This window comes from Microtus oregoni, unplaced genomic scaffold (assembly GCF_018167655.1).
Source record: "Microtus oregoni isolate MIOR12 unplaced genomic scaffold, Mior012 000006F_ref0000085, whole genome shotgun sequence".
Lineage (NCBI taxonomy): Eukaryota > Metazoa > Chordata > Mammalia > Rodentia > Cricetidae > Microtus > Microtus oregoni.
Genome location: NW_024543065.1, coordinates 47,475,032 through 47,547,120, shown reverse-complemented (window position 1 = coordinate 47,547,120; position 72,089 = coordinate 47,475,032). Strand labels below are relative to the sequence as shown.

The window sequence follows — 72,089 nt, the reverse complement described above, 5'->3', positions numbered from 1 at the left end:
GTGCATGTATAGTTGTTAGGTCCTTGGTTCCCAGGGGTGGGGGAAGAACACTAAGGCACTGAGGCTTAGAGGGCCCAGAAATGGCCTCAGATTTGTCTTAAAGTTCTACACTGTGTTTACTTATGGTCTTAGTTAACCCCTGTGAAATTGTCATTTGAACCCCCCACAGGTGGTCCTGGTATAGGACACTGGTACCCAACAGCTGAACATTGCTATACTCAGTGTCTTCACAGCTGGCTAGGACTGTTGTTGCCTCTTTTCCTCCCTTGGCAGCTTGCACAGCACTTTTCAACTTTGAAAAGCAGTTCGTAGGGAGGAGGCTTCCAGGTCAGTCCCGGATCCAATCCTGTGTGAGGTTGGGCAGTTGGCCAGAGGATCAAAAATTTAAGGTTCTTCCTCCCCATATAGAGAGTTTTTCATGGGTTTACATGAGAGTTCTCTAACATCCACCCAAATCATTAGTTTTTAAAATATCTTCTTTAAAAAATATTCTTTTGTCTGGAGAGATGTCTAAGGACATTTTTGGACAAAAAAATAAATAAAAAGAAAAAGAGAAACTAAAAAAAACAAATAACACCATTTTTATGAGATGTATTGTTTTATTAGAGTATTTGAATTACCTTTTAAAAAGTTACTTGTGGGACTGAAGAGATGGCTCAGCAGTTAAGAGCACTGGCTGCCTATCCAGAGGACACGCGTTCAATCATTGCTAGCATTCACAGGCAACTCACACCTGTGGGTAGCTCAGTTTCAGGAAATCTGATACCTTCATACCAATGCACATAAAATTAAAATAAATTATTTTTTTGAAAAAGTTAAATGTTTCTCATTGTCTTTTTTTTAGAAAAGATCTCAGGAAGCCCAGACTTGCCACCCTGAAACTGAGGATGACCTTTATTTCATCTTCCTCCTGTTTCTGCATGCCTCTATCTCCCTGTACCGGTGTAAATGAATGTAGACAGAAATTGTAATAAATATATACAGCTTTAATTGGGAAATAGACTAATAGAACCAGAGGTTCCAGAGGAGAACAGGAAAGCAGAAGGGGCTGCCTGGAGCGCGCCTGCAATCTTTATAAGTAAAAAATATCCTCGGGGGACCCGGCCCTACAAGTAAGGTGATTGACTGGGTCTCTCCTATATTTCCCAAGTCATTGGACGATAGTAGCAGACCACAGGAAATTACATTAGGTTTTACAAAGTTTTGTGTGATTGGTGTCTTATATCCTTCAAGGTCCTACACTTCCCCCATGGCTTATTTTATCTTTAAACTTTGTTTTTAGTAATTTATTGTTTACTGTTAACACAGAGACAGCACTGATTGGACTTAGTTAGTGGGAAAAAAAGGATCTGGGTGTGGCTTCATACTTGCCTTTAATTTTAGCATCTGGGAGGCAGAGGCAGGGGGATCTCTGTGAGTTCAAGGATGACCTGGTCTACACAGCTAGTTCCAGGTAGTCAGAGCAATGTCATAGGAGATTGTTTCAATACAAGAAAACCAAATTTCAAAGTCATATTTTCATTATGGTATTCACTTTTATTTATTCTTTTATTTACTTAAATGTATTTTTTGTGCATTGGTGCAAAGGTATCAGATTTCCTGGAAATGGAATTACAGACAATTATGATCTTCCATACTGGGAATTAAACCCAGGTCCTTTGGAAGCACATCCTCTACAGCCCCGCAGTATGCTAATTTTATAGTCAGTCACTATTGACTCTTACCCTGAGCTCCATCCTCTACATCTGGGTCCTTCCTCACCATAGACCTCCTCCTGACTGCCCTGCGCACATCTTTCTACAGTCACTTCTAATGCTTCACTTTCGTGATGCTCACTTCCAGATGGCATTTTTATTGATTTATCTGTGATTACTGAGGCTTTAACACTGCGTCTTATGTATTTGACCCTAATGTCTTACCTCTGTACTACGGCTCTAATTCTGGATACTTTTCCCCTTATTTTTTGATTACAATATTATTACATTGTCTCCCCAGTTCCTACTTCCCACAAAACCTTCCATATGCCACTCCTTGATCTTTTCCAAATCCATATATGTGTGTGTAATATATATATACATAAATGTGTATAAATTAATATTTTATTGCAGGTATAAACAGTAATTTATACTGTTAATAAAAGACAAACCTGTGGACCTGCAACCCAAGTCCTGGTTTGTCATCTTTTGAGGAATATCCACATTGGTTTTATAGTGGTTGTACCAGTTTGCTCTCCCTCTAGCAAGAAATAGGTGTTGCTTTTAGGCCATATCTTCACCAGCATGAGCTATCATTATTTTATTGATCTTGGCCACTCTAACTAGGTAAAATAAAGTCTCAAAGTAGTTTTAGTTTGTATTGACCTTATTGCTCAATATGGTGTATGCATTTTTTGGGGGGCTATATATATCTATATGTAGTCTTGGTTGTCTGGTAAACTAGGTAGACCCGGGTGCAATGAACTCTGAGATGTGGCTGCCTCTGCTTGTTGAGTGATGGGATTAAAGGAGTAAGCTACCACACAAGGCTGTTTAACAGAGTCCAAAATATTTGCTCAGGCATTTGTGTTCTATTTCTTGACAATTTCTCTTAGTTTTATACTCCATTTTTAACTACTAGTTTTCTATAATGTATTCATTTCTAAATCAAGTTTCTTTTAGTATCCCTGGCTTTCCTGGAACTCTTTATGTAGACCAGACTGGCCCAGACCGCAGAGGTTCACATGCCTTCTTGTCCCTAATGTTAGCATTAAAGGTGTGCATGTCACCACACCATGTAAGGTATGTTTGTACTTACAATTGATTTAAATTTTTTGTTGTATATTCTAAATATTACCCCAATGTTGCATATCTTACTCTCTGACAAAAAGTTTCCTGTAGAGATGCAGTATACAAATATCTACTCACCCTAGAGGACCAGTGACAGAAATAAAGAACAGATATCCCAAAATACAATTTCTTCAGTTTCCTTACAGCTTCTTAAAAACTGTTTTAAAAATAATTTAATTATTTTCACTGGTGTATTTCTTGTGTCTGTGTCTGAGTGATGGTGTTAGGTCCCCCAAACCAATATTTGTGAAGTGTATTGTGAGTTTTGTGAATTGAGTCCAGGTTCTCTGGAAGAGCAGCCCAAATAATGTTTTTCCCCCGAGACAGGGTTTCTCTGCATATCCCTGTATCTCCTGAAACTCACTCTTTAACTTGAGTGGCCTGCAATTCCGAGGTCCACCTACCTCTGTCTTCAGTGTCCTGGGACTAAAGGTGTGCATCGACACCACCTGGCACTTGCAAGTTGTTAAAACTGGGTAAAATAATCACAACGTAGTCTAGGCCCCAAGTTCAGGTCATGAATAAATGTCTTAAATGGATGCCATAATAATTTATTTGTATATGTATGTGACATTTATTAATATTTATCTATTTCTATGAAACAGAAGAACCCGAGTTTGCATGGCTACAACCTGGGGAAAAGATGAGTGAGTGAAAAAATTAGAAAGTATATATATATATATATACATATATATATATATATATATATATATATATATATATATATATATATATCCATGAGTGCTCATATAAGTATTTAGGAACATTTATTTCTGTGTAGCTCACTTTTCTTGGAAAGTATTATGTAGACAAGGGTAACCACAAAGTCCAAGAGATTCCAATATCCTTACCTTTTGAGTATTAGGCTTAATAGTAGATCTCATGCCAAAGTGATTAAAATATTATGTATAAAATATTTTTCTCAAAAGCAAGTAATCACTTTTCAGTGTATCAGAAAATTTGGCTGACCAGGTAAATGTATTCGTAGAACAAGAACAATAATTTGTACACTCTAATTCACTTGTGACTCCACAACCCTTACATGATATAAGATGTAATTTAAACAGTTTAAAGTAATCTTCTTGTACTGGCAGTTTCTCTGAACCTCATGGTGAATTCCTGGGAGCAAGGTTGAGGCCTGAAGATTCATCTGCACACTTTCCAGACATTTGCCCTGATTTACCTCTAGCCATGACTTCCTCTGATAACTGAATCCTGCGCTGTTTCCTCCCCTCTTTTTATTTTGTCTCCTCAAGACTTGAGATTCAATCAGAGACCTGTTCATAGTAAAAATGGGAAGAGGTGCCCTACTCTTAAAAATTTCTTGTCTCCATCCCGTTTCTTTGAATGAAAAGTTCTATTCACATATTGGTTGACCTCAAAGTCACTGGGTAGCCCAGGCTGTAATTCAATTTGCAGTTCTTCTGGGGTAACTTTTTAGGAGCTGGGATTATAGGTCTGTGTCTCTCATGTCTGGCTCTTATGTAACCCTGGATAATACTAAGTGTGACGATTATTCTTCACATTTGAACACCTAGATACTCTCATGCAGATTTTTTGATCCCCCCCCCTTCAGAGGCAGGATCTCCTCTAATCAACACAGTCACTAGAGCAGCTGTGTAGTCAGAGCTGCCTTTTAGTCCTGATTCTTTTTTTCTCCACCCCTGGCAATACAGGCATGCTGTATCAAGCTGGTGTTTAGAGGCATTAAATGGGACCAACAACTAAAATGATGCAAAGAGCTTGTTAGTAATTGTAAAGAACATTTAGTTGGAAGTGCCTACAGCCCACGTTTTATGTTTTATTTCAAATGAGATGCTTGGTGTTAGCCTCTACTCTTTCTGGAGACGGAACCCTTCAAGATCACAGAAACTTGGATTATAGAACATCCAAGGCCTTTGACACAAAGCCTGAGAACATGATTTTTGTTTCTATGGTTCACATGGCAGAAGGGGAAAATTATTTCCCAAATATTTTCTTTTACCTCTGCATGTTGACCCTGGCAGTCTTGTGACCAATTACACATGCAACAAAAGACATGTAGTAACATTTTTTTCAATCAATCTATTTTTTATTTTTTCTTCTTTATCGTTTGGTGTTGGTGGTTGATGCCAGGATCTTTCAAAAAGCTGGGCAAGTAACCCAACAATGAGGTTCACCTGAGCTTGTTTGGCTAAATTTGCATTTGATTTAATAGATAATATAAATTACCTTTAGGTGTCAAGAAATCTTCCTGGGTTTTGGCCCAGTAAACAGATGTCTTCCCTGACACAGACTTTCTGTACAACTAAAAGGTCAGTTGGAATTTCTGTGTTTCTATAGACGGAAGTGGCTGTAGCCCGGGAAATAAACTGAGATATCCTTACCTCTGATTAAATGCAATTTAGTTCCTCACACAAAGACACCAGCCCTGTCTAATGAGTACACATTTAGCCTAGTGCCAATCTGTGAATGGAAACTAAGCCACTGTCAGACCTATGGATTAAGATCTTTGCAGGAAATTTGGGGCAATTCTTGGTAGGTGGAAATCCGTTGTGTTAGGGCACCAGACTGAGGCCCTAAATGACCCAGGTTGATGACTGCATGGTGTCACCATTGCTGAAATAGTGACAGCCAGGAAGGTCTAAGACTGAACAGGCCCTTCCCTATCAAAATTTGGTGATCAGTCTCAGGAGAAAGGAGGCAGAGGCAGTGGGTTCTCTCACTTGTAGTGCAGCCCAGTCTATAGAGTGAGATACAGGGTGGCATGGGCTATGTAGAGGAATCTAGTATCAATTAGACAAAGAAAAAGAAAGGAGGGAAGAAAGTAGGTAAGCCAGGAAGCAAGCGAGCACATAGAAAGAAATGAAGAAAGATTAAGGAAATAAGGAAGCAATCAAGATGTAAAGAATGAATGGATGGATGACAGCAATAGGAAGGAAAGTGGAGGACTCCTAAGTAGAAACACATCTCCTGAACAGGACAGCAGTAAGTGGAGGCCAGTTAATTTCTGGACTGGATCCTCAAGAGAGCTCCATTCCCATGGTTTGGCCAAGGCCCTTTAGTTTGTAGGCTCCCTGGGAATCTATCATATAGTTTATCTGTCCACCTGATGAAAGATGTCCTCAATTGGATCCTTAGGTGTGGCCATAGTGTGGGATGTCTGCTGGCTGTGATGGGATAAAGGGTGGTGGAGGAGCTGTGATGGAGAAGTTCTTGTGATGTCAGGTTCTTGGAGTAGAGGTTCAAACACCTGGAGGGATCTGGTCAATATGGGAGAACCTGTTGATGTCCAGGGTGAACTGGCCAAAATCGATCCTGTGTTAATGGTGAGTGTTAGGGAAGTCTGTGATTGCATGCCCCTGGGTCACTTCCCTCTCGATGGAAACAAAAGGCACCAGGAAAAACACAGAGGACATGAGGTTTTTTCACCTTCCTAGATATGGACGGAGGGGGGAGGACCTAGGACTTACCACAGGGCAGGGAACCTGGACTGCTCTGTGGACTGGAGAGGGAGGGGGAGAGGAGTGGGGGGAGGGGTAGAAGGGTGGGAGGAGGGGGAGAAGGGTGGGAGGAGGGGGAGGGAAATGGGAGGCTGGGAGGAGGTGGAAACTTGTTTTTTGTTTATGTTTTTTTTTTCTTCTTTTCTTAATAAAAAAAAATTATTTAAAAAAAAAAAAAATTCCCACCTCCTCCCGCCTCCCATTTTCCTCCCCCTCTCCCCACTCTTTTCCACCTCCTTCTCCAGTCCGAAGAGCAGTCAGGGTTCCCTGCCCTGTGGGTAGTCAAGGTCATCCGCCCTCCATCCAGGTCTAGGAAGATGAGCATCCACAGGTGAGGCTCCCATAAAGCCAGTTCATGCAGTAGGATCAAAACCCAGTGCCATTGTCCTTGGCTTCTCAGCAGCCCTTATTGTCAGCCATGTTCAGAGTCCGGTCTGATCACGTGCTCCATCAGTCCCAGTCCAGCTGGCCTTGGTGAGCTCCCAGTAGATCAGCCCCACTGTCTCAGTGGGTGCATGCCCCCTCGCGGTCTTGACTTCCTTGCTCATGTTCTCCCTCCTTCTGTTCCTCATTTGGACCTTGGGAGCTCAGTCCGGTGCTCCAATGTGGGTCTCTGTCTCTATCTCCAACCATCGCCAGATGAAGTTTCTATGGTGATATACAAGATATTCATCAGTATGGCTATAGGATAGCGCCATTACAGGTTCCCTCTCTTCAGCTGCCCAAGGAACTAACTGGGGACATCTCCCTGGACACCTGGGGACCTGAGTTTTTATGCTCTGGGTAAGCATCCTCTCCATTGCCGGCCTACTTGGACTGACAGTTTTGCATTAACACAGTAATTGTTTGTATATTTATTTCACTGTTTAGAAAACTAGAGACTCGAGAAACAGAATGACAGGTAGAGAGAAAGTATAAGGCACTCTCCCTGCTGCCCAGTAAGTTCGAACAAATTTGCAAATGCTGGCAAGATTTGATGACTAAACCCTAGGAACTGTGGAGCTATTTTATCCATTTTCTTTTTCCTAGGCTCTCTAGTAGAGGTCAGTACTTCAATAGGTTAACATAGGTATGATTCCACATTCATCAGTGCCTGGAGTTCTTCAAAAAATGCAGACAAACCAAGAAACGTAAGTCTCTGTATTCCTCAGTTCCACGAATTTTATTCAGATTTCCAATTGCATTCGTATATGCCTTTGGAAACAGTTTTCCAGATGCCTCATGATCTTGTAAGGAAATTAAGTCTACATATGTCTTCTAGTCTTCTAGTGCACTCATGAATTCCAATGCAATCAAGCCACTAAAATCAACCATCCTATGTAAGCAAAATTAGTTTTCAAATGTCTCAATGTCCCCGACTTCCTCCAGGAAAGCTAATGCAGTCAAGTCTCTAACTGCACTCAGACACTGAAAGGAGCCTATGTCCCCAGGTGACCCCAGGACCATCACCGGAACCAAATCTCCCGGTGCATCCATGTCCCCCAACACTGAGAACTGTTTCAGTGTTCCCTATTCAACAAATACCCTCAATCTTCTCAGTGAGTTCTGGCTGTGAAGGTTCCCTAGGCTCTACATTTACTTCAAATGAATATAGTTATCAGCAATTTTGTCTTGAAAGTCCTAGGAGGCAATGGAAGGAACACACGGTTTATACCAAGGAAAAGAAGTTCCTCCTCCAAGAACATTTTGATCAGTGCATATACCCCAGACTGAAGGAATGTGTGGAGCTGGCACTGGAGATTGGTGTGACCAAGTGTAAGATCAAGGTCTGTCTCCTCTCTCTTCTCTATCTCCTGACCCAGAATAGCCATGGCAGCCCAGCCCTTACCAGAATCCCACACTCTCCACAATTCCTCATGATTGGGGCAGTTTGGGAGAGTTATGTAAAGTGGATCTATGTGCATTCATGGCTGAGCCTGTTTATTCTGCTTCAATCAGGGGTACTACTATGGAGCCATGTTATCTGTCACCTTGGCATGGTCTCAGGGACATAGACAAAAGGAACCTTTGTACAACCCCAGATATTCTGTGATGGGGTTCAATTAAAGGTGCCACAAAGAGCTAAAGTGCGTCTAGAAATCTAAGGGTAAATAATTCTACTTACAATGGGAATCGTCTGTCCGTGTCTATTTCTTCTCTCTTCAATCCAGCACTACTCATTGTTCCACTCATAGCTTGTTCTCCTTGTTTTAGAATATTCTTAGTTCTACATCCTTCTACATTGTTCTTAGTTCTACTTGTTCTTCTTTGTCCTACACATTATAAATATTCCCAGTCATAAACCAGCTATTCCCCAGCCCTAACAGGTCCCAAGGAAGGAATTCTTTTGCCCCACTGGAAAACAGATAAGGGATTTCACACACACACACACACACACACACACACACACACACACACACACACTAGATCCATGGGAGTGGCAAGTACATACCCTGTGAACTCCTTAAAGGGGAAAGTTATAGTTAAGAAAAGAAATAAATCACTGGGATTCTTAGTGGGGAAGGTTAGTGTGATACTTTATAAGGTGGTAGATAAAAGAGCTAAAAGTTTTATTTTCATTAAAATCATAAATAGGACACGGATTGTTCTTTAAATCAGTGCACCAGGTCTCTTCTACGAGGTATAGAACCTACCAGGTAACCAGGTAACTGAAGGGGAGCTGATGGCTCTTGATCAGATAGCACCAGACGATAGTTTCTAGGGACCTAGGTCTGGAGGTAGACTTACTGCTTGAAGTGAAGAAGAGACCCAGGCCTCTAAATTATCAGTTCTGGGCTATGCTGTTATCAGCCATTCTGACCGTGGGTGTTGGGAGTCTTTTTCTGCTTTACAGTTAATGATCTCTTCTGCTGTTCTTGAGAGTCCTGAACTAAAATCACCAGTAAACTGAGGTGAAAGTGAGCAAAAGGAGTGGGGTAAAATCAGAGCAGCAGCTTGGGCAGGTAGTAATTCTATGTCCTTGGAGATCTCTGACTATCTTAGATGGGGTGCTCTATGCCTGGATCCTAAGCATTGATAAAGATAATTGTGGAAAGGCAGATCTTTGTGTTTACCTAGGAGAGAGGAAAAAGATCTAGCAGTGGGAAACTGTTCTCATGAAACAGTTCTGAACTGTGGGAATTAATTCCCAATTATGTAACAGAAATGGGAGTTAGCCACAGTGAAAAATCTACAGCAAAGGACAGCCACTTTATTCCCAAAGCAATAATGCTCAAAAGTCTTGCCTTTTGGTTTAGCCAGTACCAGATCCCTTGGTGCTCATGAAAAGATGGCTGAACAATTACTGTATAATGTTGTGGCTTGTAGCAATTCTAGCTAAAGCTTCCCTAGTCCTTTTGTGTCAAGTGGTCAACCTTCCTACATTCCTATCTTCTTTTAGAGCCCCAGACCTTTGTGTTGATGTGCATAGTTGCTAGAGACCAGATTTCCACTTAGACATACAGGTCTTCTGACATCTTTTGTGTCATTCCAGATCTGGTTCAAGAACCACCATGCCAAATACAAACAGAAAAATATGCAGAAAATTCAAGAAAGACTGCCAGAATCTAGCGGAAGTTCTAAGGCTGCTCCTGGGTCAAACTATTCCTGTGGTCACTTACCTGTTCTTGCCTCTGCCAATATAGAGTGCATGACTCCAGGCACAGACACTGTGGGCTCCATTCCCCAAGTCAACCCCAGCTGGATTCTTCATATCTGGTCATAGACTAGTGTGTGATGCAGTTTTCCTTGACCTCTCCAATTCTTTTACTCTCCAGGTGTGGTTCAGGGACCAGAGGACAAGATACTCTCAGGAACATCCCCAAGATCATCTAGGATGCCAGGGAATTGAGGATAAGTCAGATGTCAGTGCATCAGAACAAATATTCATGTCCCCATCAATGCCCTTGTTATTGTTTATTGAATATTTTATTTTGTTGGAGTTTAGTAATCACATATATGTGTAATTAAACTTAATTTATTATATATGTGTTATATGTACATTGAGCTGGACGCCCCATGGTCAGCTGCTTTTTGTCCAACGAGGCCTTTCATTAATGGTCACAATATGCAATATTCCCAGAAGCTTCTTAGTTTCAGGAGGTCCTATTTATTTATTGTTGCTCTCAGTGTCTGTGCTACTAGGGTTATATTTAGAAAGTGCCCATGTATTGCCTATGCATTAAAGGCTACTTTCCACTTTCTCTTCTATTAGCTTCAATGTAGTTGGATTTATATTGTGGTCTTTAATCCATTTGGACTTGAATCTTGTGCATGGGGATAGATATGGATCTATGCTCATTCTTCTACGTGGAGACATCCAGTCATGCCAGAACCATTTGTTGAAGTTGCTATCTTTTTTCCATTTGCAGAATTATCTTGGTTTGTGTTTTTATGTTGTTGTCTGTATTTCAGTTATTGAATCTTGACCTATTTCCTTCAGCTTTTTGATAGTTCTTTCTTGACTTTCCTTTAAAGATCTATTGTTTTCTTTGAAGTTTTTTTTTTTGTCTTTTCCTCTTATTTCTACTTTTTAAAGGGAACTTTTCATTTCTCTTTAAGGGTATCTATCATCTTCATGAAGTTTTATTTTAGCTCATTTTGTTTGGCTTTGTCAGCATTGGGATGCTCAGTTCTTGCTGGTGTAGAGCCACTAGTTTCTGAGTGTGCCATATAGCTCTTTATATTGTTGAATGTATTTTTACAGTGTTGTCTACCCATTTCTTCTTCCAATGGCTACAGGTGAGGCCTGTAGGTTAGGGGACTGTTGTTCCTCCAGGTTAATCCACGGCCTTGCTGGTGGTCACCAATGCAGCTTTTGGTCTCCCCAATGTGTACCCTGGGCCAAGGCTCTGGTGGTCACTCACCCATGTGTATGCAGGGCCAAGGCCCCAGGGTTGCTCCTCCAAGTGTAGGAGCCAGCCTAGAGTCAAGTGATCACAGATGTGGTGAGGGATTGTTGGAAGTGTGTTTTGATTGTTCTCAGGTCTCTGGGACTTTGGTGAGTGAGAGTAGGGCTTGGAATGTGCCTCCAATGGCTAGAGCCTAGAGAGGATGGCCCTCCAACTGGGAACCCAGACACTCACCTCTCCAGGTGCATTCAGGGTCAATTCTCTTGTGGTCACAATTGTAGTGGGGGATGCTTTGGGGCAATGGGAGGCAGAACCCATGTTTCTGGGGTGTCTGTGGTTAGGGTTGGGGGTTGGCATGTGGCTTTGGGGTCTAGGGCGTAGAAATAGGGTCATCAAAGCTCTGTAAATCACAGATGTGGTGGAGATGGTTCAGGTCATGGGGAGGCTGAAGGTCTCTGGGGTTTTGGTGGGTGGGAGTGGGGTACAGAATGTGCTAGGGCATAGAGAGGAGGGCTCTTTATCCAGGAACACCGACACTCAATTTTCCAGGTATAGTCAAGGTCAAAGCTCTGGTGGTTGCAGATAACAATGGGGGAGGTGTTTGGGGGAGGCTGCTAGCAGGTCTCTGGGGCTTCAGTGTTTGGAAGTGGATTTGGGATCTGCTTTGGGGGCTAGGGATTAATGAGCAGGACCCTCCAGCCAGGAGCCCAGTCACTCATCTCTCCAGGTGAACTCAGGACCCACGTTTTCAGTACAAACTATAAACAGTATTATTGATAATATATCTAAAACCTTTACCTCTTTTTGGAAACTTAAAAAGATCCATAGAAGCTTCAAGGAGTCATAACTTGGATTCACATGTCACAGGTCAAACAAATTCCAAACTCTCCTGGTACAGACAAAATTCTAATTTCTGCAAGTTACAGAATAGATTACATTGGCCCTTATCATCAACAATAAACTGGTACATGAGGCCAAAATACATACAGGACAAATAAGGAATTGTAGTGCCTGTTAGCATACCGGAGTGCATGCTGACCTCCAAGCTCTCTGGCCAAGTGCCTGTTGGAGAGTCCACAGAGATATTCAGTGTCTTGGCTCCTTTCAGGTCTTCTTACTCTATCCTCTACCCCAAATTTCTCCAGGTTATACATTTCTTTCTCCAGATTCTGATTCCTATATAACTCTGTTATTCTCTTGACTCTCTTGGTCTTCTTGGTGAGTCTTTCTCTCTTTGCTTTCTCTTGGTTGATCCTCGTTTCTTGCTCCCCAAATCATGGTCTGGCCAATTCTGCTGGTCATGTTTAGTCTACTCCTTTCTCTCTCTGTTCTAGACATTCCTAGATGCCTCCTTCTGTATTCTCCATTTTACCTATCAGGAAAATCTTCCCCTTAACCATTAAAATATTAAAAAAAATTGTATTGTTTCTCCCATTTCACATTCTGATTTAAATATAAGTGTCTTTATGACATGCAAGTAGAAGGGCACGGTGTGAGAAGAGAATGTAATAATAGAAACAAAAGTATGGGACTTGACAGTGGAGGAGCAATACTGGATAAATTACAAAGTTGTGCATGTATATATCAGAGTTTCATAATAAAGTCAATAATTTTATATACTCACTAAACATATTTATCAAAAAGAAGAAAAAGTGAAATTCAAATATGATATTCCAAGTAAGTGTAAGTTTATAAAAGTCTTACACCATACACTATTTGAATGAGGTTTGAAAATCTCTATAAATACAATTTATTTATTCCTTTTGCCGAAATGTCCCAAAGTAAAAAGTACAGTTTATTGTAGGTTTTCTATGTTTAAAATATTACACGGATTGTTTTGAAGCTAATTACTTGAAGCACATTAGAGTTAGCTGACAATGTATAACAGACCAGTAATAAATGAAGAAAAACAGCTATTTGATGACTCAAGACACAAAGATTCTTGGCTGCATAGATGATTCAGAGGTCAAGAGCATTGTACTACCCTTGTATAGGATCTGATTTCAGTTGCTAGGTCACAAAGCAGGTGGCTAACAGCATCATGTAATTGCAATTCCATGAGAATCAATGCACTCTTTTTGTCTCTGAAGGCACTACACACAAATATGTGTAAATGGTGTGGCAGAAGTGTTTGTATTTTGTCAATCATGTTTTAAATAAACACTGATTGGCCAGGCAGAAAGTATAGGTGGGAAAACAAGACAGGAAGTAGAGGTGATGCAATGAGAGCAGGAGAATTCTGGGAAGGAGGAAATTGATCCGTCCCACTCCTGCCCAGACCACGGAAGCAACAGGATGTGATCTGCCCCACTGAAAAACGTTGGCCCACATGGATAACATAGATCAGAATAATGGGGTTACATAAGCTACAAGAGCTATTAAGTAGCCTGACCTAATCGGCCAATCAGCTTTATAACGTATAGAGATCTCTGTGAGATGTTCTTTGGGGCTTCCTGTCTGTTGGGTACCAGGAGGGACAAAAACCCCAACAAGTAGGCCTCGATCATGTTACATGTAAGCACACACACACACGATAAAGCTAGGACTACTTTACTCTTACTACTACTATCACTATTGCTACAAATAATTATTAAAGAACTACACAATTCAATTATAGGATTTATTTTTTGACCACACATAGTCATTCACAGTACAAATACATGATTTAAAAGTTTTAAGAATTTATTGCCATGGGAACAGTTCTGGTGGGAAACCAATCATTTTCTCCTGGAACACTTTATCAAAGGCTTCAGCTTGGGCTACAGTAAAGTGATTCTTCCAGTCTCCAGTTGTGCCTGGAAAATGTGAAGCAGACACAAAGAAGGATTAATGATGATCTTAACACTATCACTCCTTAACTTAAAATGCTTAACATATCTCTCAGTCCTCTCTTCACATACTTGACAAGGAACAAACAGTATATAAAGTGAAACTACCAGTGACTCCCTATATAATTCTTCTTATGCCTTGTAATAATATGCAAGCAGACTTCTATCTCTGCGGAAATATTGACCCACTTTATTCTTTCCCAATCTGTCAACTACAAAATCTAACAGCATCAACACTAGCACAAACTCTAGATGGCCAGATTATTTCTGCTCCCCACTATACCTGATTGCCCTACACTGTTCATCCCAACAGAGTTTTTTATCTTAATTATCCAAGCTGACTTCAATTGTTCTTTCTACATTTTAGTGTTTACTTAGAGAAGTTCTGAAAAGCATGCAAGCAACTTCTAAAACATCTTTTAAAGTTAATTTTAATTATGTGTATAGGTACACATGAAAGTAGGTACCTTCAGAAGTTAGAGGCAGTGTATCTCTTGGAGCTGGAGATACACACAGTTGTGAACTACATGACAGTAAAGATGCAGGAGACACAGAAACAGTCAGCAGTGAATGTCCCAGGACTCCTGTTTTCAATCAGTATGGTGTTTGGTAATGTATGCACATCTCCATTATTTCATTCTCTGTCCTTTTTACAATCTTTGGTTTTGATAACTGCGGTATAAGATGTCTCTAGTTGTAATGTTAAATTGTCCAACTGTTCACACTGTATAGTCTGTACCTTCACACGGGAGTGCTCATATATTCCATACAATAATGTCATGTTCTTTTGTTTTTTTTAGTAATGACACTGTAATCATTTCTTCCTTTCTTCCAAGCAGAACTCTGAATCCCCTATCCTTGTTGCATTTTATTTTATAGTTGTGATACTTTGACCTGCTCTACTCATTTCTATTTTGTATGTATGCACAAAATCTAATATATCTAAAATGTAAAATGATTCATAAATTGTAAAATCTTTCCTTTAATCAAGCACATCAGGCAAAGGGAGCATACTCAACATGGTTTTGTTGAAAGCATTCCTGAATGAGTGAAGAAGCTATTGGCTTTGTTCCATTTTGCTGACGCAGAAAAATTAGTCCTTGAGATTTTACCCAACATAATATAGATGAATTCTTGTGAAGTGAAAAAGATTGGCAATAAAGGTTAGCCTTTTCCTTATCACATTACATTCTTTATTAAAGGTTTGTTTGTTAATTATGTATATATCATTCTGCCTGCATGTATTTGTGCAAGCCAGAAGAGTCACCAGATCTTACTACTCATGGTTGCAAGCCACCATGTGGTTGCTAGGAATTGAACTCAGGACCTCTAGAAGAACAGTCATTGTTCTTAACTTCTGAGTCATATCTCCAGAACATCACATTATTTTCTGGAAGAATCATGTAAGTTTTTAAGCCTCTAGTAGTATTTATTAAAGAATATATGAAGAATTAATAATTAAATGGTAATTATTGATATACCATATTAAAATGATATACCACTACATGATATGGATATAATACTGCCAACTGTTATGGTGGAAACTTATAAGTATCCTTTTCTACTCTTAGGTTGTTTGTTATCATCACTTTTAGAACAAGCTTTTGTTCTAAAAGTTCTTTTTCTTTGTTCTTGTAGGTCTTTTTCTGTCTCTGTCTAAGATTAATGTCTTAGACATTCGTACGCAAACTCACATATACATACATACAATCACACATATATGTGTATGTAAATGAATATAAATATATCCTACTGAGACATATGATACAGGAGCCATACTATATCTTGGGAGAGCAAAATCTAAAATCATATTTTGGTCTCATGCTCCACCACTCTATGATGGAGGAAGCCTGAAGGTTAAGGCTGAAGAATCTAAATTATTGATAGAAGAAAATGAAATCCATTGTTCTCTGCTTCCTGCATCTATACCCTAGTTCTTTACTCATCTCCAGAGACCTGACATCTGACCCATTCCTTCTTCAACACTGACTCCCATCTCACCAATTATTTGCTAGAAAGGTGTAGGTGAGTTTCCAGGTGTTATTCACTCTGGCAAAGTTACTCCTTAATTTTAAAGCAATGAAACCATGCCCACAATCTCTTTCCAGCATAGAGAGGTAACACAGACATAGAGAAGATGGATATTACTATTCCAAGAGAGATAATTCAGAACCAACTGAGTAGCCCTGAGTCTGACACAATTCAAATTTAAGTTGGAAAAAACCATTATATTGTAGCAGTGGTGAATAATTTGCATTGTCTTTATGGGGTCTGGAGTCAGCCTGCTATGAGTCAGCAATCTTGACATATTCAACAGCTTTTCAAATCATTTTGAAGGAAGTGATTTCAGTGTTTACCACCCCAGATATATCTTTGTCCCATGCATTGAAATTTTCTTTAGAGTTGAGTTCTAAGATATAGGGAGCCTTACAGAGCCTCATTGCAACATGTCTGCACTTCATTTTATATTGAGGGTACTGGACATATGCAATGCCAAGATACTCTCCCACAACAAGTCAATTCTTTTTCAGAGTTCCTGAAAGCCACATCATCAACATGGAAAGATTCAAATTGTAAGGTCTGTATGAAACTATGTTGTAATGAGCAATGACTTTTGAAACATTCCAACTTTCTTATAGTCTCATTGAAACCACAAGCTCTCCACATATTCTGATATATTTTGAAGTTAGATGTATTTTTCTTCACCTTTCCTCATGAGTTTCAAACCATTAGTAATTATTTCTTCTGGGAGGATACTAAAATTGGACATTTTATTTTCTTTCATGACTTGGAAGGAACTGTACTTGAGGACCAGATCCAGCTCATCTTTCTCTAATTTCTTTCCTAGGAAGTCACAGATCTTCTCTATAGTTCCTCTTGTGTCCTAAAATAGAAGAAACAAAAAAGATGCCAATGAACAGAGAGATCTGAGAGAACAGATGCAGAGAAGTTAACTGTGGATGGACACTGAAAAGGGGGCATGGAGAAATAAATGACACCATGAAATGAAAAAAGCATTGAAAGATTTGAGGAAAGACACAGGGCATTTACAGATGGCAGAAGTCACACACACAGCATTTTATGATGAGTTGGGCTGGCAATGTGTCTGATGTCTGGACCTAAATGACAGAGACTGATTTCTTTTAGGGAGGAGAGGATACTAGAGACAGGATCTCACATACCAAAGCTGTTCTTAAACTTACTTTGTAGTAGATGAAGACCTGGAACATGTGATCCTCCAGTTTCTAATTCTGTAAAGTTGTGTTCACAGATGCATGCCAACACGCCCTCTAAATGTACTGGTATATTTTTTTCCTTTAGATAAGGTCTCACTATTGAGCTTTGTTTGGTGGGATGGAACTTGATATGGAGACTGGACTGACCTCAAGCTCAAATAGGTAATCCACCACCTGAATTTGCTTTCTAAGTGCTGGCATTTAAGGTGTTCACCACCATACCCCACTTGCCTGAGCATTTAAAGAGACTTAAAGAGATACTTTCAGATAGTGATACATGGGAAGGAAGGCAGTGTGCACAAAGATTTTGAGAGAAGTTAATGTTTACACCATGTAGTACTGTTTCCTATGGGCAACTAAAATAATACAGTTTTGTAGCACTTTCATAAGAATGATGTCAATATTCATTACTTGGGGGTAGTATTTCAGGGAGCTTTTATTCTGTTTTGAGTTAGGTTATCATGCTATAACTCACATATCCATCACACACATAATTTTCTTGCTTCAGATACCTATAAGCTGGAATCACAAATTCATCTTTCATGATAGTCACAAATCGCATAATGTATCATGGGGGTAACTCTAACAAAGGATGTGAAAGATCTATTTGAGAAGAACTTTAAGGCTTTGAAGAAAGAAATTGAGAGGACACCATAAAATGGAAAGATCTCCCATGCTCTTGGATGGGTAGGATCAACATAGTAAAAATGGCAATTCTACCAAAGGCAATCTATAAATTCAACACAATCCCCATCAAAATCCAAACAAAATTCTTCACAGACCTTGAGAGAATAATAATCTACTTTATATGGAAACACCAAGAACCCAGGATAGCCAAAACAATCCTATACAATACAGGAGCTTCTGGAGGCATTACCATCACTGATTTCAAACTCTATTACATAGCTACAGTATTGAAAACAGCTTGGTATTGGCATAAAAATAGAGATGTTGACTAATGAAATCAAATCGAAGACCTGGCCATCAACCCAAAAACCTATGAACACCTGATTTTCCACATAGGAGCTAAAATTATACAGTGGAAGAAAAAAAGCATCTTCAACTGTCAGGAGCCATTTCCCCAAAAAGTATAGGAGGGAGTATTGTCCTAAGAATATTTGCGGGGTGCCCTACACCCAACTATCTTGAGAGCTATCTGTCAGCGGAACCCGCCCCACATCCCAACTATCGAGAGAATTGTTTGTGATTGGAATCACAAAAGGAATGATTCTGCTTGCATAGAGAACACTAGGTGTGTCAACTCGTGACCGCGTGTAGACTCGTGACCAATGCTGCCCTGGCAAGATCCCTTCCTGCCCTTGCCATGTCCCTGCCCCCAACACAAGCTAAATTCCTCATTCAAGGGCTATGTAAACCACAACCATTTTGCCAATAAAGTGAGGCCTTGACAAATCGAGAACAGAACTTTTTCTGGCTCTTGCTTGGTCTCCATTTCTCCCTCCTGCCCATGTCTTTTTCAGATAGTGCCTCTTTGGGACCCTGCAAAAAGTGACCCGCTGGGCGGGTTTACATTAAACAAATGGTGCTGGCATAATTGGATGTCTACTGGTAGAAGAATGTAAATAGATCCATGTCTATCACCATGCACAAAACTCAAGTCCAAATGGATCAAAGACCTCAATATAAATCTGACCACACTGAACCTGATAGAAGAGGAAGTGGGAAGTAGATTGCAACACTTGAGCACAGGATACCACTTCCTACATATAACCCCAGTAGCACAGACAATAAAAGCAACATTGAATAAATAGTAGCTCCTAAAACTGAGAAGCTTCTGGAAAGCAAAGGACACTGTTATTAAGACAAAAAGGAAACCTACTGAATGGGAGAAGATCTTCACCAACCCTGCATCAGACAAAGGTCTGATCTCCAAAATGTATAAAGAACTAAAGATACTAGACTTTAAAATTCTGTTTAACCAAATTAAAAATCGGGTACTAAACTGAACAGAGAATTCTCAGCAGAAGAAGTTCAAATGACCAAAATATACTTAAAGTCATGTTCAACTTCCTTAGAAATTAGGGAAATCCAAATCAAAACAACCTTGAGATACCATCTTACACCTGTCAGAATGGCTAAAATCAAAAAATACCAATGATAACCTATGCTGGTGAGGATGTGGAGTATGGGGAACACTCATACATTGCTGGTGGGATTGTAAACTTGTGCAACCACTTTGGAAATCAGTGTGGTGGTCTCTCAGAAAACTGGGAGTCAACCTACCTCAGGATCCAGCAATTCCACTCTTGGGAATATACCCAAGAGATGTCCAATCATACTACAAAAGCATTTGTTCAATTATGTTCATAGCTGCACTATTTGTAATAGCCAGAACCTGGAAACAACCTAGGTGCCCCTCAATGGAAGAATGGATAAAGAAGGTGTGGCACACATACACATAATATTTCTACTCAGTGGCAAAAAAACAATGGCATCTTAAATTTTGCATGCAAATGGATGGAAATAGAAAGCACTTTACTGAGTGAGATAACCCAGACCCACAAAGATCAATATGGTATGTACTCACTCATTATTGTACTCTAGCCATAAACAAAGGATATTGAGCCAATAGTTCATGATCCTAGACAACCTAAATAATAAGGTGAACCTAAAGAATAATATATATTTATCCTCCTGGATATTGGAAGTAGAAAAGATCATTGGGCAAATGTTGGGAGCACAGGGGTGGGGGTAGGGCCAGGGAAGGGGAGATGAAGAGAGAGAAGGGAGAAGGGGAGGTTTGAGGTGAGTTTGAGGGAATGAGATGGTTGAGATAGAGGAAGTGTGGATATGGGAGCAGGGAAGAAGATATTTTAATTGAGGGAGCCATTTTAGGGTTGGCAATATACTTGACTCTAGAGGGGTTCCCAGGTGTCCAAGGAGATGTCCCCATCTAGGTCCTTGGGCAGCAGAGGAGAGGGTGCCCATAAGCACACTGTTGAATATCTTGCATATCACCATAGAACCTTCATCTGGCGATGGATGTCGATAGAGACAGAGACCCACATTGGAGCACTGGACTGAGCTCCCAAGGTCTAGAAGAATAAGAGACGGAGCAAGAACACGAACAAGGAAGTCAGGACCGCGAGGAGTGTGTCCACCCATGGAGATAGTGGGACTAATCTAAGGGGAGCTCACTTAGGCCAGCTGGACTGGGACTGAATGAACATGTGATCATCCTGGACTCTCTAAATGTGGCTGACAATGAGGGATGACTGAGAAGTCAAAGATAATGGCACTGGGTTTTGATTCTCCTGGATTTTTGGGAGTTTAGACTGTTTGGCACATCTTCGTAGACCTGGATGGAGGGGAGAGGGCCTTGGACTTCCAAAAGGGTAGGGCTCCCTGACTTATCTTAGGACTTCTCTTCTGTAGAGGGAGGGGGAGAAGAAAAGTGGGAGGGAAATGGGAGGAGGTGGAAAATTTTAATAAATAAATAAAAAATCAGGAAATACAGGTTGCAAATCAGAAAAAATTAAGTAAGATAGAAGAAGGCCTTTATAATTCTGCCCAAAAGGCAGAGTTATATGCTATTCTCATGGTACTAAAGGATTTTAAAGAACCTCTTAATATAGTTACTGATTTGCAGTATGCAGAAAGAGTTGTCTTGCGTATTGAAATCACTGAACGTATACCTTATAACAGGCGTTAATATTCATTCAGGTATGAGACATAATCAGGAATAGGCTTTGTCCCATATACATCACACACATCTGATCTCATACGAGTCTGCCAGGTCCTCTAGCACAAGGCAACGCAGAAATTGACTGATTATTGGCTAGAAGTGTGCTGTGTGCCTCAGTTGATTATTGAGCATTTAAATGGGGTTTGTGGATAGTGTACTGCAAGTTACTTGGTGGCAGCATGGGCCAACTGGTTATCAGAGTTGAGATGGTGATGATGGCAGTCTCAGGCACTAAGGGACTTTCACCATTTTGGACTGTGCAGAGCAAGCCAGAAGTACTGTATATATCCAAGGAATGCTGAAGCTTGAGACTTAAGAAGCACTTAGCATTTAAAGAACTCCTGAACACCACAGAATTAACGATTCACAATAGGACACATTCAGACATGAAAGACCTCTAAGTGAGCTACAATGTTAGATAAATGTACATAGGTTTGGGAAACAAAAGATAGTATAGAGAGTTATAAAAAGAAGTAAATGGTTTTTTAAAAAAATAAAACAATATATTAAAAGAGACAGTACAGACAGTCATAGATTAAAGGAGTAAAGATAATAAAATAAATATGAAAAAGTAATAGAGTAAAAATAAGCCACATAAAGATGGAATATACTCAGAGAATCTGGATTATGTATATAATTGTTTTCTTTGAATTTTTTGACTGTGAAGAGCTTAATACACAGACATTTCATTGTACAGGCAGATAAGCTAAATTAGCATATATTATTAAGGTATCTTGACTTCAGAATTTGGGTCTAAGGATATGTTGGTTTGGAAAAGAGATTCTTCTTTTGTTTCCACAGAGGATGAGAACTTGTGAATTCATTCCAGGCTAATGTTGTTTAATGAAACAAGACCCCGTCAAAGGTTGCCCTAAACACCCCTCAAAAATTACTTCACCCAAAAAACAGCAGGAAGAAGTTTAGACAGAACTATGCCCATATTCCCAACATTGTCTATAGATGTGTCTTTACATTACAAAGGGGATATGCTATAGAGATTTGCATTGGTATGGATCTTGGTTTGTTGATACAAAAATTCTGAATTAAATCAGTTGGTATATTTTAAGGATATGCTGACCTCAAATGGAAACCAGGAGAGGAGCTATGTTGGGGAAGTGCTTTTGCACTTGTTTCCACAGGAGAGGAAAAGCTATGGATACCATCGAAATTGATAAAGATTTGATTTGAAAAAGAGAAACCTCTTGAGAAAGAGAAATGACAGCTCATTCACAGAGGTGACAATCATAAGAAAACCTCATAAGGGTTGGGCTAGAGTTCTGTTCTTGTCTTTAAGGAAAATACTCATCTTCAAAAATCAAGAGAACTTGGACATTTAGATGCCTAAAGAAGAAAAGATATCTATGCTGAAAGAATCACCAAGCTAAGAGAAATCTGACATCATTTGCATGGTAAAATTTGATTATCCAGACATGTGTACCCCTCTAATTAAAAATAAGAGCTGGCTTTGGAGTTGGACAATGACTATCCTTCTCTAAATCCAAGCATGTTGCTAAAACGAAAAAATTCAGAATTTTTGTCTCATGTCAGGAGCCATCTGGTATGGGCCAGAAAGAAGATAGATTTGAAGGAAATATTTTACTTTTCTTCATGCCCATTTTGTGTATATCATATCTTTCATTGAATACATGTCTATATGAATAATGTTTAAGTTTTCAAACTGAACACTAGATTTTCTTGCAGTAGTCTTTGAAACTTCCAGGTAGAAGATGGTGCCGACAACAATGACTCCACCTGGTTAATTAAGACATCATGATGCTGATAGTGATAAGACCAGTTTTTGGGGACCAGCTCCAGAAATGGTGAGCCTTCTTACAATGCTTTGGTCAGAACTTCAAATAAGAACTTTAAAAAAAATCCTATTGACTACTCAAAGACCTTACAAAATTATATAAAATAGTAATTTTAAAGTTAACTGTCATTTTACATTTACAGGATCCCATAGAAAGAACATTGCCCCCATGACAGCTGAAAGCAACTCTAGAAGATGACAACTCCTTTCCCCAACAGACTTTGTCCTTAGGGTTAGGGACACCATTTTGGGGAAGATTATAATTCATATAGGGTTGGGAGTTGGGGTGGAAATGATGTAGCCTCAGAGATTTAAAAAAAAATCCAGAAAAAAATAAAGAAGGAAAACTGAATGGGATGATAGGTAGATTAGTGTGAACTTACTCACACTAATAATAATAATAGTGAGTAATAGAGTGAATACTTGAGAGCTATTATTTACTGACAATTTACATTGGTATAAATTTTTGTATATTGATATAAGTTCAAATTCTATTTATTATATTGAATACGCTCTGATTTCTCCTTAACTGTATAATTATCTGTATGTTTGTATACCTATGCAAAGTTATTTTGTCAGATTGTATACATGCATGCCTCTCCCTGTGTTTAAAACATTTTGTATATTGATACAATTTTAGGATATATTTATCATATTGCATTATATATTTCTACCTGTGATCAAGATACTTATACATTGTTTACATTTTGAGGTTAATGTACTCATTTGTTGTGCAGTTGTTTAAAGATTGCTTAATATTCTAATATGAAGTCTTAGTCTTTAAGTTATACAAGTGTTAAGTATTATACGTCAATAGTCATCCATGTTTGTCTACATACAGCTAAACTAATCAGGTTCTTTAGATACATAGAGATAGATTGTATCTATCCACATAGCTAGGTAAAGTTTAACCACTTAAAAGATCTGTAGAACATGGCATTTAAACAACTTGGGATTTTGTTAATGTGAGACACGATTGCTCTTGCCAATCATTGATCTATTCCTGAGAGAGTGTTGAGCACCAAAGACACTCCACTTGGAGTTTGTTTTTTTCTTGGCAAAACTGGCTTTTTGCCTATGCCTTGACCAATGACAAAGTGCACAATCACCAGATTTGACCCAGCATGATACAAGAAAAAATGCTGCCGAACCTTCACAAGACAGGGTAAGATGGTTCTGCAAAATTTCCTGCCTCTGAAAATGGTCTTTCAGTTACTCTAGGTGTTAGCCAAAGTTGGCTGATTCAACATTGCAAATGAGACTTTGAGTGATTGCCTAGGCAGCCAGTTGTCTCTGTCATCTACTGTACCTTTTGGAAGCTGCTTGATTGTGCTTCCTGCCTACTCAAGTTAATATTATCTCCCTTCTCCGGTCCTCAATGGGGTTGAAGACTAGATGGTCATCATTACTATCCTCTGATGATCTAGTCAAGCCATTTCTACTACAATCTTAGACTCCTTAGGATAGAATGTTTATTAAAACATTAGGATATGTTCCTTGCTTAATATTGTCTATGCTGGTTGTAATTCTAATATTATACTTGATATCTGTTCCTATTGTACTTAGTTTGGTATTAGGTTTGGAACTCTTTTATTTAAACAAAAGGGGGAGGTACTTTGGGAGCTCCTTCATCCAATAACCTTTAATATATCAGCTCACAAGGGCATGGTGTCATAGTATCAATGCAACTGTAAGGAGTGCGCTGCCTCTCTCTCTTTGAACTCTCATTTTTGTCTCCTATCTTCAGTTCCTGTTTCCCATTAGTGCAGAGGACTGTGATCTGTGATCCTACCCCTAAATAAATAAACATTTATAATACATAATCCTGAACTAGTGTGGGATTATTTTGTAACTTCCATGATCAAGAGGGAGTATTTTTAACTAAATGAACATAAAATACACAAAATTATTTTTTCTTAATGGTCTTTGCAAACAATGTCTCTTGTAGCCAACACTTACCTCAAACCAACCATACAAGTAAAGATGATCTGGAACCCCTGAATCTGACTCTATGTCTCAGAGCTAAATTTTCAGTCAAGTGACACACTGCTGAGGTATTTTTTTTAATTTTTAAAATAAGAGATATTTGAGACACACCCAAAGTACTTAAACATACTTATGCCATCAATTGGACATTTTAATGAAATGAAACCTTCAATGATCAGGTAAATGTATACCATTCTATTTAAATATACCAGTCTATTTAATTGTGTGGCGTTAATTAATGGTGACACATTTTAAATATTCTTTACTAAGACTTTGGAAATCTGTAGTGTTATCTAGTCCAACGTGAAGAACCCCTGTACTGCAGAGCACAGGACAACATCTTTCCTGACTGTCTACACCCTGTAGATGCCCAGTCAGATTTGTGTAGCACTCGATACTGTTCCTGTGACTCCAGTGTGGACGGCGTAATAACCAGGCTACCTTAATATGAAACAGCAAATTTTAATGAAGGAATAGCTTACAACAGCAGGGATCCAGCAATGAGCAGGCGATACAAAAAAGAAGGGGTCAGTGGGGCTCAAGCCACCAGATTTATTTGTAAACATTAGCCCGATGTGAACACGCCTCCCATTGGGTGGAGTTTCCCCTACACTCCAGCACTTGCATTCTCCCAGAACTCACTGATGGTTTTCTTCTTTGCAGTCAAGGGTAGATGACATACATTTTGGCACAACAATAGAATAACATTACTATCCCCACTAACCACTGACCACTGTATTATCAGATGTATCAAATGTGCTGCCTAGATAGAACTAAAAACCTGTAGTGCAAGTGTGAGCTACCCCTCCCTTTCTCGAGGTAAAGTAGGATAAAGAAGACATGGAAAATGGACTAAGAGGCTGGAGAGGAAATGTCAGATGCAGGTCAATAAAGAACATAAGCAATAATCGAACTTTTATTGAGTGTTCATGAGCCTAACACTGACATGGCAACACTGAGGAATGTGAGGTGCTCCATGGGGTGGGTTTATGAGAGGGTTTGTGGTTGAAATAAGAATGTTGGTTACCTGTTTCAGGTCTTCATAGCTCAAAAGAAGGAAGTTGTCCCTTTCTCTCATGGACAGCCAGGCACGGGTGTGCTCAAACCATGATCCATATGCAACTGTGTGAAGGAAGGAAGAAAGTGTTGGTTACAACGAATAAAAGTGATCACTGCCTGATATTCTGTACTTTTGTGCAAATGGTAGATACCTTTATTAAGAAAAATCAAACTGACATTTACAATATTCAATGTAACATATGATACATACACTATAATTAGCTGATAAAATAAAAAACTCTAGAGGGCGCTGGGACCGAATCCGAACCGGGAGGACAAAGGGGTGGCCGGTAGCTCCTTTGTTCCCATAGCCTGCCCGCAGCAAGCAGGGTGGGCCCTTTGTTCGCGAGCTAACCAAGCAGCGCGGAGTTTTGATCTGGGCACCGAGTGAAACAACATTGTGGAGAAACATCTCTGGGGAGTGACATCACTGGGAAGGTACATCAGTGGGCAAGAAGACCTGATCCTGTAAAAGAAGATCCAAAGGGGAGTATTGGGAGGAAGAGATGGGCAGACGCCAATGCAGGAATTCTCCCAACAATCTGAAAAACAACACGAAACCACCAGAAGCCAGTGACCCCACAACAGGAGGACATGAACACCTTAATCAAGAAGAAGTAGAAAAAACTGACTTCATGAAAGTGATTGACACCCTTAAACAGCATATAAAAAAACGCCCTTATAGAAATGGAAGAGAAGTATAATAGAAAGTTCGAGGAATTGAGTAAATCAGTGAATGATACCCTAGGAAACCAAGGAAAAACAATCAAGCAGGTAAAGGAAACAGTTCATGACTTGAAAATTGAAATGGAGGCAAAGAAGAAAACACAAACAGAGGGCCGGCTGGACATGGAAAATCTAGGTAAACGAATAGAGACTACAGAATCAAGTATAACCATCAGAATACAAGAGATAGAAGAAAGAATCTCAGATTCTGAGGATAACATAGAGAAAATAAACACTCTGATCAAAGAAAACAGCAAGTCCAACAAACTCTCATCACAAAACATTCAGGAAATATGGGACACAATAAAAAGACCAAACCTAAGAATAATTGGAGTAGAAGAAGGAGAAGTAGTGCAGCTCAACGGTACAGAAAATATACTTAATAAAATTATAGAAGAAAACTTTCCCAACCTGAAGACAGATGTACCTATGAAGGTTCAAGAAGCATACAGAACACCAAATAGGCTGGATCAAAAGAAAACATCCCCTCGCCATATAATAATCAAAACACAAAATATACAGAATAAAGAAAGAATATTAAGAGCCGCAAAGGAAAAAGGCCAAGTTACTTATAAAGGTAAACCTATCAGACTTACACCTGACTTCTCCATGGAAACCATGAAAGCCAGAAGGTCCTGGATAGATGTTCTCCAAAAACTAAGAGACCACGGATGCAAGCCCAGACTACTATATCCAGCCAAAATTTCATTCACTATAAATGGAGAAAACAAAATTTTCCAGGATAAAAACAAATTTAAACAATACCTAGCCACAAATCCAGCTTTAAAGAAAATAAGAGAAGGAAAATCACTAACCAAGGAGTCCAACAATGACCACAATAACTCAGACATCTAGAGACCCTTCACCAGCGCAAATCAAAGAAGGAAAACACACAAACCCTACTACTAAAAAAGTGACCGGAGTTAACAACCACTGGTCATTAATATCACTTAATATCAATGGGCTCAATGCACCTATAAAAAGGCACAGGCTAAGAGATTGGATAAGAAAACAGGATCCAACATTCTGCTGTCTACAAGAAACACGCCTCAACCACAAAGACAGGCACCTACTCAGAGTAAAGGGCTGGGAAAAGGTTTATCAAGCAAATGGACCTAAGAAACAAGCAGGTGTGGCCATACTAATTTCTAACAAAGTTGACTTCAAACTTAAATCAATCAGAAGAGATCGAGAGGGACATTTTATACTCATAACAGGAACAATTCATCAGGAAGAAGTCTCAATCCTGAATATCTATGCCCCTAATATAAAAGCACCCACGTACGTAAAAGAAACATTACTAAAACTCAAGGCAGACATCAAACCACACACACTAATAGTAGGAGACTTCAACACTCCTTTCTCACCAATGGACAGGTCAATCAGACAGAAACCTAACAGAGAAATTAGAGAATTAATGGAGGTAATGAAGCAAATGGACTTAACAGACATCTATAGATTATTCCACCCAAAGAGGAAAGAATATACCTTCTTCTCTGCAGCTCATGGAACCTTCTCGAAAATTGACCACATACTTGGTAACAAAGATAACTTACACAGTTTCAAAAAAATATTAGTAACCACCTGTGTCTTATCAGATCACCATGGATTAAAGTTAGAATTCAACAACAATGCTACCCCCAGAAAGCCTACAAACTCATGGAAACTGAACAGTCAACTACTGAACCATACCTGGATTAAGGAAGAAATAAAGAAAGAAATTAAAGTCTTCCTTGAATTCAATGAAAATAAAGAAACAACATACTCGAACTTATGGGACACTATGAAAGCAGTCCTGAGAGGAAAGTTCATAGCACTAAGTGCCCACCTAAAGAAAACAGAGAAAGCACATATTGGAGACTTAACAACCCACTTGAAAGCTCTAGAAAAAAAAGAGCAGACTCACCTAGGAGGAGTAGAAGACTGGAAATAATCAAATTGAGGGCTGAAATCAACAAAATAGAAACACAGAAAACAATCCAAAGAATCAATGAAACAAAAAGCTGGTTCCTGGAGAAAAACAACAAGATTGATAAACCCCTATCCAAACTAATCAAACGACAGAGAGAGAACACGCAAATTAATAAGATCAGAAATGAAAAGGGGGACATAACCACAGACACAGAGGAAATTCAGAGAGTCATTAGATCTTACTACAAAAGCCTGTATGCCACAAAACTGGAAAATATAAAAGAAATTGACGCTTTTTTAGATAAATACCATTTACCAAAACTAAACCAGGACCAGGTGAACAATCTAAACAGACCTGTAAGTCGCGAAGAATTAGAAGCTGTTATCAAAAACCTCCCTACCAAAAAAAGCCCAGGACCAGATGGTTTCAATGCAGAATTCTACCAGAACTTCCAAGAAGACCTAATACCTATACTCCTTAATGTATTCCACAATATAGAAACAGAAGGGTCATTACCAAATTCCTTTTATGAAGCCACAATTACTCTGATACCAAAACCACTCAAAGACTCAACCAGGAAAGAGAACTACAGGCCAATCTCACTCATGAATATCGACGCAAAAATCCTCAACAAAATACTGGCAAATCGAATCCAAGAACACATCCGAAAAATTATCCATTATGATCAAGTAGGCTTCATTCCTCAGATGCATCGCTGGTTCAACATACGAAAATCTATCAATGTAATCCAGCATATAAATAAACTGAAAGAAAAAAACCATATGATCATTTCATTAGATGCTGAAAAAGCATTTGACAAAATTCAACATCCCTTTATGTTAAAAGTCTTGGAGTGATTAGGGATACAAGGGTCATACCTAAATATAATAAAAGCTATATACAGCAAGCCGACAGCTAACATCAAATTAAACGGAGAGAAACTCAAAGCCATCCCACTTAACTCAGGAACATGGCAAGGCTGTCCACTCTCGCCATACCTCTTCAATATAGTGCTTGAAGTTCTAGCAATAGCAATAAGACAACATAATGGGATCAAGGGGATTCGAATTGGAAAGGAAGAAGTTAAACTTTCGTTATTTGCAGATGATATGATAGTGTACATAAGCGACCCCCAAAACTCCACCAAAGAACTTATACAGCTGATAAACAGCTTTAGTAATGTGGCAGGATACAAGATCAACTCCAAAAAATCAGTTGCCCTCTTATACACAAAGGATATGGAAGCAGAGAGGGAAATCAGAGAAGCTTCACCATTCACGATAGCCACAAACAGCATTAAATATCTTGGGGTAAATCTAACCAAGGAAGTGAAAGATCTATTTGACAAGAACTTTAAGGCATTGAAGAAAGAAATTGAAGAGGATACCAAAAAATGGATGGATCTACCTTGCTCTTGGATAGGGAGGATCAACATAGTAAAAATGGCAATTCTACCTAAGGCATTTTATAGATTCAATGCAATCCCCATCAAGATCCCATCAAAATTCTTCACAGATCTGGAGAAGACAATAATCAACTTTATATGGAAAAACAAAAAACCCAGGATAGCCAAAACAATCCTATATAATAAAGGATCTTCTGGAGGTATTACCATCCCTGACTTCAAACTCTATTACAGAGCTACAGTAATGAAAACAGTGTGGTACTGGCATAAAAACAGAGAAGTCGACCAATGGAATCGTATAGAAGACCCGGATTTTATCCCACAAACCTATGAACACCTCATTTTCGATAAAGGAGCTAAAAGTATACAATGGAAGAAAGAAAGCATCTTCAACAAATGGTGCTGGCACAACTGGATGTCAACCTGTAGAAGAATGAAAATAGACCCATATCTCTCACCGTGCATAAAACTCAAGTCCAAATGGATTAAAGACCTCAATATCAGCCCGAACACACTGAACCTGATAGAAGAGAAAGTGGGAAATACCCTACAACAGATGGGCACAGGAGATCACTTCCTATGTATAACCCCAGAAGCACAGACATTAAGGGCAACATTGAATAAATGGGACCTACTTAAACTGAGAAGCTTCTGTAAAGCAAAGGACATGGTCACTAAGACACAAAGGCAACCTACTGACTGGGAGAAGATCTTCACCAACCCTGCAACAGACAAAGGTCTGATCTCCAAAATATATAGAGAACTCAAGAAACTAGACTTTAAAATGCTAATTAACCCAATTAAAAAATGGGGCACTGATCTGAACAGAGAATTCTCAACTGAAGAATTTCAAATGGCCAAAAGACACTTAAGGTTGTGCTCAACTTCCTTAGCAATCAGGGAAATGCAAATCAAAACAACTTTGAGATATCATCTTACACCTGTCAGAATGGCTAAAGTCAAAAACAACAAGGATAACCTGTGCTGGAGAGGCTGTGGAGGAACGGGTACCCTCATCCATTGCTGGTGGGAATGCAATCTTGTGCAACCACTGTGGAAGTCAGTGTTTCGGTTTCTCAGGAAATTCGGGATCAACTTACCCCTGGACCCAGCAATACCACTCTTGGGAAGATACCTAAGAGATGCTCTATCAAATGACAAAAGCATTTGTTCAACTATGTTCATAGCAGTATTATTTGTAATAGCCAGAGCCTGGAAACAACCTAGATGCCCTTCAATGGAAGAATGGATGAAGAAAGTATGAAATATATACACGCTAGAGTACTACGCTGCGGTAAAAAACAATGACTTCTCGAATTTTGCATGCAAATGGATGGAAATAGAAAACACTATCCTGAGTGAGGTGTCCCAGACCCAAAAAGATGAATATGGGATGTACTCACTCATAATTGGTTTCTAGCCATAAATAAGGACCACGGAGTCTACAATAGGTGAACCTAAAGAAGCTAAGTAAGAAGGTGAACCCAAGGAAAAACATATAGTTGTCCTCTTGGCTAAGGGAAGTAGACGAAATTTCCGGGGAGAAAATGGGATCTTGGGGGTGGGGTGGGATGGGGGTAAGGGGAGATGGGGAGAGAAAAGGTAGAAGGGAAGGAGGGGGGACCTGGGAAACAGGAGAATTGGGATTAAGGAAAGGTGGATAGGGGAGCACGGAACCACAATTCTTAGTTAAGGGAGCCACTTTAGGGTGGGCAAGAGACTTGACCCTAGAGGGGCTCCCTAGTGCCCAAGATGAGGTTCCAAGTTAGTTCCTTGGGCAGCTGAGGATTGGGAACCTGAAATGACCCTATCCTAGAGCAATACTGACGAATATCTTGCATATCATCATAGAATCTTCATCTGGTGATGGATAGAGATAGAGACAGAGACCCACACAGGAGCCCTGGACTGAGCTCCCAAGGTCCCAAGGAGGAGCAGAAGGAGGGAGAACATGAGCAAAGAATTCGGGACCACGAGGCGTGCATCCACCCACTGAGACAGTGGAGCTGATCTACGGGGAGCTCACCAAGGCCAGCTGGACTGTGACCGAAAAAGCATGGGATAAAACCGGACTCTCTGAACATGGCGAACAATGAGGGCTGATGAGACACCAAGGACAATGGCAGGGGGTTTTGATCCTACTTAATGTGCTGGCTTTGTGGGAGCCTAGCCAGTTTGGGTGTTCACCTTCCTAGATATGGACAGAGGGGGGAGGTCCTAGGACTTACCACAGGGCAGGGAACCCGGACTGCTCTGTGGACTGGAGAGGGAGGGGGAGAGGAGTGGGTGAGGGGGAGAAGGGTGGGAGGAGGGGGAGAAGGGTGGGAGGAGGGAGAGAAGGGTGGGAGGAGGGGAAGGGAAATGGGAGGCTGGGAGGAGGTGGAAACTTGTTTTTTGTTTATGTTTTTTTTCTTCTTTTCGCAATAAAAAAAAGAAAAAATATATAAAAAAAATAAAATAAAAAAATAAAAAACTCTAGTAAGCTCATCACCCCACTGCTTTACCACTGATGCCATGAGGAGACATCCTCCTGTTGGGTATCAATGACTGAGGCATGTGTTGGGGAAAGCAATCACACCAATACGGTAAGCCAGAGGTTTCTGGACATGGTTAGGCTTGGACTATTTTAATTCCATCATGTCTGAAGAACTATCTTAATAATTATGAGGGAGATCACGTTCTATTGGCTTCCCCCTCTAAGTTGCCCCCACTACTCAATATCACTCTTGAACACCCAAGCCTCCAAAACACAGACAAGTAGAGACCTTCCAAGCATAGACATCCACCTTCACATCCAAACTTCATTTATGTTCCTAAGGCTATTGTGATGTGTTCACAATAGATCCTGGTCTAGTGCACTCTCTTCTTGTCTCAGCCTCCATTTCACACTTGCACTGTTACCCATTATCTGAAGAAATAACTGAATCAAATCAGGAAAGAAGGTAAGAGTTAAGTCAGGGTAAGAGCAGTAGAATATATGAATTCAATGATTCTAAGATTTTATTTAAAACTGAGGGTAAACCAGGAAGTTGTAGAGAGAAATTGAATTCCACAAGAAATGGCAGAATTAAGTCACTTAAAGAGATTGAAAGCTGGTCTCAGGTGATGGCTCAGTGGAATGCATTTGCTTGTAAGTGTGAGCACCTGAGTTTGAATCCTCAGGAACTATTGAACGAAATAGAAATTAAGGTTCAACACCTAATGTTGTTGTTGGTATTCCACATTCAAGCTTTGGCACAAGAACAGACATAGTTACACATTTGTTTCAATACAATCATGGATACACACACTATGCCCATCAAAAAAGGCTAAAAGCCAAGCCAGAAGTGGTGGCACACATTTATAATACTGAAACTCAGAGTTAGAGTCAAGAGAAGACTAGAGCTTCAATGTCATTTTCCACTACATTGTGAATTAGTGGCCAATTTGAGATACACCTGATCATGTCTGAAAATAAGCAAAAAACCAAAAGCATGTTAGTGAGAGCATCAAAAATAAGCCAATAACATATATGTTGCTGATAATTAACATTTTGTTTGCTTTAGAGGTCATTTTTGAAGATAATGTGTTTATTTGGAAGCTGGGATTACAAAGTAAATGTCAAGAAGGCTGTCTCTGTCTGTTTTGTAGAAAAGGATTACTTGAACTATTGATCCACTGTATCCATCCCATAAATGTCATGGGTGAAGGCTTTTACCATGTTACTCAGCCTGGATATATTATTTTCTTACACTTTGGTTTATATATATCAAGTTATGAGACCCACTGGCTGTGTTCAACTAGGTTCTCTCTGCCTACCAGCCCTGCCTATCCTTTTTTCCTGCCTCAATATTGCCTGCTTAGCTCTCTATTAGATCATCATGTGTTTTAGACAGGCAAAGTTTCACAGCTTCACAGAGTTAAACCAATTAAACATAAATGAATGCAACACAATTTGAAAGATTAAAATAAATGTTTTACAACATAAATGACTGTAACACATCTTAAAATAATGTTCCACAACATCTCTATAAGTTGCTTTCTGTTGGAACAGAAGCCAACTCAGATACAGTTGGAAAGTGGGGCACCACAAAGAACAAAAAAGAATCTTCCCTCAGAATTGTATAAGTAAACAAAGAAAGCACATTGAAATTGTCAAGAGAGAAACACCAAGTCTAACATAATAGAAGGTCTGTTAGAACTGAGATTTCAACAGAGTTTAAAATCTGTGTGATGCAATGTAAACAAACCTTAGAGAGATGTTTAAAGGTCAATGTACCTACATTAAGAAATCAGTTAGATATGTAATAAAGAAATCAGTTAGATATCTAATAAATTGGTTAATGGTTCACCTTAGGGCTCTCTGGAAAAAGAAAAAGTCAAATGCCAAAATCAGTAGCTGTAAAGTAAGCACAGACATTAATGAAATAAAAAATTTGAAAGATTCCCAACAGCAAAACAAACCAGAGAGTCAATGAAACAGATGTGATTCCTTCAAAATGTAAACAATATTGACAAACCTTAGGTAAACTAACCAAAGAGAAGAACAATTTCCAAAACTAATACAATAAGACATGAAATTGGAGCACAATGACAATCACCAGTGAAATTCAGAAAATTATTAGAATTTACCTTAAGAAATTCCACCAAACTGGAAAATCTAAAGCATATGGAAATATTTTATTTCTTTTTTTATTGAAAAAATTTCTGCCTCCTCCCACTTCCCATTTCCCACTCCCTTCCCCGACTTCTCCCCCCTTGCCCGACTCCTCCTCCCCCCCCCACATTTCTGCCATCCCCCATTCCTTTCTCCCTCCCTCTCCAGTCCAAAGAGCAGTCAGGGTTTCCTGCCCTGTGGGAAGTCCAGTGTCCTCCCCACTCCATACAGGTCTAGGAAAGTGAGCATCCAAACAGGCTAGGTTCCCACAAAGCCAGTTCATGCAGTAGGATCAAAACCCAGTGCCATTGTCTTCTGTTTCTCATCAGCTTTCTTTGTCTGCCATGTTCAGAGAGTCCAGTTTTATCCCATGCTTTTTCAGTCCCATTCCAGCCGGCCTTGGTGAGCTCCCAATAGATCAGCCCCACTGTCACAGTGGGTGGGGGCACCCCTAGTGGTCCTGACTTCCTTGCTCATGTTCTCCCTCCTTCTGCTTCTCATTTGGAACTTGGGAGCTCAGTCCTGTGCTCCAATGTTTAAAATGTTTAAAAAATAAACAGGTGTAAGATGGGAGAAGGCTCAGCAGTTAAAAGCATTCACTGTTCCTCTACAGGACCAGGATTCAGTTTTCAGTATCTACATGATAGTTGTCAGTGTACTCTTTCCTTCTTTGTGGGTATCAGACACATATGCAGCAAGACAAATGCATGCAAGCAAAACACATCTACACATAAAATAAAATGAACCTTAAAATTAATCAGGCCTGACCCTGTCCCTTGCCTGCCATTTTTGGATTAGGAAAAGGAACAGCAAAGACCAGGACTGAACAACTCAGCTACCATTGAGGTCAAGATCCAGGGCACTGAGTGGTTTACTTGAACATAGACACTATCAGTAAGCTTCTGGATAAGGTGGAAAGGACAAGCCCTGTGGAACCACAGCCACTGGATAATCATGTGTCTGAGCAATAATAGAATATCCAAGATATCCAATAATATCCTCATCCAAGTCTAGATGAATGTCCAGTATTGATGGTGTAGCAGAAGCCAGAGACCCTGAATGCGAACACAGCTCATTGCAATGAATATTTATAGGTAAAGCTGTTTGGGTAAAAGGGTATACTTCATGACATATCTTAGCTCCCAATGCTATTTATTATGATGAACAAATATGGAAAGGTGGGAATGATGGAGTAGCAAAGTACTACAAGTATACTGAAACTGGACACAGCAGATGTGATGGGTATGAGGGAAGACTGGCTTTGAGAGAGGAGCAGGTGATTTGCCCAGAGGGATGGGTGAAATAGTTTGATTTTTTGTTTGCTTTACCTTTGTTTTTAAAATAAGTTTATCTTTCTTTTACATTCCAGCCTTAGTTTTTCCTAACTCATTTCCTCCCAGTCCCTCACCCACATATCTCCTCTATTAACATCCCCAAGCATTCCTCATCCATTTCTGTTTAGGAAAGGGAGGGTCTACCATGAATATCAACAAAACGTTGCACATCCACCAGGCGCATGCCTTTAATCCCAGCACTCAGGAGGCAGAGGCAGGCAGATCCCTGTGAGTTCGAGATTAGCCTGGTCTACAGAGCTAGTTTCAGGACAGGCTCCAAAGCTACAGAGAAACCCTGTCTCGAAATACAAAAAAAAAAAAACGAAACATTGCATATCAAGTTGTAGTAGACTATGCATCTCCCCATGTATTAAAAATGAACAAGGTGACCCAGTACAAGGAGGAGGGCCCCAAGAACCAGCAAAAGAATCAGAGACATTCTATAAGAAGTTAGCAGTTCCATAAGAGAGCCACTCTACGCAACTGTAACATATATGAAGAGGGCCTTTGTCAATCCCCTCTAGGCACCCTGGTTTTCAGTTCAATGTCTGTGAGCTCCATGAGACTAGGTTGATTCTATGAGTTTTCTTCTGGTGTCCTTGACCCTTCTGACACCTACAATCCCTTCTCATCATTTTCTGCAGGATTCTCTGAACTCCACCTAATGTTTGGCTATGGATCTGCATCTGTTCCCATTTGTTACTTGATGATGTCACTCTGATTACTGTCGGGCTAGGAACCAGTCTGGTCATAGGAGATGGCCAGTTCAGACTGCATATCTGATATGCTAGGAGTGTAAGCTGGAGCTTCCTTATAGATTCCTGTGGGATTCTCTTGTGCAAGGATTTATCTGACCAAGAAATGCCCCACCTTTTCAGTACTCTACCCAGTGTTCATAACAGCATGTTTCATAACGGCCAGAACCTGGAAACAACCTAGGGGCCCCTCAACCAAAGAATGGAAAAAGAACATTTGGTCCATTTACTCAATGGAAAGTTACTCACCTGGTAAAAACAACATCATCAGGAAAATTGAAAAAAAAATTGATGGAACTTAAAAAATCATCCTGAGTGAGGAAACCCAGACTCAGAAAGGCAAATATGGTATGTATGTACTCATAAGTGAATATTATCTGTAAAGTAAAGGATAACCATGCAACAATCAACATCCCCAGAGAGGCAAGGTAACAAGGATTGCAAAAAGAGCTATGTCCCTAAAATGGGGAAAATAGAAGAAAATTCCTGAGTTACCTGGGTGCTGGCAGGGGTGGGAACATGACGGATTTTAATGGGAGAAAGTATGGAATAGGAGAGTATTTGAGATACATCTTGATTGGGGTAGTTTAGGGTTAGATAGAAACCTACTGCTAGGGAAACTCCCATGCTTCTACAAGGATGTTCAAATCAAGGACTAGCTACAGTGGATAGACAGCCTGAACAGGCAACCTCTTGTAATCAGGACAATAACAGCGCACCTTGTCATCAGAGTCATCATCCAGTGATGGATGGAAACAGGTGCAGATACCTACAGCAAAACACTTGGCTTAACTGCGGGAATCCAGCTGAAGAGAGAGATGGATTGGATGAGCCAGGTGAGTCAAGGTTATCACAAGGAAATCCACAGAAATGACTTACATGGAATTATAGGAGGCCACAGGCTCTGGACTGACAGAGAGACTGCATGGATCTGACCTAGGGCCACTATATGTTTGGCACTGTGTAGCTTGATTTACTTGGATTCCTAGTTGTAGAAGTTGGGCCTGTCTTTATTGCTTTGGCTGACATTTAGGAACCTATTCCTCATAGTGGGTTGCCTTGCTCAGCCTTAATATAAGGTGAGAAGTTTAGTCCTACCTCAACATGCCATGTCATTCTATGTTGACACCCATGCTGAGGCCTGTCACTTTCTGAACAGAGGAGAAGTGGATTGGGAGGTAGAGTTGGGAGATAGGTAGAAAGAGGGAATGGGATGAGAAGAGAGAGGGGAAACTGAGTCATGATATAAAGTAAATGAGCAAATTAAAAAAGAATGGATTTCCTCTCAAATCCCACACTCAATGATGTGTTGGAAGGTTGTGTCTCATAAATTTGAAACTGCCATCAACTGGAAAACAAGTGTTCAAATGCCATTATAAATGTGGGTCATTTCTAATTCATTCACCACATAAGATAATACCTGCTGGAAAGACCAGACTATCCAAATGATGCCAGAATGGGTGTCATGGGACAAGCTCTTCCTGAACCCTGTTATGCAGTGGTGTGTGAGAACATAAAGTCTACATCACCAGGATAAAGATGGTTATGAGTCTGGAAGCCACAGATTGTTTGTGTTTTGAGGAATAAGATGGAGCCATCTGAAGATTAAATAACATACTAAAGGCTGGGGATGTAGCCAAGTTCGATAACATGCATGACACTGTGGTTCTGAGTCACAGTATTCAATAAACAGAACATGGTTGTAGTTGCTTGTAGTCCTAGAACTCAAGAGGTAGATGCAGGAGGAACAGAGCTTCAAGGTCACCCCTGACTATATAGAGAGTTCAAGACCAGCCAAAACTATATCTCATCTTGTCTTTAAAATGTCTTTGAGCCCTGGGCTTTAAGAAGAGCTAATACCTATACTGCTCAATGTGTTCCACATAATAGAAAGAGAAGGGTCAATCCCAAAATCGTCACAAAGTCTCAACCAAGAGAGAATTATAGACCAATTTCACTCATGAACATGCAAAAGTTCTTAGTAAAAATACTGGCAAACCGAATCCAAGTACACATAAAAAATAATCCATTATGATCAAGTAAGCTTCACTCCAGAGATATAGTGCTGGTACAACATATGAAAATCTAGAAATTAATCTGTCATAGAAATAAACTGAAAGAAAAAAAATACGATCATTTTATTAGATGGCAAAAAAGCATTTGACTAAATTTAACACCTCTTCATGATAAAGGTATTGGAGAGATTAGAGATACAAGGATCATATCTAAATATAATAAAAGTAATATACAGCAAGCTGACTACTAACATCTAATTAAATGGAGAGAACCTCAAAGCAATTCCATTCAAATCAGGACCAAGTAAGGGCTGTCCACGCTCTCCATATCTCTTGAAGTTCTTGCAAGAACAATTAGACAACATAAGGGGACCAAGGGGACTCAAATTGGAAAGGAGGAAGTCAAACATTTGTTATTTGCAGATGATATGATAGTGACCCCAAAAATTCAGCCAGAGAACTCCTACAGGTGATAAATACCTTCAGTGATGTGGCAGGATACAAGATCAACTCAAAAATGTCAGTAACCCTCCCAAACACAAAGGCTGAAGATGCTGAGAGGGAAATCAGAGAAACTTCACCTTTCACAATAGCCACATATACTGTAAAGTATCCTGTGTTAACACTAACCAAGGAAGTGAAAAACCTATTTCACAAGAACTTTAAGTCTTTGAAGAAAGACAGTGAAGAAGATACCAGAAAATGGAAAAATCTCCCATGCTCTTGGATAGGAAGGATAAACATAGTAAAAATGTCAATCCTACCAAAGGCAATTTATAGATTCAATGCAATCCCCATCAAAATCTCACCATAGTTTTTCACAGACCTTGAGAGAAAAATAATCAACTTCATATGGAAAAACAAAAAGCCCAGGATAACCAAAACAATCCTGTACAATAAAGGAACTTCCAGAGGCATTACCATCCCTGACTTCAAGCACTATTACAGAGCTACAGTAATCAAAACAGCTTGGTATGGGCATAAAAACAGAGACGTTGACCAATGGGATAGAATTGAAGACCTGGATATTAATCCACACACCTATGAACACCCGATTTTTGAGAAAGGAGTTAAAAGTATACAATGGAAGAAAGAAAGCATCTTCAACAGATGGTTCTGGCAGAACTGGGTGTCAACCTGTAGAAGACTGAAAATAGATCCATATCTATCACCATGCACAAAACTCAAGTTCAAATAGGTTAAAGACCTCAATAAAAATTTGACCACCCTGTATCTGATAGACGAGAAATTGGGAAGTATCTTTCAATGCATGGGCACAGGAGAGCACTAACTAAGTATAACCCCAGTAGCACAGTAAGAGCAACAATGAATAAATGGGCCCTCCTGAAACTGAGAAGCTTCTGTACAGCAAAGGACACAGTCAATAAGACAAAAAGGCAACCTAATAAATGGGAGAAGATCTTCAACAACCCCTAATCAGACAAAGGACTGAGCTCCCAAATATATAAAGAACTCAAGAAATTAGATATTAAAAATTTAAATAACCCAGTTAACAATGGGGTACTGAACTAAACAGAATTCTCAATAGAAGAATTTCAAATGGTCCAAAAATACTTAAGGGCATGTTCAACTTCCTTAGCTATCAGGGAAATGCAAATCAAAACAACTCTGAGATACTAGCTTACATCTATCAGAATGGCAAAATAAAAACCCAATAATGATAGCTTATGCTGGAGAGTATTTGGAGTAATGTGGACACTCATTCTTTGCTGGTGGGAATGCTAACTTGTACAACCACTTTGGAAATCAGTGTGCTGTTTTCTCAGAAAATTGGGAGTCAACCTACCTCATGATCCAGCAATACCACTCTTGGGAATGTACCCAAAAGTTACTCAATTCTACGACAAAATCATTTGTTGAACTATGTTCATAGCAACACAAAATGTAATAGCCAGAACCTGGAAACAACCTAGATGTTCCTCAATGGAAGAACAGATAAAGAAAGTGTGGCAATCTGTACATTAGAGTACTAATCAGTGGTAAAAAAAAACCAATGACATCTTTAATTTTGTGTGCAAATGGATGAAAATAGAAAGCACTATCCTGAGTGAGCTAACCCAGAGACAAAAATATGAATATGGTATGTATTCACTCATGAGCGGATACTAGCCATAAACAAAAGGACTTTGAGCCTATAGTTCATGATCCTAGAGAAGCTAAGTAATAAGGTGAATCCAAAGACCAACATATATCGATCCACCTGGAAATTGGAAGCAGACAATATTGCCTGATAACATTTGGGAGCATGAGGGAAAGAAGTAGAAGGAAGGAAAAAAGGGGAAGAGGAGCGGAGAAGGGGGGTTTGGGGGAGAGCTAGAAGGAATGGCATAGTTGAGATGGAGGAAGGACAGATAAGAGATATCTTGATTGAGGGAGCCATGTTGGGGTCAGCAAGAAACCTGGCTCTAGAAAATTTCCCAGGAATCAACAAGGATGACCCCAACTAAGACCCTAGCAATAGAGAGGGTGCCTCTACTGTCCTTGCCCTGTAGACAGTGTGATGATTATCTTTAATATCACCATAGAACTTTTGTCCAACAACAGATGAAAACAGAGACAGAGACCCGCATCACAGCACTGGACTGAGCACCCAAGGTCCAGTTGAAGAGTGGAATGAGGGAGAGTATGAGCAAGGAAGTCAAGACCACTAGAGGTTCACCCACCAAGACAATGTGCCTGAGCTAATGAGATCTCACCAACTCCAACTGACCGGGCAATGACTGAGCATGGGATCAACCTAGTCTCTTTGAATGTGGTTGACAGTTGTGGCAGACTGAGGGGACAATGACAATGGCACTGGGATTTGTCTCTACTGCATGTACTGGCTTTTTGGGATCCTTTTCTCTTTGGATGTATACCGCGATCAAGCTGGATGTAGTGGGGAGAGACTTGGACCTTCCACAGGTCAGGGTGCCTTGTCCTCTCTTAATATTGGAGAAGGTGAGAGAAGAATGTGTGGAAGACTGGAAGGGAAGTGGGAGGAGGAGAGGAAGTAGAAATTTGGGATGGTAATTTTTAAAGTAATAAAATGAAAGAAATGCCTTTGAGCCAATAGCAACTGCTACATTTAATAGACCACTCACCATTTCCTTTGAGGAACCATTCAAAATACTTTATCAGGGAACCTGGATTCTTCACAAGGTTTGTCTTATGAAAGAAAAAATAACCAGACACAAGAACATCTCTGGGATTTCTGATGACATAGATCATCTAAAATGGAAAAACATGTATATGAGGGTCAATACAGTCATTCTTCATTTTTACCTGTTACGATTTATATGAAATGTCAATCAAATATCATGACATTTCCAAAATCATTTATTAATTTTATTTGGAAAAACCATACTTAAGTACGATACAGTTGAAATCCTCTTTCAGACTTTAATTTGATTTACACATACATAACAGCCAAATGACTGAGGTCACTATTACTGTAAAAAACAAAAACAATAATAAAAATCCAACACTGATTCTATAATTGTAAAAAACAATATCTCACAGTTTGAAATATCATCCATCTGCTGTGAAAGAGTAACTTATCTACACAGAATATTGAGTATTGTGCTCAATCAACCTGCGATATGACAAACTTTTTGGTTTCTATAACTATAACTACCTAATATAACCCTCAAAACAGTCATGGTGCAGAGCTTAAAGCCAATGTGCCATTACACAATGGTGAAAACAAAGACTTACAGGAAACTAAGTAATGAAGAGAGTCAGAGAAAACAATTTCCTTTGGGAAAAGCATAACTATTGGTCACATAATGCTGAATGCTCATCCCAGAAAACATACAGACAAGAAACATTGTACAGAGAGAGCTGATTGATTATACTTAAGTATTTATACATATGTAGATATGTATAAATATACATATATAATAAAAATCAATGAAAAAGATACCATAAATCTGGAAAATGAGAGCTATATAAATGAGTGTGAAGGAAGGGGTTGGGAGAGTGTTGTATATAATTAAATTGTAATCTCAAAAATAAAAGAAATAAGTTAAAAGTAAATAAATTTAATAAAAGGATACTTATATTTTGAACCAATGTATTTGTGGAATTATTCTAGAATATATCTCTTTATGCCTCAATTTCTCCAGACAAGAGTTTGCCAAATTCAGATAAGACACAAACACATATTTTTGAATGGTCATAACTGAATTGTGGTATTTTTAGGAGAGATAGTTCCTCTAAGAGTGTCTTTGCAGTTTAAGCATAAAATAATAATAAGTTCTGTGGTGGAGCGACTTCCAGTAAACGTTCTTACTAACAAGAAGCTATGAATATTTCTGATCCTTTCTGTAGTTCTTCTATCAGGAACATGGGTGATTCCTGTGGTTACGGATCTCAATGGACAGCTAGACCCAGCAAGACACAGTGGATACAGATGAGCCATAACTGTTGAACATCTACATGTTTCGATGCCTATTCATGTTCTTTCACCTATGAGGTAGTCTGTGTTGGGTGTTTCACCCACTGTGCATGGGGTATTTATAGAATCAAGATTAGCTAATTAATTAAATAATTACTTTGGTGACAGCAAAACAGTAATATCTACTGTACACTAGAATTTTAAATAGGTCCTTGATGCTCTAATGTGTTGTTCCACTTTCTGTCATATCTCTGCCAGTATCACGGTGTGGTGATTGACATCATGGTACTTTGATTTAGTCTGAGAAGGGAATACATCAATATCATCTAGTGCATGAGAACCCCAACTTTACTACCTCAACCTAAAAAAAATCAGAGTCCATTTAAACAAGATCTCCATGGTCTGTCATGGTAGAATAAGTTAAATTAGCATTTGGCCAAGCATTTCTCAATCACTGGATACTGACCTTAGCCTTGGAACTGAAGAAAGACTTGGGGAAAAGATGGAATGGAAGATGAGAGGTGATGAGGTGTGGTCCTTCCTGCTTGATTAAAATTGAATATCCTATTTGAGTCTCTATCCAGGGTGAGCGTTCCCAGACGGGCACAGATTGAATCCACTTGGGATTCCCCTTGGTCTGAATTAAGCAGACAATCTCAATCAGCCAGTTAGTTCCTGAACAAGAAGAAAAATTGATGGTCACTAATTTCAACATATTTGTTAAAAAAAGCCTCAAGTAGAATTTACAGTCACACTATTTACAGTGCAGCTGTTTCCAAGTACACAGACAAGTGGTGTTCACAATGTCTACATGGTGTTAGCACAAAGTATATTGATCTAGCACATCCCCAATGCTTCAGTTGATAAAATTGAGATTATACTCAGTATACTTCACCTGCCTCCTGAACATCCCCAGCAGTCCTGGACTGTCATCAGTCTACATTCTGGTGCAGTGAATTTGAATATCCCAGATATTTCACAGGGATGAAGTTATAAAATCTGTTCTAGCTTGCACGAAAAAAATCTAGATGAGCTCCTTTCTTTTAATACAATGCCCTTGAGATGCATCCATCCTGCAGTGTGTCTGTGAGTACTGCTTGTCCTTAAGGTAAATAAATGCCCTCTTTTCTATTTAACACACACACTCTATCCATGTTTGCATGCTCATTTTTCAGTGGATATTGATCTACCTTTCTTCCCTGGGAGATTGTCTGAATCTTTATCCTGAATTCCACTGTCCTTCACTTTCCAAGTTATTGCACATTCCTTGTCAGCAACCTATTACTTTCCTAATGGTCAATGCTTCCTCTACTCAGTAAACATCCCTTCCCCAAAAGTCTTGATGCTTCTTTTTGGTTCCTTGAGTTTGAGACTCTTTCTACAACCTGAACAAGAACCATGGTAATTCTCTACATGACATTTTACTCTCCATCATATATTTATATATCCATGCCTTTTTTTCTCTTGATGTTATTTCCTTTTTTTATTCTCATGGTTCTCCCTTTTCAGTCACACTTCTACACAGAGACACAATGCCAGAGTCTGCCTTAGGATCCATTGACATTGCTCTCTTTCTTTCATTTTTAAAAAATAATTTTTAGATTTCTTTAAAAAAATACCAACCAAAATTCCCACTCCCTCCCCTCCTACCATTTCCTTCACACACACACTCCCACTCCACCCCCAAATAATCCTGCCTTAACTGATCTTCGACCTCAAAGAGCAGGCTAAAGTCTTTCTCTGAGTGTAAATGTGCTGACAGAAAGCTCTCCTAACCCACAAAGCATTTTAAACATCTGATATACAGGACACTCTACTCATTGCCTAAATTAATGATGATCAATGTCCCAACCTTCCTCATACAGTTCAAGATCATTCTCACTAACAGTCCTTACCTGATTTGGGGTAAGTCAATATGATTGTGTCTTCATCTCTAACCACAAACTTATCACCGATTTCTTCAAGTATTTCTTTTTCAAACCCTACTGCAGGGAAAGGTATTCCTTCAAACCAAAGGTAGTCTGACATGGCCAAGAGCTCTTTGTGGGTGCTGTTAGGATTCCACCTTTAGCCACCTGTACAGCTTCTAGCTAATGTTGAGAGCTAATATTTATAGTACTGCGAAGAGAAATCATTAATAGCCCGTAGTTCATTCCAAAACTAACTACTGAGATGAAGAAAGAGATATTGTAACAGTAAGTCAAATGTTGTTGTATTAAGCAATTGTGAACTCATACAGAGATCATTCTCTAGCATTTCTGAGCCTGAGTTCATGACTCCAAACCAGAAACTCAATAATAAGTGCTAGGTCATAGAAATGGGACTCACTTATCATGCTTTCTAATTGAATTTAGCTTTCCAGGTCGTTTCAAATGTGCAAAAAATTACAGAGATCATACAAAATGTTGCAACAAGCAATTTCTTTTTCAAATAGTGCTTGTCTTTTCAGAAACTGATATTTAATTAGCTGCATGTATGACTCCAACCCTCGCCCTCTCCCCATACAACCATCCCTTTATTTCCCATATTTATGTGTTCATTAATATTTATTGAAACAAGCATATAATCACATGTTATTATAACATACTGAGTCCATTTAGTTCTGTTTGTATATGAATGTATTCTGAGTTGAGCACTTGGAAAATTTTTTCAAAAGTCCCAGGAAACAGTAAAAGTAGCATAGTGTGTACAACTAAGAACAAAAGCTCCTTGTGCAAAAATATTTTAATTCTTACATACACTCTAGCCTGGAGAAACATGTGGAAATTGTATGAAAGTTTGAGTGATGGAGTACCAGACCCTGGTCTGTCTCTAGTCCCTCTCTCCTGTTGTTGAAATAGATATCCTCCATAAGTCACCTGAACATTTATAATGTCCCACCCTGAACATATCTACTGTGCTTGAGGCAGCTTGGGACAGTTGGGGATAGTGAACAATGTGCATCTGAGGCTGTAGTAGTTTTCTTCTTCAATGGGGTAACAAATGGATCCACATTAATGTCTCAATAGAGTATTGAGGAACCAGACATCAGAGATACAAGTGAAACACTCAAATTTTCTAGTTGAAGCTTCCCTAGTCTTTAGGTGTCAAGTTCTACTCAACTTTCCTTCCTACCTCCTTCTTGGCATCAAGAGATCCAGACCTGTGTGTGTGTGTTAGTGTGTGTGTGTGTTAGTGTGTGTGTGTGTGTGTGTGTGTGTGTGTGTGTGTGTGTGTGTAGGTATTGATGTAACCATGTTTTTTTTTTCATTCAGTATCTCCACCTTACGGCCAAGTCTGGGACACTCAGGTCTTCCACTGTCTTTTTTTGTTTTGCAGACATAGTTCAGGAAGGAAGGCATAATTACAAACAAAATAATTTCTAGAATGTTCTGTAATGATTGCCAGAGATATGTGGAAGCTCACAAACAGCTGCTGGGTCAATCTGTCCCTGTGGTTGCTCAAGTGTCCCTTTCTCTCTCAGTGTAGAGTCCATGTCTCCAGGCACATTCTCTCTGGGCTCTATTCCCAAAGTGAACCACAGCCTGGAAACTTTTCTCTATGGTGATCAGACCTGGGAGAGTTCCAGGTATTGTCTCCAGAGTTACCTGCCTGATTTTTAAGACCCATCTGCAGCTCCAGAGCCTGATTAACCTGAAATAACTCTAGTTCCTACTGTCCCATGCAGTAACTGAAGATCCAGCATTAGCTGAAGCTCCAGTTGCAACAGGCGCTCTAGCACCAGTTAAGAAGGATACTCGACTTTCTGAACCATCTTCTGAGCAGCTCAAGAAACACACCTTTGAAACCTTAACCCTTCAGGGGATTTGTAGACTTAGAGTTACTTTCTGGCATCACACAGCTCCTCTTACCAATGGAACAAGAACCCTTGATTCTAGCTAAAAAATCTTGATTTTAAGGAAGAGGCAGCCATGTATTCAAAGCTCAGGAGATTTCTGAATGTGTGGGGGTTGATAGTTGGGTGCTCCTTTATCTTAAATACTACTGATCATATTTTTGTTTTGGTTTGTAAATAGATTCAATGCTCACTTGTACTTTTGACAATTTTTACCTTATGACTTAATTGTTCACTCGCTGAGGTTTTATTTATTTTATATGGGTGGGGCTTTCCTAGAGCTACTGTCCCTCCTTCCTTCCCCTTCCAGACAGTAGGGTAAAAAGCAAAAGTTGCTACTGCATGCATATCAGTTATTTTCTGACATTAATTCCAACTCTATTTCAGCATGGATGGATGACCATTTTACTGAACTCTCTTTTTTCCTACCTTAATGCTGTACTACTAGCTGCTGAGTGTTGGGTTGGAATTAGAAGAGCTTCTGGGTTTTTTCCCCTAGTTCAATAGATTCTATTTTTAGAATCTTTACCAGCATAGGATGTCTTTTGTAAATTGATCTTGGCCATTCTGACTAGGTAAGGTAAAATCTCAAAATGGTATTAATTTGCATTGGCCTTTTTGCTAAATATGGTGTATATCTATTTTTTTGAGATAGACTTTCTGTGTTTAGATTTGACTGTCTTAAAAACCAGTAGACCCAGCTGGACTTGAACTTGAGACCTGCCTCCTTCTGTCTGCTGAGTGCTAAGATTAAAAGTGTGAGCCACCACTGCCCAGCCTATTGTTTGTCTGTTTGTCTTGAGATAAGATCTCTCTACAAATAGACCTGGCTGTTACAGAGGTCTTTGTGTAGATCAGACTGGATTGACCTTCAGAATGATCATCTAGGCTCTGCCTCCTGAGTGTTGGGATTCAAGTGTTAACCACCACATCCAGCCTGTTAATCCAAGTCCAGTACATATAGTCTGTATTATACTAGGTTTAAAACTTGACTTTTCATTTTCTTTCTTTTATTCATTAAACTGGCTTTCTTTTTGTATCCCTCGCTTTCGTGGAACTCTTAAGTAGACCAAACTGGCATAGAACCCATAGAAATCCACTCACCTCTTCCTCCCTAGTACTAGGATTAAAGCTTTGTGTGTTACCACACTTTTTTATGGATGCTCGTTCTTTATTTTTTTTTTCAAGATAGGGTTTCTCTGTGTATCTCTAGCTGTCCAGGAATGGAATTCATTCTATAGACCAGGCCGGCCTAAATTCACAAAGTTCTTCGTGCCCCGAAAAATCTTATAGAATCTATATTAATTATAATATTGTTTTGGCCAATGACTCAGACATATTTCTAGCTAGCTCTTATATTGTGAATTAATTCATTTCTATTAATCTGCATATTAATATGAGGCTGTGGGTTACTGGGTAAAGTTCCCACATGTCTTTCTTTATTGGCAGCTATATGGCATCTCCCTGAGTTTGCCTACTTATGTTCTATATCTCTGTTTGAATTTCCCACCTGGCTTTACTTTGCTAAGCCATTGGTTGAAGCATCTTTATTCATTAACCAATGGTAATAAAACATATTTATGCATACAGAGGGAAATCCCACACCATTCACCTTCCTCAATCTCCCTGAGTTCTGGCATTAAAGGTGTCTACCACTTTGTTTTCTATTTTAAATGTTACCTTACTGTCAGATCTTTCTCTGTGACAACACTTTTCCAGTGGAGATGCAGCACACCAATGTCTTCTCACTCCAGGCCTGGAACTAGTGACAGAAAAAGAGCACAGTACCACCAAAATCCAAATTGTGAATAGGGAGTTTTATTGGAGTTCCTTACAGCCAATTTTCACCACCTTTGAAAGATAAGTTAATTTTAATATTTTGGTGTTTTGTTTGTGGTTTTTTTTTCTAGGAAGTCAGCCTGATTTCCAGGCATTAGTTGCCAACCGCTGTGTGATGCCGTCGGTGTGGAGAATTGAACTCAGGTCCCCTGGAAGATCAGTTCTACTCTTAACATCCCATATAAAGTTTTTCTGCCCTGAGACAGAATTTCTCTGTGTAACTCTGACTGTCTGTGGAGGCCCAACAATGTGAGCATGTTTCCACACTGACCAATGATCAGAGAGTTTGAACTTACCTCTAGTTCTTCAAGGTGCTTCTACTTCATACAAAGATCCAACCTAGATTTAGATCAGAGAGCTCTCCTCTCTCAAGGTTATTGTCAACAGATGTGGCTAATAGCCAGAGCTTGTATTTTGAGCATATAGAAATATATATGTTACTACCTCAAACAAAAGTATAAGGATCCAAACAAGTTTCAGTTCCCTTAAGGAGATAACTTTGGATTCCACCTAGGGAATGGTTTGCCTGTAGAATGCTTTGGTCTAGGGTATGAGTAGGACTTAATTTGTTCTAGGAACAGAATGTTTAACTATGAATGTAGCCCACAAACTCCACTGGTTTGTTCATTTTCTTGTATAATGTTAATGTAGTTTTTATCTTATACCTACCTTTTGAGGTCAGGGTTATTTTTAGCAATTGGAAATTAAACACGGGTGAATTCCAGTACTCACTGGAACTCCCTCCTGATGCTATTCTATATTTTTCTTCATTTTATTATTTACATTAGGATCTTCATATTATTTACTAATATTTTCTAAATCCCTGTACCTTTACCCTGTAAAGAAATATTTTTGTTGATGTTTGTCCCCAACAGCTATCTTGGAACTCACTCTGTAGAATAGTCTGGCCTTGAACTCAGAGATCAGCCTACCTCTCCAGTGCTGGGGTTAAAGGTGTGTGCTACTACTACCTGACCCTTACAGGTTGCTAAATCTGAAGAAAACAATCATAGCTTAATGTAGGCACAATGTTCAAGTTAAAAGTAGTTGGCTTAACTGTACTCCATATGATTTTGCATGTGTATGTGTGTGGAATTTATTAATGCAATACCCAATTACTTATTTTTATATAGGAGAAAAACCCCAAAGTTGCATGACCACAGTGTAGGGAAGAACTGGGACCACAATGTGGGGAGGAACTGGGAGACTGGAAGAATGAAATTACATATATACACATCTCTAAATGCACACGTGAGTATTTAGGGGCATTTTTTTCTCTGTGTAGCTCCAGTTGTTCAGGGATGTGTAATGTAGACAATGGCAGCTAGAATGTCAAAGAGTTCCTAATGCTTCTGTCTTTTGAATCTTATGATTAAAAGTAAACCATATGCCAAGGTTATTAAAATATATTGTATAAAATATTTTTCTCTAAAGCCAGTAATTACTTTTCTGTGTAACCCAAACAGACTGACCAGGTGGCAGCATTAGCAGAACAAATAATTCTGCAAATTTTCACTGTCATCTACTTGCGAATTCACAACGCTTACATGAGATAAAATATAATTTAAAAGTTTTAAATTACTCCCCTCATACTGGGCGTGTCTCTGAGGTGTACGGTTCACTCATGAGAACAAGGTTGAGGCCTGAAGATTCATTTCCACACTCACCAGATATGTGCCCTCAATTGCCATAAGGTATTACTTCCTCACATAATAACTTAATCTTATGCCATTTTTTCTCCTTTCTCTTTTTCTCCTCAAGACTAGAGATTGAACCAGATACCTGTCTGTAGTAAAAATGGTAAGTGGTATCCAACTTAGAAATTTTACATCTGCACCCTTTCTTTTATCAAATGACAATTTTGGTCACGATTCTCTGGTTGACCTCAAAGTCACTCTGTAGCCTAGGCTGTTTTGAAGGTGCATCTCTGCTGGTGCAACTTTTTAAGTAGCTATCATTACAGGTCTTTAGACCCAGGTCTGACTGTTATGTAGCCTTTGATAATGTTAAGAATGTGGGATTATTCTTCTCATTTGAACACCGAGATACTCACATAAATATTTTTGTCTCTTGTTTCTTGATGTTGTTATTGTTGTTTTCTTTGAAGGTAAGGTCTCCCGTAACCCAGACAGTCTTTGGAGCGGCTTTGTTGTAGGCAGGCCTGGCCTTCAAGTCCTGATACTCCTTTCTCTGCTTCTGTCAATACAGACATGCTGTAACAACCTGGTGTGTAGAATCATTAAATGGGCTTAACTACTGATCTTTTTAGAAGGTGAACAAATGCTTTGTCAATGAGTCTTACCTGGGACTGCTTGGTTAAGTTTGCATATGACTTTGTAGTTAATTTACATCATTTGTAGATGTCAAGATAGTTTTCTGGGACTTGGTCTGTACTGACACAGACTTCCTGAATAAGTAAAAAGTCAGTTGGTGAATCTGTATTTCTAAAAACGGGAGTAGCTTTACCCTGGGAAGTGAACTGAGGGTTCATTGTTACTGATTAAACGCAGGTCAGTGCCTCACACAGCCACCAGTCTTGTCTACTAAATACCCATTTAGCTTGGGGCCAATCTGTGAACAGACTCTAAGCTACCACCAGGCCTATGCATGTAGCTTTCTCCAGGAGGCATCTCTGGATACCTGGAATTCCATTGACTTGCAGGACCAGAGTGAGATTCTCGATGAATGATTCTGGAAGATGGATTGGTTGGGGTCATCATTGCTGAAAGACTGAGAGACAGGTAGTTCTAATGATGAGCAGGCCCTTCCCCATCAAATTGGGTGACCAACCTCAGCCCCAAGGAGGCAGAAGATACGGATTCACTGTGATTTTGTGTCCAACCCAATTTATAGAGTGAAAAATAACAAAAAAATCTCATTTGCAAGGAAGACATGTCTATGCAGTCAATGGCCAGGCTGATGATGGAAGTTATAAAATAATCCACAATAGCTCAGAATTGAGTATAATAAAGGGCTATTTATTTGGGGGTAGACTCACAGATCACAGTCCTCTACACACAAAAACCAAATATGTCCGCCAGAAGAGATAGTGAGCACTTACTTTATATCAGCATTTATAGTATAAGAAGCCATGCCCAAGTGGGCTGGTATCTTAAAAGTTACTGGCTAATACAGGACCTCCTCCTTTTGTTTAAATAAGAGAGTTCTAAGCCTAATACAAAACTAAATAAAATAAGAACAAAAATCACTTATAAAAATTAGAATTACAACCAGCATAAACATTATATGGCAAGAAACAAAAGAAACATATGCTAAATGTTTCAATAATTATCCTATTCTAAGTAGTCTAAGACTTGTATTAGAAATAGTTTGGCCAGGTCATGAGAAGAAAGTAACTATGACTATCTAGTATTCAACCACAACGAAGATCTGAGAAGGGAAAAAATGTTACTTGAGTAAACAGAAGTGCACTCAAACAACTTCCAAAATGTGCAATAAATGACAAAGACAACTGGCTGCCTGGGCAATCATTCAAAGTCTCATTTCCAATGTTGGAGGAACCAACTTTGGCTAAGGCCTAGAGTAAGTGACAGACTGTTTTCAGAGGCAGGAAATTTTTCAAAACCATCTTATTCTGTCTTGGCAAGATTTGACAGTCTTTTTTCTTGTATCCTGCTGGTCCAGTCCAGACACTATGCATTTTGTCAGTGGTTGAGGCATGGGCATTTTCTTGCCCAAAGGCCAGTTTTGGCAAGAAAAAGACAAGCTCCAAGTTGAGTGTCTTCAGTGTTCAACATTCTCTTGGGAATAGATTGGTTCTGCCAGGAACAATTGTGTCTCACACCAAGAGAACCCTAAGCTATTTAAATGTCATACTCTACAGCTCTTGGAAGTGGTTTAAGATTGCCTCATCTATGCAGAATATAATCTCTATGTATCTAAAGAAACTGATTAGTCTGATTATAAGTATGATAAACATGTATGACATTTGACCTATAATTCTTAATACCTACATATCTTAAAGACTAAGATTTTATATTAGAATATTAAACAATCTTTAAACAACTGTGCAACAAATGAAGACAGTGTCCTCAAAATGTAAACAATGTATAAGTATCTTGGTCAGAGGTAGAAATGTATATGCAATATAATAAATATTTCCTAAATTATATCAATATACAAAATGTCTTAAGCAGAGGTAGAAGTGCCATGAATACAATATGACAAAATAACTTTGTGTAGGTGTACAAATATTGTAATCATAAATATGGGCATATTCAATATAACAAATATAATTTGAATTTGTATCAATGTGCAAAAATCTATACCAACGTGAATTGCCTAAAAATAATATCTCACAAGTATTTACCCTATTCCTCACTATTATTATTTGTGTGAATAAGCTCGTACTAATCTACCTATTATTCCACCTATTTTCCCCTTTTTTCAAAGAGATCCTTGATGCTGCCTAGTAGAATTCTCTCTCTCTCTCTCTCTCTCACTCTCTCATCTATCTAGTAATTTTTAGTGTCAGATAATCTGTCCTTGTGAGTCATAATTCTTTTTGTTTGGTGATCCTATCTGGAGAGTTATCTTTCCTTCTTTAGGCATTTAAATTTTTAGGGTCTCTTGACTTATTGAAGATGAGTATTTTCCTGCAAAGACAAGACGAGAGCCCTGTCCAACCCGTATAAGATTTCCTTACCAATAGTATGGTTGTCACCTCTGTGGATAAGCCATCATTTCTCTTTCTCAAGAGGTTTCTCTTTTTCAAATCGAATCTTTACCAATTTTGATGGTATATATAGCTTTTCTTCTTCTGTAGAAAAATTATCAAAATCCCTTCCCCAACATAGCACATCTCCTGGTTTCGATTGTGAGGTCAACACTTCCTTGAAATACACCAGCTGATTTAATTCAGAAGATATTTCTATTTTCCAATGTCTCTCTGCTGCTGTTGTTCCTTTCTCATTAGTGTTAAAAATTCAAGGTTAATTAAGCATTTTGCAATCTATTTCTGGGATATTTCTGTCCCTTTCTGTTTGTTAAGCATATCCTTTATAGATTGATTTGATCTTTCTATTACTGCCTGACTTGTAGGATTGTTTGGTAAACCTGTAATATGCTTCATAATATAACAGGGAAAAGCTGTTTCATTTTCTTAGATACATATGCTGAACCATTATTTGTCTTTATTTGTGCAGGTCTACCCATGATGGTTATATGCCATGGACCAGCTCAGTGGAGCCGTTCAGACCTTGTGAAAAGCAGGGTCTTGGTGTTCTGGAAGGCATGAGGTTGGTTTATGACAAACAGACACAACACACAAGAGAGGAAGATATTATTTTAGAGTGGATATTTATACCTAATAAACAAAGTAAAAAGTTAAAAACTTATGTGAAAAAAGTCTCTGAATTAATTATAAAAGGTAAGCTGAGACTTCGTCAACTAGGAGGTATAGACCCAGCTGAAATTATAGTGCCTTTTACTAATGAGGAAATAAAAAAGTTATGGGAAGACAATGAACCATGGCAAAGAGCTTGTGCGATTTTTTTGGGAGAAATTAATAGCAACTATCCCAAAAGTGGTAGACTTAACCTCATAAAGAGAACTTCTTGGATTCTTCCTAGAACTGTATGTGATGCTCCAATAACTGGAGCCCATACATTTTATACTGATGCAAATAAATCAGAGAAAGCAGGTTACAAGTGAGATGACTGAGTAAGGTGGAACAAAGCCCTTATAATTCTGTCCAGAAGGCAGAATTATATGCCATTCTTATGGTGCTAAGGGATTTTAAAGAACCTCTTAATATAGTTACAAATTCACAATATGCAGAAAGAGTTATCATGCATATTGAAACTGCTGAATTTATATATATTTTTATTGAGAACAGGAAGAAAAAAAAAACAAATTTCCACCTCCTCCCAGCCTCCCATTTCCCTCCCCCTCCTCCCACCCTTCTCCCCCTCCTCCCATCCTTCTTCCCCTCCTCCCACTCCTCTCCCCCTCCCTCTCCAGTCCAAAGAGCAGTCAGGGTTCCCTGCCCTGTAGTAAGTCCTAGGTCCTCCCCACTCTGTCCATATCTAGGAAGGTGAACATCCAAACTGGCTAGGCTTCCACAAAGCCAGCACATTGCATAGGATTAAAACCCTGTGCCATTGTCCTTGGCTTCTCATCAGCCCTCATTGTTTGCCATGTTCAGACAGTCCAGTTTTAACCCATGCTTTTTCAGTCACAGTCCAGCTGGCCTTGGTGAGCTCCCAGTAGATCAGCTCCACTGTCTCAGTGGGTGGGTGCACCACTCATGGTCCCAACTTCTTTGCTCATGTTCTCCCTCCTTCTGCTCCTCCTTGGGACCTTGGGAGCTCAGTCCAGTGCTCCAGTGTGGATCTCTGTCTCTATCTCCATCCATCACCAGATGAAGGTTCTATGATGATATGCAAGATATTCGTCAGTATTTCTATAGGCTAGGGTCATTTCCGGTTCCCTATCCTCAGCTGCCCAAGGAACTAACTGGGGACCTCGGCTTGGGCTCCTGGGAGCCCCTCTAGGTTCAAGTCTCTTGACAACCCTAAGGTGGCTCCCTTAATTAAGATATTTGCTTCCCTGATTCCCTATCCTACCTTCCTTTATCCCAATCTTCCTTTTTCCCCAAGTTCCCCCCATCCTCCCCTTCTCCCTTTTCTCTCTCCATCTCCCTTTACCCCCATCCCACCCCACCCCCAAGATCCCAATTTTCTACCCGGCAATTGTGTCTACTTCCCATAATCAAGAGGATAACTATATGTTTTTCGTTGGGTTCACCTTCTTATTTAGCTTCTTTAGGATCACCAATTGTAGACTCCGTGACCCTTATTTATGGCTAGAAACCAATTATGAGTGAGTACATCCCATATTCATGTTTTTGGGTCTGGATTACCTCACTCAGAATAGTGTTTTCTATTTCCATCAATTTGCATGCAAAATTCAAGAAGTCATTGTTTTTTACCGCAGCGTAGTACTCTAATGTGTAGATATTCCACACTTTCTTCATATCTTTCAAAGACTATAGAATATGACATTTAATGTTTTAATAACTTAGGGTTTTTCATGACAATGAGACACGTCTGCTCCTGGCAGCACCAATCTACTTCAAGAAGAAGATGGGCATCGAAGAGGCACCTTATAAAGTTTTATAGCCATATGGCCAAGAAACTGCCCTTGCCTGGACTATTGCATTAACTGGACACAGAGAACCCACAGAAAGAGGACTGCTGAACTTGAATAAAGGTAAGATGGTCTTTTGGGGTTCCTAATTCATGCAAGAGTCTGCGAGACATTCTGCAGGACACAGCAGATAGTGACTGAACTGCCTTTGAAATTTCCTGCTTCATTGAAATGTCTGCTGGATACTATGGGCCTGTAGGTCAAAGATGGATGCCCCAAAGGTACAGAGGAACTTTGGGTGACTGTCCAGGCAGCGAGATGTCTCTGTCATTTCTAGAGTTTGGAAGTTGCTTATTTCTTGTTTGCTTAAGTAATAGTATATCCATCGAGAGTCTTTGATGGAGTTGAAGAATATATAGATAGTTATTGCTTTCCTTAGTTATGATAAAAGATAAAGTAGATATAAATATTGTAATTATAATTCTTGCTTGATAACTGTTTTGTTATATGTTATTTTGCGACGTTAAAGTTAAAGGCTTCCTTTTTTTGTTTTGTTTGAAACAGAAAAAGGGAAAATGATGGAGGAATGTCATTGGTCAATTAATAAAGAAATTTCTTTGCTTGATAGGTTAGAACATAGGTGGGTGGAGTAAACAGAACAGAATGCTGGGAGGAAGAGGAAGTGAGGCAGACGCCGTGCCTCCCCTCTCCAGGGCAGATGCTATGAAGCTCCATCCCAGGATGGACTTAACCTAGAATCTTCCTGGTAAGTCACCACCTCATGGTGCTGCACACATTAATATAAATGGGCCAAGCAGTGTTTAATGTATAAGTGTTTTGTTATTTCTGGTGTAAAGCTATTTGTGAGGGAGCCGGGCAGGACGAAAAGCAGGCCAGCAGCTCCTCTCAACACCATCTTTCTTTCATGAGTAGAAAGTGCTGATTAGTTTGGAAGCTGAGAAATTAGCAGGGACTAGGACCTGGTTTATTTGTGATACAGCATGAAATAAATTTAAGAATTATGGTGGGAGACCATCTCAGATAACAGTTTTCTATACAGCAAGCAGCCCATGGGTAATGCTCATTGCTTCGTATTACTTTGGACTCCTTTCTTTCTGTTGTTTAAATGAGAGTGTGTCTCTATCCATCGTTCTGGCTGCCGTGGACTCACTATATAGACTAAGCTAGCCTCAATCTCAGTGCCTCCTGCGTCTGGATTCTTTCTGCTAGAATGAAAAGTTTAGGCCACCCTGCTTAGCTCAGTCAACCCTTTGAGAAAGCCAAGGGCCTGTTCAGTATTCCACCTCTTTCATTGTGGGGATGAATGCAGTATATGAACATGGCACTGGAGGTACGTGTGTCATAGCCCTGTCGTGTAAGCACAGGGCCACAGAACAGAGATGTTGGGAAATGAAGTGTGTCCAGAGTCCTTTATATCTAAGCCATCTCAAGTGCCCAATATTTTAATTTTCTGATTGTGGTAACACAATATGAAATAGTAAGAGAGACATAAAATTTCACTAAAATCAATTTATTGATTTAAAGATAAGGTATGAATAACACAATAGATTAATACAACCTGCTAATTCAGGAGAGATACTCATAGGCCAGGTGTATTAGCTCCCACTGAGAAACTCACAATTCTGTGTGCAGAAAGAGGATAACCAGAATGTCTAGGCATCCTGAACCATGTGAAGAAATGCTCTCTCACAATATCTGCACAACTTTTACATATTGCATATGCATAATAAACAGTTAACCACGAACAGAAACAAAAACACTGAACAATTAATACTCTGTGTCCAAATTCTCAGCCTCAAATCGCAGTAACAGAATTGTGGGAACAAAATCAGGCAGTTCTCTGAATATTAAAGGTCAACCTGGGATACATAGAGTTAGAATTTTGTCTCAGCAAAGAGAACTGAACGGGGTGTTGGAAGCTGTGTGTGATCTCCATTCTGTGGTAGTTGAAGGCACAGGTGTAAGCACCATCAGGATCAGGAGTTCTTAGAATAAGTCAAGCACTGGAAAGTCGTCACATAAGTCAGGTTGTGGCACATGGCCTAGGAGGGCATCCAGTTTACAGAGATTTTCAATAAAGAGTTGATCTGCGTTCTCCTTGTAGCTTTGATCATTCTCGGAGACTGGAGTGGGATCAGCTGATTCTGTCTCACTTTCTGTTCCAGCGGTCTTGGTGGCTGTCTCTGCAGCTGCTGTTGAAGCTGTGCTGGAAACTGGGGGACAGACTGGGTCTGGATCTTGGGCGGGTGTCGGGTGGGGAGATGTTGCACAATTGGCAGACTGACCAGGGGGATTCTGTCTTCAGCTGCCGGGGATTAGCCAGCTTGTGCGTACTTCAATGTTTCATGTAAGAGACATCCATTGGTCTGATTGATGGTAAAGGTGGAATCTGGCTCTGGGAAAATACTTGGGCTTAGGGGAGGAGGAAAGCTGTTATGGAATGGGCTCCCCCACATGGAGAACATGGATTCTGAGTCTGGAGAAATAATATAGGGGCTGACTTGAGGAGGAAAATCGACACCCATTTGTCTCTGGGATGAGGAATCCTCAAAAACAGAGGCCATGAGGACAGTACCATAGGGGCTGGCACATTCAGCATGAGAATCCTGGCCTCCCATCTGTGGGAGTTCTCTAGCCTTCTTCCTCTGCTGCCTCTGCTCCCTGGATCTCTTATTCTTTTTCAAGATCTCCTCACAGGCCCTGTCGCTCTTGAAGAAAATGGATACCTGGTCTAGTGAATTGTTCAAAGAACTCAACTGAGGAGGAGGGGTCCCAAGTGATGGTCTCTGGCACATGGAGAAGATAGGTTCTGAGTGTGGGGCAATATTCAAATGGCTGAGTACAGGGGGAGCACTGACACTCGATTGTGTCTCACGCCTAGAATCTGAGGTGGCTGATGCATCAGGAAGGATACAATATTCAAGAAGTCCATAACTCCCATGTGATTGGTGGCCTCCCTTCTCAGCTAGTTCTATATCCTTCTGCCTCTGCTGCATCTCCCTAACTGGGCACTTCTCGAAGCATTCCTCCTCAGACATCTGATCAGCAGTGGATTAGTTTGGTTCATGGTCTGAGTGGTTACTTGAGAAGCTAAGGTGAGGAGTAGAGCTGATTCTTCAAGGGCTCTCAGACTGGGAATCTGCACTGGCAGATGGAACAAGAGGAACATGGCCTGTGGGGGAATCTGTTCTGTCAAGAGATCCATAGCCAGGTTTTCCAGGTAGTTCTCGAGCCTTTTTGAGATTCTCTTTAGCTCGCCTGTTCTTAAACCAGATCTGCAGAGACAAAATTAAAAGGAGATCATTAGAGACCAGGTGTCCCATTTAAATCATAAATTTGAAGATGCTGGAAGAAAAGGCTGGACCTCCATCGGAGAACTGTAAGAGTTACAGACACAGAAAAAATGAAGGCAGGATGAGCTGGACCTGAACCACAGAGACGAAGAAATCCTGTAAATAGAAGGTGAATTTTAAAGAGGATACCTGAGGTTCAGGCAACTAAGCCACTATGGGTACAATTATCCTTCTACATCACATCATGTTACTGTAATAGGGGTTAAAAGAGAATGAGAATCCAACCTCGGAAACAGTTTCATCAGCTTTCGACAACATATTACTCTGCCACGTAGTCACAATAATGGAGGGGCACAAGACATGCAGGCGTCCGGGGAATTGTGCAGATGGCTTCTGGGGGAGAGACCATCAAACTAGAGGAAAGAGTGTCAGGAGAGAAGTCATATTCTTTCAAGCCTAACGTTTCAGAGAGTTCCTTGCATTCCTTTTGGTCCAGCTACATCCTCTTATTAAAGTGTGCTTCTAAAACCAGCTTTTGCTCCTTGGTGAACACTGTGCACTTCTGTTGCCTCCTTGCATCATTGGGAGAAATGTGTGTCCTTGGAGGGGCTTGAGAATCTTGGGGATATGGTCAACCTGAGGTACTTGAAGAACCTTGGATGACGGGGTTCACTGCCATGCTAGAGGATTTGTAACTCTGATGCACATTGGGGATCAAATCATTTTTAGACTAGGTGCCAATAGAAAATCCTGGGGAACTTGAGATCCTGGGATCATATGAGAATTTGTTTCCAATGTGAGACCTTTGTAGATTGGAGAACTTGGGACAAAAATCAGAAATCAGAGAAGCCATAGAGTCCCCAGCTTCCACACTCAAGTCTCACCATCAAATGTTCCAGGCTTGTTATACTGCACCTTGCACAGGCCAGTGCCTTGACTGGAGAACACTGCACAAATGCATTGTGGCTGGGACAGCACAGGGTCTCAATGGCACTTTACCTTCACTGCACCAATCTTTGCACTCACTCATCTGGCTCTCAGTGTTCACATCCACAAGGTAAACAAGCAAACATCTCCTGAATTTTCACAGGTCCTTCAAGCCATCAAACTGGGAATGTGGTGAATTTCAAACTCCAAACAGTCATACAATCTCCAGAGTGTTACCAATGATCTTGCTTCTTTAGCTCCCAAGGCATCTCTGAACTGACCTATAAACACCCAATTCACCAGGAAATCTATATGTTTTCCACCTTGGTCAGATCCCTCTCTGTTTGAACACTAACTATTCCAGGGACCAGGGCTTCCACATCTTCTCCAAAGTCAAGAAGCTCCACCCACTCTTTGACTCTTCCACTACTGATGCTTTGATGCCACTCAGATTTCATCCACACACCTGAGAACCCTACTGATTCAATCATCATTGTCCTGTTTGTTGTTGTTTCAGGATTACTCTAGTAACCCAGGCTAATCAGGAATCCATTATGTTGACAAGGCAGTCAGTCCTCAGTCTAAGAGAGATTGCCATGCCTTACCCTCCTGAGTGGTACCATTGAAGTTGTGGATAACCTGGACCACGAAATGTTTAATCATTGTTTTCTGAAAGCTTATTGAGTGACAGGTTTGTGTAGAAAATGAAAACTAATACTAAGGCCATGCCCTCTTGGTGCTAAAACAGAAGAAATTGGGGCTTGACATGTTGTCCAGCTTGTTTGCCATTGCAATTAAATGCTGATTCTTTGAAAGGTTATTTATTTTAAGAGCATTTATTATTTCTACATGCCAGGTTGGGATAACAGGGCTATTTGATCTTGGAGGAGCACAAAGGCAGATCAGAAGTGTAGGTCCAGACAAGACAAATTACATAGAATCTCCAAATCCTGCTTACACTACTGGAGATTGTGGCTCACAAGGAAAACAAGCACGAAACAACAACATATTTTCTCCAAGCGTTTCTAGGGATTAAAAACAAGAATATTCATTAACACTTAATGCTGTCAAGATTACATAAAAGACAAGCCACAACCAACCCCCAACCAACCTATCCTTCTGCAACCTTGGTGGAACTCTGAAACACAGCTTGCTCCAATACTGAGGGGACTTAAGAGGTGAGTGAAAAACCACACAGCAGGACACTCCACTCTCTAGAACCTCCACAGTGGGATAAAACCCCAGGCCCTCTCCCCAACTCCTTTGGCTTTTCTAGCCAGCCAGCAGGGAGGTTCCTATGGGTAGGATTCCTCAAACTCAATCCCATCCTCTGGACACCACAAGCTATGATCAACAGCCTGCCTAAGAGCTCAGAGTTTGCTACAATACTGAGGGGTCCAAGGGCTCTCTACAACACCAAGGGGACAAGAAAAAGCACCAAGAGCACTAACCAGGAGAGAAGACCAAGAGAGTAGACGTATAGAGATTTCAAAGGTTTTTTGAGACAGACATTGACAGTACAGTGCAGACCAAGAAAAATTCCCAAACACTAAGCCACTGCAAGGACCAAGATGCAACATACTGCAAGCATCATTTGATGGAAGAGACAGGTAGGTGCCAATGTAAGAATTCCTCCAACAGATGGGGAGAGAAAAGTTAGAAGGGAAGGAGGTCGGGCCTTGGGAAAGCAGGAGGATTGGGATAAAGGAAGCTTGGACAGGGGAGCACAGAACCACAATTCTTAGTTAAGGGAACCACTTTAGGGTTGGCAAGAGACCTGACCCTAGAGGGGCTCCCAGGTGTCCAAGCTGAGGTCCCCAGTTAGTTCCTTGGGCAGTTGAGAATAGGGAACCTGAAATGACCCTATCCTTGAGCAATACTGACGAATATCTTGCATATCATCATAGAACCTTCATCTGGTGATGGATGGAGATAGAGACAGAGACCCACACTGGAGCACTGGACTGAGCTCCCAAAGTCCTAATGAGGAGCAGAAGGAGGGAGAACATGAGCAAAGAAGTCGGGACCACGAGGGATGCACCCACCCACTGAGACAGTGGAGCTGATCTATTGAGAGCTCACCAAGACCGGCTGGACTGTGACTGAAAAAGCATGGGATAAAACTGGACTCTCTGAACATGGCGAACAATGAGGGCTGATGAGACACAAAGGACAATGGCACGGGGGTTTGATCCTACGTAATGTGATGGCTTTGTGGGAGCCCAGCCAGTTTGGATGTTCACCTTCCTAGATATGGACGGAGGTGGGAGGTCCTAGGTCTTACCACAGGGCAGAAATCCCTGACTGCTCTTTGGACTGGAGAGGGAGGGGGAAAGGAGTGGGGGGAGGGGGAGAAGGGTGGGAGGAGGGGGCGTAGGGGGGGGGAGGACCGGGAGGGAAATGGGAGGCTGGGAGGAGGTGGAAACTTGTTTTTTTTTCTCCTTTTCTCAATAAAAAAAGAAAAAAAAAGAATTCCTCCAACAACCTAAAAAGCAGCATGGGAGATCCTTCCATTTTCTGGTGTCTTCTTCAATTTCTTTCTTCAAAGCCTTAAAGTTCTTGTCACACAGATCGTTCACTTCCTTGGTTAGTGTTTCCCCAAGATACTTTAGGCTATTGGTGGCTATCGTGCCCAGGCTGGCAGCATTTACAATTAATTGACACTAGTGAAGTTTTGTTTTTGTTTTAATAAATAGAGCTTGCCTGAATATCAGAAGGGCAAAGCTAAATCAAAAGGTCAGGAAGTGGTGGCACACACCTTTAATCCCAGGATTTGAGGGACAGACCCAGGTGGACCTCTGTGAGTTCAAGACCACGCTGGGCTATACAAGATCAATGCAGAAACAAATCCAGGTGGTGGTGGCTCACACCTTTAATCCCAGTCCCTAGGGAGTCACACACCTTTAATCCCAGCACTAGTGGGAATATAAAATAGGAAGAGAGAGAGGCTGTGTCTGTTTAGTTAACATAGTCTACTTAGACCTTTAGACAGCAGTTGCCACAACTTGGTAGAGGTAAGACTTCTATAGTGGCGTGGCTGCTTTACTTTTTCTGTTTTCATGTTGAACCTCAATATCTGTCCCTGCGAGTTTATTATTCATGCAAAAATGGCCAGATATTGAAACAGTTATGGAAGTTAAAATCACTATTGCTTCTACATGCCAAGTTGTGACAGAAGCCCTGTTTGTAGTGGAGATGAAGAAAGTAGAATCTGGGGCTGAAACCAGCCTAGACTACATAATATGTTCAAAACCAGCCTGGGCTACAGGAGACCTTGTATCAAAGGGAAGAAACTATCACGCAACAGCAGACAAAAATCTCTCCATGAGCTTCCAGGTGTTCAAAGGGGATGAATTAATCATACACTCTTGATGTTGTCAAGAACAACATAAGAGTAAACGCCAGATCTGGGGCCATAGATGTGTAATCCCAGCTACTGAGGAAACTGCACTAGGAGAAATGCAAGTTCAAGGACAGTCTGGGCTAAAGTGACACTGAGATGAACCACAGATACGTGACTAGAACTTTTCATTAGAATTAAAAAAAAAAAACAAAACCAAAAACAAACAACCAAAAACAGGGAGCTGGGTGGTGATTGCACATGCCTTTAACCCCAGCATTTGAGAGGCAGAGGCAAGCATTCTCTGTGAATTCAAGGCCAGCCTGGTTTACAAGGGTTAATTCTAGCAAAGGTTCCCAGGCTACAGAGAAACCCTGTCTCAAAAAACAAAAAAAGAGCAAAAAAAAAAAAAAAACACTGGAAGTTTATCTGAGTGGGACAGATGCCTCTTTCTGTTTTTACTGTGCATAGGATCCTCGTTCAATCTTCAGTTTTTATATTGAAGGAAAGGCATTAGGAGAGCAGACAGGATATGACTAGGGAATCTTTAACCACATTGTCTGGAGTTTTACAAGGGTCCCTTATTTCTAGGTCACTGAGACGCTGCCAAAGTGATAGCAGGCTCCATGGCAGTACCTTCGATTGATAAACAACATAATAAAAAGTTATAGCCATGCCTGCAAAAGGGTTCACCTTACACAACTGTCCCATGCTGCCCTAAGCATTGAGGAATCACTGAATGAGTGGGATTTTGATAAGTGCACAGCTACCAAAGCTTTTCTGTCTGAAAGGAACAGGAACAAGAGCAATACAAACCTTAATCTCATACTCGGTCACACCAATCATCTGTGCCAGCTCCATGCATTTCTGTAGGCTTGGGTGCTTGTCCTGATCGAAATGTCTTTGAAGGGGAAACTTTTGTTCCTTGGAGTATATGGTGCATTCTTTCCGTTGCTTCCTTGGAGCTTCATGGTGAACTTGCTGGTCCTCACATTTATCTGAAGAAGCAATAAGGACTTGGGAACCCTTACAACCTGAACTCACTGAGGATCTTAAGGGAATCTGGTGTCTAGGGTACGCTGTTCCCGTTCCCAGCAATTGGGGACTCGGTTTCGTCGATGGGTCTGGGGACACATGGGGACGTGGAATTCTTTCATGATCTGAGTGCCTCTGGAGACTTGATTGCGTTAGCATTCCTGGTGGAATTGGGGGACTTTGAGACATTTGCTGACTCGGTTCGCTTACAGTGGATGGGTGGTTTTGGAGCTCAGGGCTCTGGCGCAAGGAATCTGCACTGGCAGAGGTTCCAAGAGGGACAGAACCTTGAGTGCAAGCAGGCCTATCATGAGATCCAGAGCCAGGCTCCCCAGGAACTTCTTGAGAATTCTTCCAATTCTGTCTAGCTCGTCTGTTCTTGAACCAAATCTGGAGAGACAAAGGAAAGAAAAGGTCAGGATAGGCCAGGTGCTCCATTTATGTCTCAAATCTGTAATTGCTGGGTGAAGACCCTGGACCTTGGCCTCTACCCAGCACCTATTATAGATCTTGAAGGTTCCTAGACCCCAGAAGGAAGATAGGATGAGCTGCTTCATTCTCCTGAGTAATAGCATTAAGGAGTGGGCCAAAAGGTCATTGGTTGGTTTAATGATTTTTTTCCAACTTATTATGGCATGGTAGAATTCTTTGAAAATTGGAAACTAAGAGGACCTTGTCTGTCCTCTTGGTGCTGAAGGCCAGAAAGAATTCAGACTCCCTATGTTGCTCAGTTTGGCAGCATTGATGATTAATTGCAAATAGTGGTATTTTCTTTTTGTTTTAATACATAAGGCTTCTCTGAATATCAGGAGGGAAAATATAAGCCAAAAGAGGTCAGGGAGTGACACATACCTTAAATCCCAGGATTTCGGAGACAGAGGCAGAAGGATTTCTGTGAATTCAAGGCCACGTTTGCCTGCACAAGATCAAGGTAGAAACAAATCCAGGTGGTGGTGGCTTAAGTCTCTAATCCCTGTTCTAGGGAGTCACATATTTTTTCTCCTAGCACTAGTGGAATATAAAACAGGAAGACAGAGAGGCTGTGTCGGCTTAGTTAGTTCAGTCTGCTTAGTCTTCTTAGACTGCAGTTGCCCAACATGCTAGAGGTAAGACTTCTTTATTTTTCTTTTTTATTTTTTTATTACTTAAAACAATAGCAATCATAATTCCCGCTCCTTCCCCACCTTCCTCTCCCCCCCACTCCTACCCCACCCCCTCCAATACCATAAAAGGGCAAGGCACCCCACACACTCATCTGCAGTGATAAAATGCAGTTCCAGCCAAAGCTATAAAGCCCCTTCCCCTTTGTAGATCCAGCTGCACCTCAAGCTCTCACCAAAGGTGCAGCCTTTAGCCACAGTCCCATCCCTACATGGAAATGTTGCTTTCAGTACACCTGAATTCCCAGACAACAACAGGGTTCAGACCTACTTAACAGTACTGCATTGTTTTCCAAGTATGTAGTTTTCAGCCTTTGCACAGTCCTAATTATTCCAAGATGATTTTTTTTTCTAGGAGCAACTTCTTCCTTGGCAAGACATTAGTGTACAAAGAAGAGGTGGAATTACAAAAAGGTGGGCCCAGGACGTTTCTGTAGAAGGAGTGGTTATGTGTGGTGCCAGCTTAGTCCTGAAGTTTACAGGGTGGAGCCCTGGCTTTGTTTATGTTTCTGCATCCACCAGTGTCCAACTTGCTGTGTGTATTTACTCACTGTTTTCTTAGATTTAGCACCAGTTGATGTTAACATTCGGCCATGAATGCCCCAATTTCATTTAAAGGCCATGGGAGTAAGTGCTTGGATTTCCTGAACCAGCAATTAACAGAATGGGCACAGCTGCTTTTCCTGCCAATAATATCTCCCAGCGTTCAACCAGGTCCTCATATGTGGGTTTCCTTAGGTGGTTAGTGTTGTCACTAAGAAATAGTTTATTTTATTTTATTTTTTATTAAAAATTTCTGCCTCCTCCCCGCCTCCCTTTTCCCCCTCACCCCACTCACCAAACCCCCTCCCCGGCCCCTCCCTTTTCAGTCTGAAGAGCAGTCAGTGTTCCTTGCCCTGTGGGTAGTCCAAGGTTCTCCCCCCTCCATCCAGGTCTAGGAAGGTGAGCATCCAAACTGGCTAGGCTACCATAAAGCCAGTACATGCAGTAGGATCAAAATCTAGTGCCATTGTCCTTAGCTTCTCAGTGGCCCTCATTGTCTGCCATGTTCAGAGAGCCCCGTTTTATCCCATGCTTTTTCAGTCACAGTCCAGCTGGCCTTGGTGAGCTCCCAATAGATCAGCCCCACTGTCTCAGTGGGTGGGTGCGCCCCTCACAGTCCTGACTTCCTTGCGCATGTTCTCCCTCCTTCTGTTCCTCATTTGGACCTTGGGAGCTCAGTCCATTGCTCCAATGTGGGTTTCTGTCCCTATCTCCATCCATCGCCAGATGAAGGTTCTATGGTGATATGCAAGATATTCATTAGTATGGCTATAGGATAGGGCCATTTCAGGCTCTCTCTCCTCAGCTACCCAAGGACCTAGTTGGGACCATCTCTCTGGACGCCTGGGAACCCCTCTAGAGTCAAGGCTCTTGCCAACCCTGAAATGGCTCCCTTAATTAATATATACATCCCTGCTTCCATATCCATCCTTCCATTATCCCAACCATCCCATTCCCCCAAGCTCTCCCCATCCTCCCCTTCCCACTTGTCTCTCCCCATCTACCCTTTTCCCCATCCCACCCCACCCCACAGTTCCCAATATGTAAGTTTTATAGTTTAAGTAATAACTTCTGTCCTGGCTGGTTTTTCTTGTTTATTGTATATTTTATTTTGTTTAATTTTATTAATCACATACTTGTGTCATTAAATTCATTTTTTTTTGTTTTTTTGAGACAGGGTTTCTCTGTAGCTGTTTCTCAGGAGCCTGTCCTGGAACTAGCTCTTTTAGACCAGGCTGGCCTTGAAGTCACAGAGATCCACCTTCCTCTGCCTCTCGAGTGCTGGGATTAAAGGCAAGCACCACAACCGGCCAGCAAAATCTTTTTTTTTTTACAGTTTTTTACATGTGCCATATATACTTTGAGCTGGTCACTCCGTTGTACCCCATGATCTACATTCATATATACTTTGACCTGGGCACTCCATTGTACCTCGTCATTCACATTTCATATATACATTGAGCTGGGCACTCCGTTGTACCTCGTCATTGACATTTCATATATACATTGAGCTGGGCACTCCATTGTACCCCATCATCTACATTTCATATTTACATTGAGCTGGGCACTCCATTGTACCTCGTCATTCACATTTCATATATACATTGAGCTGGGCAGTCCGTTGTACCTCGTCATTGACATTTCATATATACATTGAGCTGGGCACTCCGTTGTACCCCATCATCTACATTTCATATATACATTGAGCTGGGCACTCCGTTGAACCCTGTCATCCACATTTTGACCACCTGTGGCTTTCATTATGGTCTCAGTCTGCAATGTTTCCCTGGGCCTTGGGTGTATGAGTTGTGTTAAAGATGGATTCCCTGGGTCTGTATACTTCATGGTCTCTCTTTCCCAATATTTCTATTAGTTGTGGTTTTTCTGTAGTGGCCTCGATTTATTGCAAAATGTTTGAGATTTGAAAGTCTAACTTTTTAGTGGTTATAGGGATTTAGAATGAAGTTAGGCATTACCAATAAAGTGGCAGGAATAAGTTCTCCTAGGGTCTATAAGCTCAGCAGCCTTGGATAAATTGTTAGGTTTACAGTACCCAGACATAAATATCCTCCTATTTCTCAGATCTTAAGTCGAATTAGAAGGCTGTTTGGTTCTCCCAAAGTTTAAGAGTCACTATTGCATCCTTAGGGGTATCTTGCCATGATTGTGTTATGTGATATTCTTCCTGGGGAAATATGAACAAAAGTCTCCTCGCCCATGGTATGGACAAATAACCAAAGTGCAGGTATCACCAAAGGCTAGCTCGATTTGTCAATGACTTCTATTGGGAATACTCACAGGAATATGGGTGAGGGGTTTTCTTACAAGAGCAGAAATCACTCAAAACTCAAAGACAGCTATATCGCCAAGCTGCCCCCAACTAGTGTGACTGCTCATGAAAGCTGAAAATCTGGAGTGCACTGCATAGCACACAGGCAGTTCCTGACAGTGTGAAAAGTGTCCTGTCGCTGCAATTTCCTTTGTGCTTCCATCGAGCTCCAAAATGAAACATGGAGACTTATTAATTATGAATGATTGGCTTTAGCTTAGACTTTTCCCAATAGTTCTTTTTGTTTACCCTCTTTCTATTCATCTATGTTTTAGTTCAGGATTTTTACCTTTTTAAAAAAAATTCTTTATATCCCACTTTCCTGCTTCCTTTATGCCTGTCTGTCTGTCTGGACCCTGGTATCTCTTTTCCTTTCTTTTCCATAGCTTATTCCTTCTCCTACTTACTCTCCTGGCCCAGTAGTCCCAATTCTATCTCCTCCTTTGCTAATGGACAGTGATATAACCAGGAAAGTTAAAATAGCAACACATCTCTACATAATTAACCAATGCAACACACCTTTACATAGTGAAATGAATATTTCACGACAGGGTCCTGTCCTGGTGTCTCAGGTAATGCGTGCTTCTTCCAGGGAGCTTGACTTGTCTGCGTGCCTCTAAATAGTACTTACTTTGAATCTTACTTGGGAGATGAGTAAGCCTAGTAAATTCGGTCAGTTTTAGTGATTAGGGAGCTATTGATACGTCTATCTACTGAGCTTAAGGAACTTCCCTACAGGCTGGGAACTTCATCTCTCCTTCAAATATCCTAGTATTCCATTTCCTCCCCCGCCCTTTCTGAGACAATGTCTCATTATATAGCTCTGACTGGCCTGGAACTGGTTATATTCACCTCCAACGTCAACAAAATTCTGTCTTGGGTGTTGGGATTAAAGTCATGCACCACAACTCTGGTCACTTCCACTGTTTGAATCCTGTTATCTTTCCTTTCTTTTATCATTCTCTGTCACGAGTTTTCCTCAAGACAGAAGGTTTTCATCTGAAGCAGTGCTTCTCAACCTTTCTAATGCTGTGAACCTTTAATATTGTTCTTCATGCTGTCCTGACCCCCAACCATAAAATTATTTTCATTGGTAGTTACTATTATGGTTTATAATGCAAAGATCTTTTGTTGGACCCTGGAATCCAATCACCAAGAAGGTGCCACCCCAAGAGACCACGCTCATGCCACAGTTGATTTAAAAGCATGAGGATTTAGTTAATTCTGTTGCAACAGGACCTTTCATCATATGAGAAGCCAGAAAGACCCAGAATAGCTGGTAAGGCTACTTTTAATACAAAAAGCCACAGAAACAAGTGGGGAGTCCGGGGTTGTTTTCAACTATTATGCTTGGCTTATTCAAAGGGCTATTACCAATAATTGGCTGGAGAGCAGTTGCCAGATCAGGTGAGGTAAGAGGGAACATCTGAGGGTCACTTTGCCTCCCCTCCCAGGGACTGAGTCCAAACATCTGTGGGTTATCTTGTCCCAATTCCAGGAATGGAGCTCTATATGGAGAACACTCACAAGGACTCTGGGAGATGGAAAGTTCCTAACACTTCAGTATGTGCATGTATAGATGTTAGATCCTTGGATCCCAGGGGTGGGGGAGGAACACTAAGGCACTGAGGCTTAGAGGGCCCAGAAATGGCCTCAGAATAGTCGTAAAGTTCTACACTGTGTTTTCTTTTTTTTTTTTATTGCGAAAAGAAGAAAAAAAAACATAAACAAAAAACAAGTTTCCACCTCCTCCCAGCCTCCCATTTCCCTTCCCCTCCTCCCGCCCTTCTCCCCCTCCCCCCATTCCTCCCCCCCCCTCTCCAGTCCACAGAGCAGTCCGGGTTCCCTGCCCTGTGGTAAGTCCTAGGTCCTCCCCCCTCCGTCCATATCTAGGAAGGTGAACATCCAAACTGGCTAGGCTCCCACAAAGCCAGCACATTAAGTAGGATCAAAACCCCGTGCCATTGTCCTTGGCGTCTCATCAGCCCTCATTGTTCGCCATGTTCAGAGAGTCCGGTTTTATCCCATGCTTTTTCGGTCACAGTCCAGCTGGCCTTGGTGAGCTCCCCGTAGATCAGCTCCACTGTCTCAGTGGGTGGATGCACGCCTCGTGGTCTCGAATTCTTTGCTCATGTTCTCCCTCCTTCTGCTCCTCCTTGGGACCTTGGGAGCTCAGTCCAGTGCTCCTGTGTGGGTCTCTGTCTCTATCTCTATCCATCACCAGATGAAGATTGTATGATGATATGCAAGATATTCGTCAGTATTGCTCTAGGATAGGGTCATTTCAGGTTCCCAATCCTCAGCTGCCCAAGGAACTAACTGGGAACCTCATCTTGGGCACTAGGGAGCCCCTCTAGGGTCAAGTCTCTTGCCCACCCTAAAGTGGCTCCCTTAACAAAGAATTGTGGTTCCGTGCTCCCCTATCCACCTTTCCTTTAGCCCAATTCTCCTGTTTCCCAGGTCCCCCCTCCTTCCCTTCTACCTTTTCTCTCCCCATCTCCCTTTACCCCCATCCCACCCCATCCCCAAGATCCCATTTTCTCCCCGGAAATTTGGTCTACTTCCCTTAGCCAAGAGGACAACTATATGTTTTTCCTTGGGTTCACCTTCTTACTTAGCTTCTTTAGGTTCACCTCTTGTAGACTCCATGGTCCTTATTTATGGCTAGAAACCAATTATGAGTGAGTACATCCCATATTCATCTTTTTGGGTCTGGGACACCTCACTCAGGATAGTGTTTTCTATTTCCATCCATTTGCATGCAAAATTCGAGAAGTCATTATTTTTTACCGCAGCGTAGTACTCTAGCGTGTATATATTCCATACTTTCTTCATCCATTCTTCCATTGAAGGGCATCTAGGTTGTTTCCAGGTTCTGGCTATTACAAATAATACTGCTATGAACATAGTTGAACAAATGCTTTTGTCATTTGATAGAGCATCTCTTGGGTATATTCCCAAGAGTGGTATTGCTGGGTCCAGGGGTAAGTTGATCCCGAATTTCCTGAGAAACCGAAACACTGACTTCCACAGTGGTTGCACAAGATTGCATTCCCACCAGCAATGGATGAGGGTACCCGTTCCTCCACAGCCTCTCCAGCAAAGGTTATCCTTGTTGTTTTTGACTTTAGCCATTCTGACAGGTGTAAGATGATATCTCAAAGTTGTTTTGATTTGCATTTCCCTGATTGCTAAGGAAGTTGAACACGACCTTAAGTGTCTTTTGGCCATTTGAACTTCTTCTGTTGAGAATTCTCTGTTCAATTCAGTGCCCCATTTTTTAATTGGGTTAATTAGCATTTTAAAGTCTAGTTTCTTGAGTTCTCTATATATTTTGGAGATCAGACCTTTGTCTGTTGTGGGGTTGGTGAAAATCTTCTCCCAGTCAGTAGGTTGCCTTTGTGTCTTAGTGACCATGTCCTTTGCTTTACAGAAGCTTCTCAGTTTAAGTAGGTCCCATTTATTCAATGTTGCCCTTAATGTCTGTGCTTCTGGGGTTATACATAGGAAGCGATCTCCTGTGCCCATCTGTTGTAGGGTATTTTCCACTTTCTCTTCTATCAGGTTCAGTGTGTTCGGGCTGATATTGAGGTATTTAATCCATTTGGACTTGAGTTTTGTGCACGGTGAGAGATATGGGTCTATTTTCATTCTTCTACAGGTTGACATCCAGTTGTGCCAGCACCATTTGTTGAAGATGCTTTCTTTCTTCCA

The 72,089-nt window shown here is 40.4% G+C and overlaps 1 protein-coding gene across 1 annotated transcript; it reads right to left on the bottom strand.

Annotated features, from left to right (window-relative positions):
- Positions 1 to 13,742: 13,742 nt before the first annotated feature.
- LOC121449475 (sulfotransferase 2A1-like) lies at positions 13,743 to 45,030 on the bottom strand. Its single transcript, XM_041653929.1, has 6 exons — positions 44,839 to 45,030; positions 43,410 to 43,618; positions 41,649 to 41,775; positions 25,730 to 25,824; positions 16,671 to 16,848; positions 13,743 to 13,931 (listed from the first exon to the last, which is right to left on the bottom strand). The coding sequence occupies exons 1-6, from the start codon at positions 44,969 to 44,971 to the stop codon at positions 13,819 to 13,821; spliced, it is 855 nt and encodes a 284-aa protein (XP_041509863.1). The 5' UTR covers positions 44,972 to 45,030; the 3' UTR covers positions 13,743 to 13,818.
- Positions 45,031 to 72,089: the final 27,059 nt, after the last annotated feature.

Bases quoted from the DNA above. Each gene is read 5' to 3' on its own strand.
- LOC121449475 (XM_041653929.1), bottom strand. From the start codon at position 44,971: ATGTCAGACTACCTTTGGTTTGAAGGAATACCTTTCCCTGCAGTAGGG. The intron at 41,776-43,409 runs GTCAGTATCCAG...TTTCCATTTTAG, and splicing joins TCTTCAGTTCCAAGGCTAAG to ATGATCTATGTCATCAGAAA. The intron at 13,932-16,670 runs GTGAAGAAAAAT...CACATTTTCCAG, and splicing joins TTTGAAACTCATGAGGAAAG to GCACAACTGGAGACTGGAAG.